The 63,896-nt window shown below is 43.2% G+C and overlaps 2 protein-coding genes and 1 pseudogene across 2 annotated transcripts; 1 reads left to right on the forward strand and 2 right to left on the reverse strand.

The window, feature by feature from the left end:
* Positions 1–9,122: 9,122 nt before the first annotated feature.
* RCL1 (RNA terminal phosphate cyclase like 1) lies at positions 9,123–41,662 on the reverse strand. The gene is made up of 9 exons (XM_057398335.1): positions 41,489–41,662; positions 39,773–39,844; positions 36,047–36,222; positions 30,524–30,598; positions 29,281–29,405; positions 26,595–26,720; positions 21,193–21,349; positions 15,631–15,734; positions 9,123–10,706 (listed from the first exon to the last, which is right to left on the reverse strand). Exons 1-9 carry the CDS (start codon positions 41,622–41,624, stop codon positions 10,556–10,558), a joined length of 1,122 nt encoding a protein of 373 aa, XP_057254318.1. The 5' UTR covers positions 41,625–41,662; the 3' UTR covers positions 9,123–10,555.
* LOC130593301 (5S ribosomal RNA) lies at positions 38,253–38,377 on the reverse strand (annotated as a pseudogene).
* A 34-nt stretch (positions 41,663–41,696) lies between the features above and the next one.
* LOC130593300 (uncharacterized) lies at positions 41,697–48,485 on the forward strand. The gene is made up of 8 exons (XM_057398341.1): positions 41,697–41,873; positions 43,603–43,893; positions 44,257–44,336; positions 45,933–46,137; positions 46,342–46,411; positions 46,946–47,046; positions 47,347–47,929; positions 48,374–48,485. Exons 1-7 carry the CDS (start codon positions 41,697–41,699, stop codon positions 47,629–47,631), a joined length of 1,209 nt encoding a protein of 402 aa, XP_057254324.1. The 3' UTR covers positions 47,632–47,929; positions 48,374–48,485.
* Positions 48,486–63,896: the final 15,411 nt, after the last annotated feature.

The following is a 63,896-nucleotide window of genomic DNA, read 5'->3' on the forward strand; positions in this document are numbered from 1 at the left end:
GGTACCTGTGCAAACCAGCTAAGAAGCACTTCTTATACAGAGAGAGGTCTGTCCCACAGGCCACCACTGGAGTAACACTGCTTTAATTAATTGTGGGATCAGACTATATATAATTTCAATTAATTAAGTAACTTTCGCTGTTGCTCTGGGTTTACATTGGTACAAACAACATCAAACCTGTGTCAGTTGCTCTTCTTCTTTCTCTTCCTTTATTTTTCAACTCCAATCACGTCGGTAAGGTTATGTTTTTTTTTAATAATTAAAACAATAAGTAAAATTCAGCTGTTCCCATTTCCTACTTAGAAAAAAAAAAAGAAAAAAAGGCAAGCACCCAGGAACTGTTATGTTTCAAAACATTGGTTCTTCATTCCACTTTTTGTAGCGTAATGCAAATAAACCACATATTGGGAGTTCTCAGGGTGAGCATCTCAGGGTCGAGAAATAGCTTTGACAAACTCTTCTTCTTGGAGGAGGAAGATTTTTAGATAAGGAGTTCCAGCAAGTGCTGCCTCACACTAAGGCAAACATGCAAAGGACTAAAGTTCTCTCTTAGGCGAAGGGGTATGTATCACCAGCTGTCAAGCTTCCTTACATGCCTTCTATGGGATTATAATGATATCACTGCTGTAATTGTACATGAGGCAGAAACAGTGGTTAACTCGGTTTGATCCTCACAGGGCATAACCTCAAAATACATCATTTCTGATGTAAATTTCATGTGAAGGACCAAACAAATTGGAAGGGTTTACCTGATTTATTGAGGAGTACAACTAGTTGTCATCCACAGAAATGAAGGAAAGCTATTTGTTTATCGTTTTTTGTGAAATACCTATCCAGTGCTAAATGTTGCAGATTATCCTAAGTTTTACTGAATCTTTCTATATTTTGTGTTTGATTATGAAGCAGTTATTTATAAGAACATCTTGATTTAAGAAGTTAGCCTCTATGTTAGCACAGGATGCTACGTTAGCTTAGAAATTAGATGCTGTGTTGCTTCAAGTTGCTCTGTGACATGCTAGCCTTACTCCTTACTTTCTACAGCATGACCAAAGCACTAGGATCTATTCCATATAGGATGAATTGTCAACCTGCCAAAGTAGAAATCTAGCTGGCCAACTTTGCAACAAAACTTACTTTTAAGGTGACCTATAGTAAAATGCCTTTATTATGATACTAAAAAGCACACCCACAGATCAAGAAGACCTTTGCCCAAGTGAAGACCCTTCCCCTGCGCAAGTGTAGTAGCAGAAGAGAATGATACTGCAGATATTATAATTCTATGTAAATCACTAACTGGGAGTGTACTGCCTTGTAATTTTTGTGTTTAAATGTGACGATAAGATCAGCAATGGGTATGATTGATTGTGGAAATTCCGCCTAACACCCACCGCTGCAATAAAGAAGTGTCTGCTTCTTAATGCTGTATTGGTGTTAAGGATTTTTATTCTCCCGACTTTCGGTGACATGAGCACTGTTGAACCTGGCATTCCCAGGGCCAGAGAGGCCACACAAGAATGCCCTGCAGCCCTCGGGCCACCTTTTGACACCTTTGGACCAGGGGGGCAAACCCAGTTCTCTAAGGTGAGCCATGTGAGTCCATCCTTCCTGGTTTTGAATGTCTTCTCTTCTGCTTTCTCTGGCACTGCACAGTTGAGTCAGCCATAGGTCCCTAAAGCTACCAGCAAATCCGCTTGAGGTATTTGTAGCCAGCAGAAACTGTGAAAATGGGGCAGTTTGTGTAGAAGAGATGCTGCAGCAGGCACCATCAAGAAACAATCTACTAATCTACGGATGGGCTACAGTTCAGTACATGGCAGAGGAAGCAGGCTGAAAAGATTTCAACAGAGGTGGCTTTTACTTGGAACTGCCACTTTTCTGCTTTCCCTCAGAAAGGAAACTAACGTAATCTGCTACACACACAGCTTGCCAAGTTCAATATTTGGCAAGCAGCTGCAGTAACACCAGCAGGAGTGGCTTGCCATGAGAATGGTGGGCGAAATGCAGCTACTGAAATCCTTAGAACTGTATCTCTTGGTTTGTTGTGTGAGCTAGAGCTGCAAAAATACTCTGGCAAGGCTTGTGATTATTTTAGTTTTACTCACTATAAATCTTTTGTGGGCTAAAGAACAATATTTTAAAATATTTTTAAATATAAAGAGATAATTGAAACATTAGAACAGTTACATTGTTTCTTCCATTTTGTGCTTTCATATCTCTCTGACTTTTTTCCCCCACTGTTTTTTTTTTTAACTTCTGTTCCCCACCCTGCTTCTTTGGAAAGCAAAGAGCTAAAAGGTAGTATCTGCTCCCTAGAACTCCTTGCCTTAAGCCAGTGCTGGCTTTGTGTTGGAAATAGTCATTATAGTAGCAGTGGTAGACACTGTATGTAATGAAACATAGTCAGGGCTTTCACCGGTGGAAGGTTAATGAGAGAAAACCTCACAGTATTGCTAAGTAAACACAGCATTAGGTCTGCTTCCTTGGCTAGGGGTCCTAAAAGAAAACAGTCTTTCAGCTTCGTAACAGTGGAGCCATATGTCAAGATTTGCTCTTGTGCAACCCATAGCCCCAGGACTTCATAAGAATTGCGTATTTAGTAGGATGATATGCTACTTTTTTTAAGGGAGCCTATATATTTCAATGCCTGTCAGCAAGAAACTTTGATTTTGAGTTTTAGTAAATAGTTTGCTTTCATGCTGTACTTTAAAACTCAAGAGGATTCAGCTAGATCACTTTTCACCTGTGTGTCAGGTAAGGCTTTCTGATCCCAAGGCAGAAATCTTTTTCCTTTGAGGTCTTTCATGTGTTATTTATGGGGAGGAAACATATTGGATCCCACAGGGCTGTCTAGCACTGCAAGAACCAGGAGCTGAAAGATGACCAAGTAAGAAAAGCACTTGCTTTCAAACAGTTAAATGCTAAAACAAATTAAGAAGATTGTATAATAGAAATACCATGTCTCAGTTTTCCTGGTGAAGACTAGAGATCTTTCTGAAAATTGTTATTTCCCTTGAAGAAGGAGGAATGCACTAATACGCAGGAGATCACACTCTCTGTAATGAGCAATGCCTCTTGGTCCTAAACTCTCTGACTTCAAGATGACAAGCCTTCAAGGAGACCTCTAAGATGGAAGAGAGGAAGACAGTGCTTTGTTTCCACAGCAGGGACTAGTAGGGCACATTTAGTTAAAAGAGCTCTATTTGCTTTTCCATTTTATAAACCCTGGATGAAAGTCCCTGTAGTGAGGTAGATCAATGACCGCTGGACAAAAGAGAGTGAAGTTGTCTGGGTGAGTGGCCAAGGAGACACCCTGCAGAAAGGTCCGTGTACATGCCAGGGAACAGAGAAGGAAAGTGATCCCGCAACTAGAACCCCACAGCAGCATGGTGGGGGCTGCTCTTCCAGCTTGTACAATGGAGGAAAGGCCATGGAACCAACAGGAAGAGGGGAGAACAGCAGAGAAAGCAATGTGCTACAAAGGAAATCTTTCTGAAGTAAAAACGGCAGGGTCTAGTCTAGACAGGAATCTACTGTAGACAAAATAACCCAGACAAATCCTGTAGTAAAACAAACAAAACAACAACAGAAAAAGAGAATAAATGTAGAACCACAACATGCCTATAGCCCTCATAAGGTGAGAGAGATGTTTGCACGGGCCTGAGAATCTGTGGATCTTCATATTTTCTAGTCCAGCTCCCTGTGGGATACAAACGAGCCACTTCATTCTTCTGCATCACTGGCAGAGGTAGTTCTCCAAAATACAGACTTTGGAACAGATGATAAAAATCCATAAAACCAAGAATTTCATTATGTGAATGCAAACAATATACTTTTTCATATTTATACATCTGTTACTTAGCAAAAACATTCAAATAGTTCACCAGTAGCACTATTCTTGCCTGGAAAAGATGTAAGGTAGAGGAAATCAATGGGAGAACTTACTGAAACCTGAAAAGGTGTGAAAACAGAAGTTTCAGTCAAGTTCTCTCATAGGAGCTCGCTCTTAGAAAACTGGGTGAGTGAAGAACAGGCAATGAACATAAGCATGGTTACATTTTTACTCCGTGTTTCAGTGAGTCAAGTGAGGATTTTGATAATTTCCTGTATTTTCCTTACAAAGTCCCCACAGCTACTCAGCAATTTCTGACAAAATTGCTCTTTTTTTTTGTAAATCTGTGGGGTTGGGGAGAGAAAAGAAGGGTCATAGGATTTTGTAATATCCTTCTCCTTGGAAGGATACTTGGAAGGAATGAACACTTTTTACTGTAAATTTCAACCCATAAAATTCATCTGCTTACAATGCCTGTTTAACTCTGCAAGCTGAAACAGATGTTCATTCTTCATTCGTACTTCAAAATTGAAAACTAAGAACTATTTAGACAGCTGCTATGTTCTTCTTGTGACAAGGCCTGTCCCAGATGGTGTGACTTTAAATTAGCCTGCCCTGTCCCATCACCCTCTTGTTGAGTAAGAAGCTGTTAAGGAGCCTGTGTGTCCGGTAATAGCCTGTTCTTCTAAGATGGCTAATTATGTTCTACATACCATGGAAAAGGACAGATCTTTTCAGATCAGCTCTTCTTCCTTTTGAATCCATGTGTCATTACTTAGAAAAGACTAGAACAAGATCTTGACGCTGTTTCAAGGGGACACTTGCTACTGACATTGATAGTGAAGGATGAGAAACAGTATTTTTTTATTAACAAACTGACACATTTCAAAAAGGAACAGGAATAACATATGCTAGGTTGACTTACTTAACTTGGATTTGTTGTGGATATTTTCTTTGGAAGTATATTATACATTATTTGAGTCACAAAGGCAAAGGTGAAAATAGTGGATAATACTCTTGAGACATGAATTATGAAGTAGATTTTTACATTCAGTGCTCAGAATGAAAAATCTGTAGATGTGTTTATAAATACACATAGTTAAAGAAATCTCTCAGGAAGCCTTACTCTATCAGGCACCTTCTGAACACTGACATACAAACAAGCCATAAGTTTGTTTTGGTTTCCACTCCCCCACACCCCTTTGGTGATGTTAAAACAAATGAAAAAACAAAACTCATGCATGTTGTGACCTAGACCCAGCTTAGAGATGCATGGTATTTTATACCTAATCAAAACTACATTTCCAGACACACAGAAGAAAATCGTCTGCCCTGACAGTGCTGAAGGATGACCATTTAGAACCAGGGTCTTATCTTGCAGAATGTATCTACATTCACCACTGGCTAAAGAAACTTTTTTCTTACCCATGGAGAGAGTTTGATTGCAAAAGGCATAAGTAACTGTCAAGGAGCAGAATGGTTGCAGATTAGAAGATTAGAAAAACATTTGTTCTTAAACAGTGTGACTTTTGATGCAGCCTGCCCTACTGTGCCTATCAGATTTTGTATAATGGGATACATCACTAACATGTAGTGATGATCACTCGAATCAAGCCCTTAATCCTACTGGCTCACCCACAGTTAAGCACCAGGTACTTCAAAGAGTCTACAACAGATCTTCACCATTGGCTCACTGTTAAAGGACTACTAATGTTCATTATATGAACAGCACAGTGGAGGCTGCCAAAGAATTGTGGCCAGACATACAGGGGAGAATGGGGTGATGGTAGACAGTCTAGCAGACATACAGCATGAGGACACTTGTACAGACACCCATCTAGTCCTGGGGTGATCCATGCACACCCCCACCCAGATGTGCAGAGGGATTGCCACTAGTGGCAGGCTCCTGGCTGCTTCACTTTTGGGGCCTCCCAGTCACCATTCACCCTGAAGTAAGGAGTTGCTTTTGGCCGTTGTTTTCTTGTGACTATATCCTGATCAATACCAGTTTATAAATCAATCATGTAATGGAATTATGTTTGGGTTGGAAGGGACCTCAAAGGTCATCTAGTTCCAACCCAGTGCCATGGATATCTTCTACAGACCAGGTTGCTCAAAACCCTGTCCAACTTGGCCAGGGATGGGCAGGGATGGAGCAGCGACAGCTTCTCTGGGCAACCTGTGCCAGTGCCTCACCACCCTCACAAGGAAGACTTTTTTTTTCTAATGCCTAATCTAAATGTCCCCTCTTTCAGTTTAAAGCCATTCCCCCTTGTCCTGTCACTACATACCCTTGTAAAAAGTCCTTCTCCGTATTTCTTGTAGGCTCCTTTAGGTACTGGAAGGCTGCTTTAAGGTCTCCTTGGAGCCTTCTCCAGGCTGAACAAGCCCAACTCTCCCAAGCCTGTCTTCACAGGAGAGGTTCTCCAGCCCTTCAGTCATCTTCATGGCCTCCTCTGGACTCACTTGAGCAGGTCCATTAATAATAAACAATGATAAAAATCAATGCTATTTTCTCCATGAATCTCCTCATTGCTACATCCACAAACGCAGTTGTTTCTATATCCTGTAGTACACAGGGAATATAGGCCTGTATGCTCTTTTTTGTGTGTATACATAATAATCTTACTGGTCCAGAAGAGATATTAGCACCTGAACCTAGCATCTACTGCTGCAGATACACTACAAATCATAGTAACAAATCTGCCCTGTAAGTGTCACAACTTTATCTAGCACAAGTGCTAGTTGGACATTGTGATGCTGTGATGCAGTGCATGACTTGCTGTCATTACATATACAATGCTGTCACCTCAGAGTTCAACCCCCACACTCTCTTCCCTGCAGGACTTTTCTCTTTTTACCCCTACCACTGACAACAGGCAGCAGGTGTATTTCAGACCTTGTCAGTGCTGCTTCTAGATCATACACAATGAAAACTGTACATAATCCCCCAAGAATGATATTCTAAGACAGATCTTACCAAGAGCTAAGCAGTAACTGTAAAATATGTCCCTTTCACCTTTTTGCTTTTAGAGTTACCATCACACAGTTGCTTGTCTCACTTGGTATTCCCTAGGACTAAATAGTACTTTCATCAGACATACAAAATAGAAGCATGGAGATGGCTATACATTGTCACAAAAAACAAAGAGAAAGAAATTCATAGGCAAAATTATGCCTCCTGAAAGCTGGTACTTTTCCTCTGGCTGCTGTCTCAAGAGTGTAATTGAAAAATGGGGAAGTGAATGTCAGAGCCTGCAAAACAGCAGAATTACGGCTCAGTGGCTTGAAACAAAATCCATTTGACTCATAGTATTACCTGTGGATAAGGAAAAGAGAAGAGAGAGTATCTATGCTCTGGCAGTAACATAATCACCATTTTGAAAATATTGACAAAGTCACTCACTTACTGTTTTGGCCTTGGTAACTTACCTCCTGTGTGCTTCTCCAGACAGTTATTGCACTGGCTTCTATTCATGCACCTTCAGTAAACTGCACTGGCTTGGACTGAAGCAATAATCTCTACTACTCCAGAACACGTCCTACAGCAAGTTAACATGAATTTTCTGACATAACCACAGAAGGTGCAGTCAAGTTACCATCACAGCTTAGAAACTGAAAAGAGTTTGACAATAGATATTTCAGAAGTGGAAGAGGGTGCATGCTAAAGGCACACTTGGCAAATACTTTACAAATCACCACTGCAGCAGCCTTTCCAGTTAGGCAAGTTTAAAGATATTCGCCATTTAGTGAGGTGTTCTGATTAGTTCTCCCCCAGCCCCAACCATTTTTCTGTGTGTTCTTCAACCTCTCCCAGTATGTTAAAATCATTGCAATTAAAATGCATATTACAAAATACTTTTGTTACTTAGTCCCATCCCTCACTTGTTACCACCTTATGGTCCAGCCTTAAAGTTTTTCTGCAAGCAGAAGAGTTTTCAATCACAGCAGAAGGGTATTATCAGTTGTTCACCCAAAGGATTAACTAAATTGCAGATGGATAGCTCAAAGAATACAGTATGATTAAAGTACAGCTAATCAGTTCAAATTCAAGTCATGTGAGTATTAAATCTGCCATTATGGATTGATGTGAAAGATGCATCTCCTAGTAACTAGCATCTTTACCATAAAGTCTGTGGCTAGAAAGAGTATGAATTGTCCTCACCAGAAATTAATTTCCTCTGTCCAGCTCTAAAACTGAATTATTTTGCTGTGGGACCACTCCACTGAAACAGATGTTAACTGCTGTTCTGCCAATAAACAAACAACTTTTATCTGTAGGATTTCCTCCTAGTAAGTACTGTTCCCAGAATGTGAAGAGCTAACAATTTTAAGAAAGCTCTTACCTAAAATCTCCTCTGGAATTGTTCCTGTTTCTGCAGACTGGCTGTTCTGAGAAAATGTATCTTTTTCTCTGTAAAGCCACAACTCAGAATGAGTTGCAGCAAGCATTGTGCTGTAGAGCTATACAATTTGCAGCAGGGCTATGAGTTAGCAGTGCAGCTTTAACACTGAGGTTTAGTTAAACACAGGTAATTTTATGACCTACTTACTCTATTGCTAAAGAATCTGCTACCTGGGCAACACATTGCTGTTTCTACGTTTGGTGAAACTGGGACATTTGGAAAATCTGTCACAGCTTCAAAGCTAAAAGCCTTAAAAGTATAAAAATAATAAAGCTTTTGATTTTTGTAGTTTTGCCAATACTTTCAAATTTTTATTTAGTTTACTTGCCAATTTTTGAAATCTGACCTATGCCACAATCTTGTATCTTTAATTAGTGTAAATTTAATATCTTTATTCTAGTGGCTGTTAATGTCAGATTGAACATTTCACCTTTTGGATCAGTGGCTCCTTGTAATTAGGGTAATTTAAATTTGGAGAGTTTCTACATTTTTTCATTGCAGAAGTGACAGAGGGGATCAAGGTAAACTGTTCTTGACCACAGTACTTTTTCCTAATGTAGCTTAAAATTCAAAACAAACAAACAAAGACCCCCAAAATACTTCTGTTTCACTCTACTGTTCACTCTTATTTCAATCTACTGTTTTATTTACAGTTTCCTTAGCTGCAAATGAAATTTTGGAAAGATAGAAAATTGCAAGGGCCTCACCCTCTCCCTTCCTCCCACCCTGGCAACTCCCAACGCTATTCTTTTGATGTATCAATTCAAAATAGTCACTTATCTTTTGAAGTTCCATCGTATAGTGCTGGAGAAAAGGCCTTGAGGTTTGGTGGTTGTGGTTTTGTTTTGCTGCTGTTTGTTTTGTTTCAAAGGGGAATAAAACCTTACTTAGGAAAAAAATACTTTATTTTCCAAAACATTCTTAGACAGATTGCAATAAGAACAAAGTACAGTACAAAAATGACTCACACAGCCTGCAATAGTTAATAAAACACTAATCAAATACCTAACTTTTTGTCAAGGTCCTTTTGGGTCCAGTATACATTTTTCATATTACAGAGGTAATCCCCACTTTACAGTGGCATCAGATAAAAGTTTGCAAGACCGTTATAAGACAGTCGCCAGTATTTGCTCTATTACATACATATACGAGGTTTTGACATGGCTTTATTTTACACTGAGTGTAGTTCAAAGTCAAGTATAAATTTCTCTCGTGTCAGGAGTTCAGCATTAAATTCAGCAGGTTTGCCTAGAATCTACCAGAAGTCTTTCTTGGGTAAATATTTATAATCCTGGTAGAAACTTTTTGCACCTGTCAATCCAATACACTGTTTCATAACAGAGCAGCTGCACAAAATGTGATGGCACAACTGAATGTGTTTCTCTCCCTCAGAGCCTCCAGCTTGTTTTACTGCCTTTCACAACTAGTTATGAACTGCAATGTGTGGCATGCCAAACAAACCTAAAAAGAATATATACAGCAAGACAAACAGCTTCAAGATTTCTCCTCCCATGCCTATCTTTGCAGAGGATGCAGTAAAGGCACAACCTATACCAACTTAGCAAGTCAGTATAGGCTGTGATCTCTTCTGCAGAATTCTAACAGGAAGGAAAACTAAAAGACAGGGTTGTTTTTTTTCTTCCTGTGAAACTGTAATTTATCACAGAATGGTTTGGGTTGAAAGGACCTTAAAGATCATCTAGTTCCAACCCTACCACCCTGCCACAGGTGGGGACATAATTCACTCAATGAAAGCAGGGGTGAAGTATTTGACAAATTCTATACATATGCAATGTATAAACAAATGTTACTGTCAGACCTTTACTTTTATTTCCATGACAATACTGTCTTTGCAATTACCTCAAGAATCTATTGTTTCTGTTGTGATCATTTGTTTTGCACTGCAAAGCTTGTTTTGGTCGATCTTATTTTCCCTCTTTATCTAAACCTTTCGGAAAAAGCTAAGAGCAAAGTCTGTAGATACACAGAACTAGAACACCCCTGCATTAAGGCTTGAGGGCACGGGGCGTTACAGGCACTTATGTCCCATTCACTGGAATACAGTGCAAGAGTCCCAAGCTAGCTGAGGCTCTAGCCAGCCATTCCCTTTAGCACAGAATACTGGCATTGCATATATAAACAGCACAAGTCTAAATAGTCTAAAGTCAGCTTCACTGTTTACATGCAGCAAGCTTGGGTACCTCTGCACTGGAATCACCACTAGCTTCCCTGTGCCAGGATAAGCACAAGGAAGGGCAGGCTTTATTAGATCTTCACAGCGTTTTCTGTCACCCCATTTCACCAAGTCTGCAGATGTTTCTTATCTTATAGTTTTGCTAAGGTTGGAAAATCCAATGCCAACACATGTCATTAAGACTTTCTCCCCACCCACGTACTCTTCCTCAGGGGACTTTGTTTCAATTTTAAACATGATCTGGAAGAAGCTTCTCAAGTGTCGCAGAAATTCAATTCTGAGGGAGAGAAAACAACAGAGTTTAAGAAACAAAACAGAAAACCCATTACCAATACATACCAACACTGATGACAGCACTGAGTGCAATGAACAGAACAGAAAATGTTGCTTAGTACAGAGAAACAAGCCTACAGGCTCCAAACGTTGTTCTCACTTGTGCTGCAGAAGTGGCTAGTGACCCCTGCTGAAACCACTGCATTCTGTACGAGCAGAGAGAAGAAATGCCTGGTAGCACAGCAAGGCAAAATGGTGTGGAAGAAAACATGTAGCCAGGCAAGATCACTTACTAATGATGCTGACTTCCCATCAGGGCCATATGAACTTAATAGCAACCTGTGCAAATCCCCCCTCCACCCCGTTCAAAAAACAGAAGAGGGATAGTTAAAAGGCTGGCCATATGTGCATATTTTAAGAAGAGAGACATCAATTCCTGAAGCATGTCTTTGATTTGTATTACTAACATACCCACTTCTTAGTTAAACATTACATTAGAATCACATTCTGACTCAATTCTTCCTGTTTTCTCCCCTCGTTTTCAGGAGGAAAAAAAAAAAAAAGTAATTTTCTTTTCATCACTTTAGAATAAGAAGCACAGAGAGACTAAACAGACACAGCACTTGCTCCTAAACACACACTGACTGGAAGGTGAGTGAGAGGAAAAGCTACTGAAAAGTATTAAAAAAAAAGGAACAAAAACAGCCAAGAAAACTTTCCTACTGTCTTCCCCAAAACAGGGAACAAGCAATTACACCAAAAGCCTACAAATATAAAATGGGTAATTGCTCGTGACAGAAGTCTGGTCTCTTCCAGTCATGGCCACAAGCATGCCTGCAGTCTTGAACTAAGGTTTAATCTCCTCCAGCAATTGGTATGTGCCCTTCTTAGGTTAAGTTTAACCTTTAAAGAAAGGGAATTCAACCCACACATTTGTTTGGCTGGCAGTCTGTAAAAAGCCTCTGCTCTGCAGGCTGAGAGCATAATCACACATCATTACACCAAAGCAATGAAAAGTGCCCACAAAATGGGAAGCCAGAAGTCAAGGTATAGGACTGTCCCCACTGCAACATCATGAGGCCTCTGAAAGCTTCCTGGCAGCTCCTGTTCATAGAAACTGTAAACAACAAAGCTGCAGGAACAAGAATTGCCTTACGCACTTCATTTGGGCATGCTGCTGCTCCTGCGCTTGAGTATGTGCATGGGGTAAGGAGGGAAACGGCAGGACTCAGCAGAGAGGCTCCTGTTACCTTCAGGGGCCTGTTCTTAGCAAGACCTGAGAGTTATCTCTGGGGGCAGCCAGCTGAATACCTCTGCAGGGTGAATGCAGGCACATGGCTACCCATGCTACATACACCTTTCTGTCTCTACCATCCCAGGCTGGTATCTGGCTTCAGCACAGACACCAACTCTCTCATTTCTCAAATGGATTAACAGTTGAAAGAAAACCAAAAAGCACCTTTTCTTCCATGCCTCCCCAAATGCAAGGTTTATGGTTGCTGCCATAATAGGCAAATGGGCATATGCTAGCCCAAACACTTCAGTGAATCTGACAGGCAACGAGCTCTGTACTAGCCTCCTCCTTAGCTGGGTCCCCTCCCAGAGCTCTGGCAGGGTGACAAGAAAGCAACCCAGCCCAAAACAGCAGGAGTGGTGTGCTGAGCTGCAAGGCGGGCACAGAATAAACTGTGTAAATGCCAGAGGCAGTGTGGAGCTGGAGGCTGAGAGATGCTGATCAGCAAGCTCTGCAGCCTGTTGGTGGGCTCAGTTCAGTCCATACCTCTCTTTGCACATACATGGACTACTGTGCTTCTTTACTTCTTCTCCATTTTGAGTAAAAGCAGAGTGAGAAAAAGCAATAGGGCTTTGCCACAGCTCCGTGGTACACAGGAAAGGCTCACAGGGGTGCGAGCGAAGGCAAGGCTGCCTGGGAATGCCAGAGGGAAATCTGGGAGCCCCAAGAGGCCAGCTGTCTTGCAGAACTAGAAGCACAGTGGCAAGAGCCCTGAAACAGGACAAAACCAGAGGAAGTCAGGGGTATGTGACAGAGCACAGCAGAATGAAGGTTTGTGTTAGCTAGAGGCTGATACGGGTTGTGTGTGGGAAGGCTTGCACTTCAAACAGGAGTGGAACCTCCACCAATCATGCATGTATGGACTGGAGAACTGAGGGAGGGGGTGAGAAGTATACAGAAGTTTTATGTTGCTGGGAATTTAGAACCGTATGCTCAGGCATGAACACAGCAGAATTGAACACTTTTCCTTAGACCCATGGAGAGCTACATGAGCCACACTGCAAGTCTTCCTCAGGGCCACTGCTTTCAAATAAACCCCCACTGTATTACCAATAACCTGAAAAGGGTAAACAATCTGTTTACCCAGGTGCGGTTATTTCCCAGAAGCCTGCTGGTACACAACCACCTCACACATCTTAGCTCTCTGTCAGGGCAGAGCGACCGACTAACAGCTCCGTGCACCAGTGATGACTCCTTGGTTCGACTACCCCGAGAGCAGCGCAGGGCTCAGCTGGCAGCGCCGGCGGCTCCGGCACGGCCCCACAGCGCCCCGCCGGGGCCGAACGCGCCCGAAGAAGGAGTAGGGGGAGCTCGGCCTGACGCGCAGCTGCCGCGGGCGGCCTGCGGTGGGACACGCGGGCCGCCAAGGGGCGCTGCGTGCAAGCCGCGGCCCCGGTCCCGGCCCGGCGGGTGGAACCCGGGGAGGGGAGGACCGAGGAGGAGACGGGAAGGGGAAAGGAGGCGGGGGAGGAGAGGGATGAGGAAGAGAGGAAAGGGGGGGGAAGAGTAAAGGAGGAGGAGGAAAAGAAGGGGGGAGTGGGGGGGGGGGGAAGGCGGAGAAGAGAGGGGAGGGAGGAGGAGGGAAGAAGAGAAGAGGAAGAAGGGAAAGAAGGAGGGCGGGAGGAGGAGGGAGGGGGGCAAGAGAGGGAGGGGGAGAAGGGAGGCCGGGGCTGGGTAGTAGCAGAACCGGCACCCCCGGCACGGATGGCGCCCGAGCTGGAGCCAGAAGCAGCATAGGCGCCTTGCCCACGGCAGCCCCCGCCTCAGGCGCTGTGCCTGTTCCCTCCCCTTGAAGCCCCTAAACCCTCATGAAACCATGGGCCATGGCGCTCAGGCTTTCCCGGTTGCTCTCATGGCTCATGTCGGCCCACCTGCACGCGGTCCTGCCAGACTGTGAGGTGGCAATGCTCCCAGCACCCTGCATTTGATATTTAAGTTCAGCTGGACAGACAGGTACGCGCTTCTGTGAAGCCCGGAGCATGAGGCAAGAGGTCTAACACACAATAACCCTTCACAGTGACGGTGGTAAAATACTGAACAGATTGCCCAGAGAGGCTGGAGACATGCAAGGGCAGGCTGGATGGTTCTGGGCAATCTGATCTAGATGAAGCCATTCATCTAGAAGCCAATTTAGGGGCTTACATGGCTTATAAAGAGCTTTAGATTCTGCTGGGTGAAGGTGTTACATGGAGAGATGTCACAGCCCCAAGAGAGAAAAGAAGGGACAATGAAATGGGGCATGACAGTACTGCAATTTACTTGAAAAGCCTGCACACGCAGCGAGTTGCACAGAAGTCACATTTCCTAGTCCTTTATGAGCAGCTTTTCACAGGGATGCTGCAGAATGAGCTGTGTGATCTCTGAACAGATCTTCACAAAACTGGTGAGTCACAGATCATCACAGAATCACAGATTTTATGATCCCATGTGACACATGATGCTTCACAATGTCAGCTACTGTCATTCATCCCTGCTGCTCACTCCTGCCTTGGAAGAAGTGACAACCAATCCATTTGAAATCAGCCCGCTTACAAAATAAACTAGTGCCCTTGCATGATTTTCATAGCATCAAACAAACAAAAAAGGTAGGAAAAAAAAACCACAAAACCCCACACCTAGACACATGCTTAACTGCGCACTTACACTTCACTGAAATCTACTCTTTGTAAGCCTTTCACGTGGATACTTACTTTACAGGGGATTACTTCACCCCTGTGCAATTGGAGGCTTCCCTGTCTTACCCTCAAAATGTGGTGAATGTTGTTTCCAAGGTATCAGGGGTTGAGAATAGCAGTTAGGCAATTTCTAGCTCTCATGTGATGGCACCACCATTCTTCAGTTATCACAGTACTGTACCTTTCACGTATACAGCACCGGTACCATGATAACCGAAAAAGGACAGTTCACAATCTTATTATTTGATGCCATTGTCAGATAAACAATCCTCCCTCCAATTAAAAGAAAACTGCTCAGTCTCTACGAGTAACTGTAATCTAGTCACTTGTCAGTCTGATAGAATAAATGATCTTTTTAATACTAGATACCCTTCCCCTAATCTGTGTGCTGTGGCTAGCAATGTAAGAAATTTAGTCTTTTTCTATCCTCTGAACCACTACTGCCTGCAGACAAAGCTTTTAATAAAAAATGAGACTGAAGCACCAGATAGAAGTCCACTGACTGACAGGGCTAAAGTTTTGGGGTTGCACAAAGCTCCATGAATTGAACTCTTCAGCCATTTCCTACTGACAACCACAGCTTCAGTGTTCGGCTAGCCATTTGAAACATGCTGTTTAATGCCACAGCTACACAGAGATCACTAAGAAAATGTGATACTGTATGCTAGGCAACAAAAAGCCAACTGATATACACGTACAATCTAAGACAAAGAACCAACAATAAAACCCATTTCTGCAATTCTCAGAACCAGGAATAATACCGAATAGTAAGGGAATAACCTTCTGATGCGCAGAAATAAATACTAGGTAACTTACACCACCTGTCTCATTTGACGGCAGGTACAATATGTTCTACTTGTAGCCACAGGGTAAGTCTTACATATAAAAAAAATACAGCTGTGCAATAAAATTAGTTCACTAAACAAGACTGGGTAATTAAATAGAATAAAACAACTTACGTGTATGGAGACAGAGGTCCTAACAGGACTTTGGAAACATCTCGTTGTCCAAGGGTCATGAGGAGCAGAGCAAGGCTCTGATTTGTTGAATCTACACAGCCTCCCTGCAAACCAGAATGTTTTAATAATTAATCTCTGTACAAACCAGAAATTGGGATGGGAGGAGAGTAATGAAGGAGAAAGATATACTTAAAAGGCTATATTACCGCCCCAAATTTTCAAGGGCCAAAAAGATAAAAATCTAGGTTTTGCAACAGTGACAAATTAATTTCACATGTCAGGCTGGGAAAGAAACAGAACTAAAACAGAACCAAATAAAAAGGTCCTATTAAAGATCTCTCCCATTTCTTCCAGCCTGTTCTCTTCTAACATCACAGAATGTAAGCACTGAAGAATTTCTCTGCAGTAAACTGAAAATAGGTATTAGTTTAGTTGTAGCTCATGTGCATGTGGAAGATACCAGGAAATGCAGAACTTTCATACCTATGAAGTTACGTTTGGACAAATAGATCAGTGCTTGCAGGTTCAAACCACCAAATTAAAAGTTGTTTCACACATATCCACCTAAACCCTTGCTGCTGTCTTCTGTGGTTTTACATTTGTAAAACATTTTCCCCATCATATTTAAAATTAGTTGTGTTTTGGGTTTTTTTTTATTGCTATGTGAGAGCTATGCATAAAATTATGTAGAACTAAACTCTCTTGTACATATTTGACTGTAGTAAATCATACATGCATGGTAAATTGTTTTGTATTTGGAAGGTGTTAATTATGACGCATATGTAAATTAGAATTGGAAGGTTTTCTTTGTTTACAAGACTTGAATTTAAATTAAACAGGACACTTTCAGTCAATACTGCATTAGAGAGAATTTAACTACTATTACTATGCAAACAGATTGAAAATTAAGAAAATATCCAACATAACATTATTTTGGATGTCCTCAGACTGAGCCACAGCCACACAAAATCTGTGAACAGTTCCCCACTGGATCAGGCCTAATGCTAAGCCCTCTGAATAGGCTCTCAGGAGAGAGCAAAACCAGAAATTAATTCTTTTAAAACTAAATTCTCTACTGAGGTAAGGTGGCCGTTTCCTTTGTGGACAAGAAGTAACCTGCCATAATTTTAAGAAGCAACACCATCTAAAGAGTTGAGAGGGGCAAAATAAATTTTGGGCTATGTAGCTTAAGAAAACACAATCATGTGACACCCACAGAACATTTACTCAGTGAGAGGGCAGAGAGGAGTACTACAAGTACTCTTGGTACTTGCTAAAACAAATGATACATCGCAATAAAGGAAACATCTTCATTACATGCACTATCATGACCCAACACCTAGCAACACACTCTTACAGCAGCCCTTGCCCTTTTAGCTGTATGAGCCTGCCATACCAAAATGAAATTCTTGCACTCGGCATAATGCCCTCTATGGGACTGATTCAAGACTGGTGCTTTGTCTTAAATGGACAGAGTACCTGCAGAATTTGTTGGTGCAGTCTAGAGCCACAGCTCTCATCAGCTGTATTTGCCAACCCAAAACATGCACAAGAAGCGTATGAGAGTTTGGTAAGTATTTCTGCCAAAAAAAAATTCTGTATTTGCAGTTTGGTTAATAACTCAAAACGCTTTTTATAACTCAGATGAAAACTTGATATTTTCTGATCTTGTTTTTGTTTTTCTAAAGTTGAAAACATAGAACATCTATTTCTATGACCAAATTTCTAGAAAAGGTTCAGACAGCATGGAGACAACCATGTCCTAAACAATACAGCAAAACATGGTAAATCCAAGCTACTTACATAAGCTCTCTTGCTGCAGTGAATCAGTCATCCTCACTATTGTTGTGCATCAGGAATGTGCTGTTATGCCCATTCCCACATGGGCAGTTGCCAGACAAGGAAATAAAGTGATCTGCTTGTAATCTAATGATCACGGAACAGTAACTCAGGACAAATGAGGGACATGCTGCTCCCAAGAAGGCAAACTTTTTTCTCTCAGTCCACCTGCCACTTACGCAAGAGTGCAAAAATCAAAAACAACCCTCCCAGGAAAAATGGGATGGACAAAGTCAGAGCTGAACTACTGACATTTGTTCCAAAATAGCTGGCATTCACTACCAACATAAGATGCACCTTCTAATTCACATTAATTCACTTTATGGCAGTTTCTCCACTATTGTGTCTGTGGACAAAGCCACATCCAGCTGGATGTGACAGTAAGAGACACAGATCACTTAAAATCCTGTCTACCTTGAAACACTTATTATAGAAATACGGCAGCTGACAAATACTGTAACTCTAGGTACTGGACAACAGTGTTTCAATAAGGATTCTTCTGAGCTTGACCCTAGCTTTGATTTAGTCTTGCTTGTATTATGGCATACACACATTTTCCTCCCCTTCCTATGCAGTATGTACTTGCATGCCTTTTTTTTTTTTTTTTTTTTTAATTCCAGAAGAATGGAGCAGAGCCTTGTCACACTGAAGTAAGGCCATCTTGAAAATTAAGCCTTTGGTGGAACGCTTCACTCATTTTAGCTCTAGTTCAATAAAACTCGTGCCCTTCCAAGCCCCCATAACAACATGACCTTTCTTCATTAAACAACTCAACCTTAAATATCTATTGCACCCTCTCCTATTTTTCATGATCATAAGCAACATAAACATTCAATCCTTTTCCAGTTCCTCCAGGCCTTTCCATTCTGCAAATCACCTTCTATATAAAGCTTCCATAACCAGTGCCTTTCAAAGACAAGAAGAAAATACTTACTGGCCTTCTACAATTAAGCTAAAATAAGAACTGCATGTGGGTTTGTAAAAGCAATGCTTTTGAGTCAGCCACTCAATGTCCCCTCTTTCAGGGGCATTGTAATTAGCACTGTACTGCTTAGTATTAGTGAATTGACTCTGACATCTTTCCATTAATAAAGGTACATTAAAAACCTCTACTGATTCCAAGAATCAGATCACCTCTTTCACTTCTTTTTGAAAGCTTAGCAAAAAAGGGACCACTTAGCATTTAACATATCAAGACTCATATCCTTAAGATTTCCTAGGTGGTAAAGTTCACATAATAGCAAGCATTAAGCAAGCACTTTAAGAGAAGTCCCTGTGCCCCTTTAAACAGAAATGAACTCCAACAGCTTTGTGGGTGGCCCAAACAGCTAAAGCTGTCCTACAGATAATTATCTGCAATGCTCCCAGGATGTCCTTTTCTGGTCAACACTCCCTGGCTTTGTCCTCTGCCAAGGGAGCCAAGCAGAGACACAAGAAAAGACACAGATGGAGAAACAATCTCAAAGAGATAACCTAAACACAGGGCAAAAAATTCTCCCTTGAGTCCTGTCCAGTGAGCATCTGGTGTAGAGTGTGACTTAAAGACTCCCTGTTCAGAGCAACTTATTCTTCTTCTATGCACAGCTTTCCCAATTTTTTTTTTTGTTTCAGTAAACATTTTATCTAAGCAAAGAAATATAAAAAAAAAAGTATTTTCAAATGAAATAAACATTGCATGCTTCGCAACGTTTTACATCCTCTCTTGGGTCAACACCAGATCAAACTGACCTAAGCTCAGAAAAACAAACAAAGGGAGAGAAAGATGATGAGAAAGCTCATCTTTCCAAATTCCTCGCTAGCTGGTGCTATGTGAGCGTGTGCATCATATGTAAATTCAAGTGTGCATTCTAGAAAATACAGAATAAAACCCACCATATTGCCTATGACAGACGGAGTGGGAAAATCATAAATGGTGAATAAGGATTGAGCACTCCAGAGGATAAGCAGCACAACAGCCAAAAATGCGAACAAATGGATTTTTTCACCATGAGCTGCTGCCGTGGAGGACCACAAGCAGTCCATATGCTGCTCAGCACTTGTCAATCACTCTTGAACTGACGCATTCCACATATAAAAAACCCTTCCAGAAGCACCAGCAGTACCACAGCAGGCCACAGCTAACAACCCCACTCACTCAGAATCTGGTCTTCAAAGATACTGAAACTTCATGGCCCATCACTGTATCATCCAAAGACTTGCCTGACCATGCTTCCTTCTCAAATGCTCTTTTCCTGTTGTTCCAAGATACTCAGTATCCTGGTGCTTTGCAGAATTTGACTAATCACATTCAAATGGCTACAGTGCACTAAAGCAGAAAATCTACCTGGTTCAGGCCTTACCAGCCATCTTAATTTTGGAAGCCCTCTGACTCTGAAGAATCTGGACAAATTCCCTCACTATTTTCAATCTGTCAAGCGCCAGATGATTTTCAAAGGGAAAAAAATACCTATTGCTCCTGATGAAATGATGTGGAAATTGGATTTTTGATGCCTCCAAACACCTGACTACCTGAACATGTTTTCCAAGAGATTTCCAAGGGGTCTGGACTGTACCCAGGAAGAACATTTGTACTGCTTCTATAAGAGAAGATCCCTGGGCTACAATAGGTAAGTCCTCAAGCAAGATGGTGCACTGAATAAACACCATATGTTCCACAAAGACTGGAACAAATGGGCAAGTTGGTAATTCAGACTGCTGAAGGGCAGCAGAGAAAGGAGAAGATAACATGGGCAGAGATGAACAACCTACTATTGGCGTGAACCCAGTATATGAAATTAAGGGGTATTTTTATAATTTACTACATCACCAAATACAGAATCTCATTAGTGGCTTTTTTAATACTTGGCAAAGCCTTATCAGGTTATTCCAGTTCAGAGCAATTATTTTTTATTTAAACAGCAAGTACAATTTCTAGATGACTTCCTCCTAAAGGCCAAATGCATTTTCTCAGTACTAACAGCTACTTATTTTAACCATTGTGGAGATATATAACAAAAGCAGGCTATTAAATCAGGAACTCACCATGATGCTAATTGACAAATCATTTGTAAAACTGAAAGTTGCTCCTCCACTACAACTCTCACCACAAATGAAAAGAAAAATAGAATAATAAACCAAACAAACAAATTATACCCCAGAATGTGTACTGTTATGAAATTAAGATTCCCATGCAAACACTGAACTAGCTCCCTTCCAGTAAACCATTCAGCTGATTCCTCATACAACCAACACATCTCAGCACATTTGGCTTTGCCATCATCACCATAAAGCAGCCAGCACTGAGGCTAGCTGCTTCCATCTCCCTCTTCCTCACATATCCTCCCACCATTCCATTTTAGTTTATTCCATTATTAGTTTAAGAACACTGACTTTATTACCCCTGCTACTTTTTAATCAAAAATAACCCAACCAAAAACCCAGCCCATGTGTGGCCAACTGAATTTTATTGCTGATAAAAAGCAACAAAAGAAAAATTTGCCACTACTATGATTCATAGCAACATCTCCTGGCCATAGGAAATAATACGGCCCAGCCAAGCATGGCAGCATTAATGAACCATTCAAAACCACTCCTTATTTGGATGAAGATGACAATGGCAGGACCAGATTTCTCTGTTTGGATTTGAATGCATCTGAGGATGCTCCCAAACCACCTCCTCCTTTACCAGTAGGTCATCGCCAACTTCCTCTACAGCTATACACACAAAACATATTGGCCACTTACCCTGTAGACCTCCTCAAGCAGAAGTTTAGCACAGTTCTGGCCAAGTTCCTCAGGAAGCACAGCTGATCCCTGCCCCTGAGGGTTTGAGGCTAACTCAGCACTGAGAACACTGCCATTGATGGTTTCTGCTATAAGGCATAGGCCAAAACCTGGTGATCTGAAAGAAAAGGAAAAAGTACTTTTAAGAAGAAAAAAAGAAAAAAAAAAAAAAAAAATTGAGTAAGAAGCCAACTATTCCCTGTCAACCTTCTCCTTAAGTCACAAACAGCTCCTCTCAGAGGAGAATACTGTGAAACTGGACTTTCTGACAAATTTCCTGTTCTGTACATTCAATTCACCCTGGGAAGAAAACAACAAACATTAATGACAGTATTTAAAAGTCTAACCCTGTGCCATTTTCCCCAGATCCTCTGTGCTGGTTATTCCTGGCACAAACAACAACAAAAGAATAAACCATCCCAACCTCAGAAATACCCTCCTCTACTAAAAAAATAAAAATAAAAATAAATAAATGTGGAAAAGAAGAATCTTAACTCATGTTTGATGTACATTTTAAAGGTATCTTGAGTTCCTCCTCTGCAACATTCAAAAAAGCAAAAGTTTCTTAAGGGACCAAGCTCTTTCCCTGGAAGCTTCAATATTTAGCAGGCATTTATACAGCAGCAAGAAGGAGAATAATTAAAAAAAGAGTTTGATCCACGTTCCTGGTATTTCAAATAACTTGTTTTCACTTTCAGTTCAATACTATCCAAATCATTACAATCATGTAAGAATTCTGAACATAAGATTTAATGAAAGAAACAAAACACCCCATTTTCCTTAAAGCTTAAGATCCTCCAAATGCTACTGTGAGAGTTCAGACAAACTTCTGCTACAGGAAAAATCACAGAGGGCTGACTAAAGCTTGCTGAGAAATCAAAAGGTTGTCAGGAAGGAAAAGAAGTCACATGATCCTCTTACTTATAGTCTCTGGAAGAGCAACAATAGCTAGCCATTCAAAATATGACTAACATAACTTCAGTCAATATATAGGATTTCCAAGTTTTGGGTTCCTGCTGTCTCTACTACCCAAACTTTTTAATTAAAATAGTCCCACTGATCCAAAACTGTGAGGAATGTCATCAACAACACACATAATTAAACCACCAATACACACAAATTCTCCCAGTGCCAGAAAAACAACAGTTCCTCCAGACACATATCAGTAGGATGGGAACAAAAGAAATAATGTGTGGGAAGCACTGATACAACTGCCTGCACTTGCTGAGCAATACAGAAACTATGTTAAAGATGTTTCTCTTCTCCTTTTCTTCCTCTGAAAGAGATCTGGAGAGCAATATCTGTTACAGACCGCCTGATCAAGGAGAACCTGGGGATGAAGCACTCCACAGACAGATAGGAAAAGCCTCACACTCACAGGCCCTTGTTCTCATGGGTGACTTCAACCACCCTGACATCTGTTGGAAGGACGGTACGGCCCAGCACAAGCAATCCAGGAGGTTCCTCGATTGTGTGGAAGACAACTTCCTTCTGCAAGTAACAGAGGAGCCGACAAGGAGAGGTGACATGCTTGACCTCGTGCTCACCAACAGGGAAGGGCTCATTGGAAATGTGACTCTCCGGGGCAGCCTTGGATGCAGCAATCATGAGATGCTTGAATTTGAGATCCTCAGGACAGTGAGAAGAGCGTGCAGCAAGCTCACTGCCCTGGACTTCAAAAGAGCAGACTTTGGCCTCTTCAGAAACCTGCTTAGTAAGGTTCCATGGGATACAGCCCTAGAGGGCAGGGGGGCCCAAGACTGTTGGTTCATATTGAAGGATCACCTGCTACAAGCTCAGGAGTCCTGCATCCCAACCAGAAGGAAGTGCAGCAGGAGGGCAAGGAGACCTCCTTGGATGGATAAAGAGCTCCTGAGGAAAATTCAAATGAAAAAAGAGGCTTATAATAAGTGGAAGTAAGGACAGGCAGTCTGGGAAGAATACAGGGATGCTGTCTGGGAAGCTAGGGACCAGGTTAGGAAAGCTAAGGCCCAGTTAGAATTAAACCTGGCTAGGGGTATTAAGAATAACAGGAAGGGATTCTGTAGGTACACTACAAATAAAAGAGAGACTAGGGACAACGTAGGCTCCCTCAGGAAGCTCTCGGGAGAACTGGCTACACAGGATTTGGAGAAGGCTGAGGTTCTGAATGACTTCTTTGACTCAGTCTTCACTGGCAAATGCTCTGACCAAACCACCCAAGTCTTGGAAGGCAGACGCAGGGACTGTGAGAATGAAGACCTTGCACCCACTGTAGGAAAGGAACTGGTTCGAGACCATCTTAAAAATCTGAACGTGCACAAGTCCATGGGTCCTGATGAGATCCATCCGCGGGTCCTGAAGGAGCTGGTGAATGAAGTTGCAAAGCCGCTGGCCATCATATTTGAGAAATCATGGCAGTCAGGTGAAGTTCCCAATGACTGGAAAAAGGGAAATATAACCCCCATTTTCAAGAAGGGGAAAATGGATGACCCAGGGAATTACAGACCAGTCAGTCTCACCTCTGTGCCTGGCAAAATGTTGGAGCAGATTCTCCTGGAAGGCATGCTAAGGTACATGAAAATCAACAAGGTGCTTGGTGACAGCCAGCATGGCTTCACTAAGGGGAAATCCTGCCTGACCAATTTGGTGGCCTTCTATGATGGGGCTATAGAACGGATGGGCAGGGGTAGAGCAGTTGATGTCATCTACCTGGACTTGTGCAAAGCGTTCGACACTGTCCCACATGACATCCTTGTCTCTAAATTGGAGAGACATCAATTTGATGGATGGACCACTTGGTGGGTAAAGAACTGGCTGGATGGCTGCACACAAAGAGTTGTGGTCAATGGCTCAATGTCCAGCTGGAGACCAGTAACAAGTGGAGTCCTGCAGGGATCAGTGTTGGGACCAGTCTTGTTTAACATCTTCGTCACTGACATGGACAGTGGGATTGAGTGCGCCCTCAGCAAGTTTGCCAATGACACCAAGCTGTGTGGTTCAGTTGATACCCTGGAGGGAAGCAATGCCATTCAGAGGGACCCTGACACGCTTGTGAGTTGGGCTGATGCCAACCTCATGAAGTTTAACCATGACAAGTGCAAGGTTCTGCACCTGGGTCGGAGCAATCTCTGGCACAGCTACAGGTTGGGCAGAGAAGAGATTCAGAGCAGCCCTGTGGAGAAGGACTTGGGGGTGTTGGTTGATGAGAAAATGAACATGGGCCGGCAGTGTGTGCTTGCAGCCCAGAAAGCCAACCGTATCCTGATCTGCATCAAAAGGAGCAATGACCAGCAGGTTGAAGGAGGTGATCCTGCCCCTCTACTCTGCTCTCATGAGACCTCACCTGGAGTATTGTGAGCAGTTCTGGTGTCCTCAACATAAAAAGGACATGGAACTGTTGGAACAAGTCCAGCGAAGGGCCACAAGGATGATCAGGGGACTGGAACACCTCCCATATGAAGATGGGCTGAGGAAGTTGGGGCTGTTCAGCCTGGAGAAGAGAAGGCTGCATGGAGACTTCATAGCAGCCTTCCAGTATCTGGACCACAAGTTTAGATTGGATAAAAGGAGGAAATTCTTTCCTGTTAGGGTGGTGAGGCACTGGAATAGGTTGCCCAGGGAGGTTGTGAATGCTCCATTCCTGGCAGTGTTCAAGACCAGGTTGGACAAGGCCTTGGGTGATACGATTTAGCGTGAGGTGTCCCTGCCCATGGCAGGCGGGTTGGAACTAGATGATCTAAAGGTCCTTTCCAACCCTAATTATTGTATGATTCTATGACAAGAAAAGCCCCCCACCTTTGGTGCTGTTTTTTGGGTAAGTATCCTTTAATAACTAACTATACCCCTGGCAGATTTTGTTAGTGCCTGGGAGCATGTGGCACTTTTCCTAAATAAGAATTAAAATCTTCCAGTGCTTCATGTATGTTCTGACAGTATTAGGAAGCATCTGCACAGACAAACCTTTTGCTGCAAATGCTTAAAACAGAACTGGGAAGTTTTGGGGTTTTTTAAGAGATACATCATAGGTGGCAGAAGATGCTCAAATAATGTATTTCCTGAGGCTTTTGGCACCATGAAAGGGGTGTAGTTGGAAGCTTGATATTCTGAAATCAGGGCTTGGTTTGGTCAGCACACAGATGGGCTAAATGAGTCTTTGCTGGTCTTACTCATCACCAGAGGCAGCACTAGAAAACAACAAGACATATTGCTTTCCTTATTTGTTTTGCTCTAAGACTCACAAGCACTGCTAATCATGTAATAAAAAAGGCTTTGCCAAAGTGGCATGGTGTTAGCATCAGGTATACTGCAACTGCACTGGTGCCATGCTGAATGTCACAGCACAGCTGCATCAGAAACCTGTATGCACCAGCAAGGTAGAGAGGGATTCAGTTCCTCTTCCCATGCTATTATTTATTCCTCTGCATGGGCTACTCATGCAGGTAGTAAATGTAGTTCTGCTGCCATAATTCATTTGACTTTTTCACTTTACAGACCCCAAAACCACACAGCTCCCAGAAGAGTTTTGTTATTCTGATGACCGTAACAGTCTAAAACCACAAGACTTACTAACCTGGGATATTAAATATGATGAAGGGTTGGAAAAGAGGAAAAATACTTAAAATTGAGTAAACAAGTTTTAGATTTGTAAACTTGCAAACCTAACAAGTTTTCTTTAAGGTAATATTTCAAAAAGCAGAAACAGTGAAAAGAAAATGTGCATACTTGGATTTGAGCATACAGACAGAAGACAAACTAGTTAAGCAGAACTTCTTCAACCTCAACAAAAAGTAACAAGAGGACATCAAGCTGACAGACACCAGCAGAGTTGTCTGAATCACATCATCACTTCTGTGTTCTGATGGCAAACAAAATATGTTAAATACAGTAAATTAATGCCTCAAATTTCCAGTCCTCACTGGTGGAAGGACACTCCTTCAATTATTTATGTAAGGGTAAAGCAGAAAACAAAACAGCTCAAACACTTTTAGAACAGTTTGGTCCCATTTCCATTAGGATATGTATAGTCAAGCTTAAATGCTGGTTTTCACAACACACCTCTGATCTTAATCTCATTTCAAAGCAACAGGTTTAGAACTGAAGAGAGCTCAAGTCACCTTTAGTGCCAGTAATGATGTCGTATTACATTCCTTGTTTAAGAAAACACAAAACTTCTATTCCTGTACCATGAGTTAAACAGAAGTATCTACTGAATCACTCAATTTCTTCCCTGTGAGGAATTTTGAAATGAATTCAAATCTATTTCAGGTCAGCAAAATAGAAGACCATGGTATAAGAAACAGTAAAAGTACAGATCAGAATACCCTAGCAGATGAACCAACACAGAATTACATTTCTGTTCCCTGTGAATACTGGCTACTTACTTTCCAGAGCTGATCCCCTTCATATGATCCGTGTAGATATAAATGTCAGGAAGGAATTTATTCAGGATGCTCCTTGCAGATTCCACTATTCTGTTTGCCATCTGTGGTGACACTCTGACAGAATAGCTACATTTTCAAGCTAAGGAATTCATTGTGGTCACACAAGATATTTAAACCAGAGACTGACAAAGTGGCCAAGAGGTCCTAATGCATTCTATCAGAAACTGTGGTTTGTTCTATGCATCCATTCCTAAGTCCTGGTCCATCTTCTGTGCTTAAGCACACATGGATAAGTACTTTCGATAGTCTTTACCTGATATACCTTGAAATAAGGTACACAGAACATGTGCAGAGAAGTTTATTATGAGTAGTAAACATCTATTCTTGAAATGCCCTTCGATAATTTATAACTGCTGTTTTGTCAACCCATGCTTTCTTACTATGGGAAAGATCCTGTGTCCTCTCCTCTACATATACTATTTAGAAGATGGTGATGGGAGAAGTTTCTCTGAATTAGAAGTAGAAAGACAGGACTTCCTGCTGCTATCAGGGACAAATGGCATAGATGAAATTCAGTATTTTAAGAACAGAAAAAAGTAATTTAAAAAAAAAGCTAAAACCATCTTTCTTCTAACTGTGTTGCAGTGCTGTGAGGCTATCAAGTTCACTGATGCTCTAGTCACTCAGCATCTGAAGGTAGTGGTTCCAGGAAAGAAGAAATTACCACCTTCCTGCTCATCTCAACCCACATCTGCTCAGTATGTGGAGATGAACTGCCTTTGTGCCCTTTCACTCAGGTGCTGCTTCAGTGATATTCCCAACAGATCTTCAAACAAAGCACACTGTGCTCCGTGTTCCACCTCAACTAAAATGCAGACTCATGCTCTGCACATTTAACCACCCACCTGCACATATAAGCACAGAGCAGTGCAGAGTGACACATTCTCAAACCTACCAGCGAGCAGAAGGGAATTTTTTATTCTACAGATTTCTATTATATTTTCTTGTAGCACAGGTAAACAAAAAGATTTAAAATCTTAAGGCAAAATAATAAATTCTTAAGGGCAAAATAAGCATAAATAATCAGAAAACTGAACATTCTGCACAGCTGGTACATTCAGTATTTCAGATGACTGTAAAAGGTTGCTGCAACACAAGCTCCCCAGCTGTGAAGATCTGCTTAGCTGAATTATGAGCAAACAAAAATGTGCATGGGAAAGACCTAAGCACTTATCTTACCAGATGTTTTGTTTTCTACTGGCTTCAAGATGACATAACGGCTGAACTAAAACGAGACTGCTTCTCACTAGGCTTGAAAGCCAGTCATTAACCCTGAGAAAAAGCTGAGGAAAATCTAGAAGAAAGTGTAAAATCAAAAAACTGTAGTTCACACATATCAACCAAATCCAGCGATACCGGCCCAGAACGATACTGTGTTGCTTTGTATAAACATAGAATCATAGAATGGTTTGGGTTGGAAAGAATCTTAAGATCACCTAGTTCCAACACCCCTGAGGTGGGCAGGGACACCTCACACTAGATCATGCCATCCAAGACTCCGTTCAACCTCACCTTGAACACTGTCAGGGATGGAGCATTTACCACTTCCTTGGGCAACCTGTTCCAGTGCCTCACCACCCTCACAGTGAAGAACTTCTTCCTTACATCTAACCTAAACTTCTCCTAAACTTTAGTGCCCCAATGGCACTAAAGCCATTATCATTGCTTCTCCCTTCACACAGAAGCTGAGGATAATACTTTCTACAGAGGTAGATAAAAGCATAAGGAAATTACCTTCTTCATGGGAAGACCATGACAAGCACCACCAAAATCAGGAAGAGCTGCCTCCTTTTTATTTTACAGCACATATACCCAGTAAAATTGCCAAATGCATTCAAATGCTGCAGTTGGACACAAAGGTCAAAGTGTCCTGTTCTCACACACAGTTATGGTGGTATGCCATAAAGTAAAAAGAAGAATAGGGTTCAATTCTGCACCTCTGGCAGGAAACCTACCCCCATTCCCGCTTTCCTTTTGAGTCATCACAGGAGACTCACAAAAGATACCATATAGAAACCACAAGAGAAAAAAAACACCAAACCCAAAATATTAACTAGATGTGCAGTTCTGTTTGCAAAAGTGAATACTCCACGACAATCTTTGTGAAGTAGAACCTCTTCCGTTTCCAGATCTAATGGTACTACTGAAAGTGAAGTGCTAACAAGCTTTTCGTAACACAAAAAGTTCAGTTCACATCTGTGCAGTGAGGTATGAACTGAACTAAGATTTAAGCTCCCATCTAACATTCTGCAAGACTCATTAATAGCCAAGGTGTTCAATGCGTAAGAAAACTACTGCATTTACACAAAAGAATCCTATTTTGCTGCTATGTAATGGAAAGTATTTTAACTTTTTCTTGCTATTGAAAAGATTTGAAATAGTGCTGTTCAATTTCAAATATATTTGTCTGTTGACGCTTTTTGAACAGCAGCGTTCTGAACACAGCAGTTTTGAGACACCTGAAATCTAGTTGTGTGATCGATCGTTCTGTGCAGTGTCACCCTGTTATCTGGATACAGGCTCAGCAACATGGGTGTATTTCTATGTATTCTATGACTTCAAGTTGCAAGACTTACGTTTTTGAGGAAAAATCATTTAAAAGAAGCAAATAAACAAAAAAGGATACGCAGTTCCTCTGATGCGCTTGATTTTGCCTGGGTCTGTAAACTGAATAGGCTGCAAAACCCTTCTCACTGGGCAAGCAAACACTATTTCTCCACCCCCTTTGGGAGGCATTCCTCTCCGGTTGATCTAGGAATAACAGAGGAAAAAAAAAAGTTAGTAAAAAAAAGTAAGTAAAAAAGAAAAAAAAAAAGGTTAGTAAAGAGCACAAAGAATGTACTTACATACTAAAAAATTACAGCTTTTATTTCACATATAATAAAATGTTACCATTAGGAGTATTAGGTGAACACAGGCAAGTGAAAGATACCCTAAAGGCAGAAATGGATTTTGCACCAAACCTGTAATCAAAAATTGGTTTATTTTTTCCTCCTCTCTCAAATACAGTAGGGCATGGCTTCTCAATGGAAAACAGAAACAACCAAGTAAAACCCCAGCATCTTTACCAGGAAGGCAACCTTGGTTTAAGACTGGTCTCTTAATAGAAAATCTGTACCTCGTCACCGAAGACAGTCTATAAGTGTTTGAGGCATAATATGTATATGGGGGACAAGAATGAACTCATTCCCACAGACAGCCCTGGCCAGACCAACTCTGTCCCATTGGCCCAGCCAGTGTCCACAGGGATGGGGATGGGACATTGGTCTGGGGTGGGGTCTGGGTTAGGAGGCTTATGGCCAGGCAGTGCTGTGAGGAGCTGGAGACTGACCCTGCTGCAGGGTCACTGGAGCAGGGGCTGATAAACCCAGAGTGGTAAGATGGAGTCCTGGGTCATGGGCAGGGCTGAGGTGGGGGCTCAGCAGAGACTAGTAAAGCAAAGACTAGTAGTGCAGCCAGAGCCTTCACACTTCATACAAAGTTAAGAACATACATGAGTGTTCTTAACTTTGAAAGTTTATAGTTTCTTTCTCCAACCTAAACCAAAACAAAGTATATTCTACATTCAGACCTATTTGGCTTATGAAGAACAAAGAATGTTTCTCAGACTGCAGAGATCTGAGACTAAGAAAAAGTCAGTGCCTTCTCCTTACCCTTTCTACCTATAGTCTTTGTGTCTCTTCTGCCATATCTTCAATCACTGTGTGGCTGGTATGCCCTCTAAAATATGACAAGAACTAGAAGCAACTTTAGAAATGTGTGTAACTACAACTAGGGACAGATACCAGCAGCAAGCATATGGCCCTGTGAAGCAGTGCAAAACTATCCTTTTAAATTGTGCTAGAAAAGAAAGGAACAAATTGTCTTACCTTGATTTCCAGACTTTTACCATCAATTCCAAACTTCTTCAGTAGGGGTAGAGCTGTTGCCTTAAGGACATCAACCTACATAACAAAGAAATAAGAAAGCAGACTCTTTATTGAAAGTTACATAAGTCAGTAATTTAAAAATCACTGCATTACAAGTTGCCTAACAAAGACAAGACTTCTCCATACTGGTATTTTATGGGAAGACATGAGAATGAAGCACAGAGCACTTCGGTTACTTTGAGACTACCACAGTATCCCATTACCCAAAAAGCTGCTAGAACAAGATACTGGTAGATGGAATTTCCTAATCTGTATTTGTTCTCCAGCCCGATTTTTACTTCTATTACTGCTCAGCTACAACAGCTAATTTGTTTCTCTGAACATAGTTATTGAAAAGAACTATATTCCTCTGTCATTGCTAAAATATTCTTACAGCTAAATAAACGATTGCAAAAACCTTTGCATTTTGGAGCAGGCCCTTGATTTAGCAGGAAAAATGTCATCCTGTCAAGAACTTTTTGTCATTTATGAGAAACAGAAGCTTTCAGTTAACTTCTGTTGAAACATTTAGAAGAATCTGAAGTGGGTGACACATCCATGCACACCCTTTGATCCAAATGCTCACCAGATCCAAGCCTAAGCAATATTTTCCTTGCAATTGCTCCTCCTAATTGCTGGGTTAAGACAACACTGACAGCCATCATCTTCTCTCTGCTGAAACTTCAGTAGTATTGCCAAAAGTGACAAAAATGATTTAGCAGTGCAACAGCGTAGGGAGTTACTGAAGACAAGCAGCCTGGGAGAGACAGGACCAGGACAGAATGACCCAAAAGAAACTAAATTTGTGTGAAGGAAGACAGCAGTTGTGGAGACAGGAAAAAAAAGCTTAGACTTCTTCCCACACCTTCAGCCAGAACCACAATTTGAGTTTCACTCTCTCTTTGCAAGCCACTAACAAAGTGGCTCATACCTGACCTACAAAGCTGTGAAAAACCTGTTAGAAATACCTGAGTAGCTACAAGCATATGCTGCAGTCCTCATTTATGAAACCCTGTTGGCCAACACACTTCCTTTCTTACAGAGAGGCATTTAGCAGTATTTTTAATGATAGTGCCAATATTCAAGTATCTTCATAAAAAATGTCTCTATATCAATTATTAATTCTTTTTATATTTATGTATTTTATTCTTTTTACAACCAGGCTACCTTAATTTGGCCTCTCAGCAGTATTCATTAATCACACAAATTAGACTTTTAGAGCAAAAACCTTTACTAAAATGCATGTGCACACAGACAGACACACATGAATACCACTGGCAGAAGTTCCAACAAGCTGATATGGTTCACATTAAACTTACACAATATTCCTCCCTCTTTCTTATGAAACAACATATACCAGTAAAAAAAAGAAAAGCTTCAGTGTGTCAGCTAGGAACTGCCTTTCCCTCCTTCATTTCTGCTTTTCCAGTTCTTTGGACTGAAGTCTGTATCTCTGGAGAAGTCTTGCTGCATTAGCATTAGGCAGCTGGATCAATCTTGAGTCTGCTTTATCTGTCTCCAAAACTTTCAAGACTTGTCATAGCTTTTAGCCCTCAGACAAATTCCAGGTATGATACTTATGAAGTAACAGCCAGACACATAATAAGAGACTGTCTCTATTCCAAATCTGCGGCCTAAATAGAGAAGCATTTAAGAAGTGGAGATGGCTGTTCTACATAGTAGACGAATGGGAGTTCAGGCAGGAGAAGTTAAGTACTTCAGTGGAAGACACAACGCAATTAGCACAACCGAGACCTAAAACTGTATTTCCTATATTCAGCCATAAAACCATCCTTCAGCTCCCCTTGAAGGGCAGTTATCTCTGTTTCCAGGGTGGACAACACAACACCAAGTTGTACCAAAGCAAATGCACCAAACCACCAAAGGCCTCACTACAAATACCAACCACTTGCTAAGTCCCATAGACATTGCTTGTTCACAAATTATTATAAATACAAACTTTGCTCCTTCCAAAGATACCTACAATGAGTTAAAAAAAAAGAAAAAAAGAAAGCCAGCATGAAAACAATTTCAGTTGAAAGACCCATGGAATAGCTGCATAAAAACTTCAACATTCCCAAACTTGAACATTAAGAACAATTATTGTAAAGCCAGGTTACTGCAGCACTGTGTATCTGTCAGGATAACAGTATGCAGAGAAAGAAAGTTAACTAAGAGCTATCATTTGCATGCCACCTCCACTGCCTTCAAAAGGCACTTCACAAAGACACCCGCACATACTTTCTACATAGAGAAACTGGAAACTGCCACAACTCTATACTCCAGTCCCACATGGCTGGTCCCACAAACTCTCCATGGTCAGGTATCATCAGCAGTCACACATTAAAACATAATGCAGACATAGGCTGCCAGTGAACAGATCAGGCAGGTACTCAAAAGCCATCTCCTACTGGCAAGTGTGAGTCAAAGCAGCATCCCTCTCACTCACGATGTATCACTCACACAGTGCTATCGCCAAGGTCCAACCTGAGCAAGTGCACATTACCTTCTATTTCAGTGGCCACGGTACTCTTTCAGAAGGGTGTCAGCTGCCAGAGCTTTCCACTGCACCCCACCAGTGGGCTATAAACATATATAAACAAATACTAACAGAAACACATACTCGTATTTATATTGCAGAAACTCAGCCTGACCTGCACCTCACTGAACTGAGCTGAAGTCTTCCCTTCCACAAGCTAATCTTCAGAAACGCCCTTCCTCTCACTTTGACCGCTTTCACTCTCCCTACACCAGGAAATCTGCCATGTTGCCTCTGCCCTGGTAAGGGGTCTCTGACAAAGAGCAACCTTAAACCCACAACACAGCAATCCCATCCAACAGGTATTTTTGAGGCTGTGTAAAAGCTGAGTGGATTTCAGAAAGCCCAGCAGAGGTCAGCCTATCTGCTAGCTGCGACCATGAGATAAAGGTCCCACTTTTCTGGCTGCACACATACTCCTGCTATTTATTTTGCAAATGCCTCCTTGAGAAGATGCAGGCTTACAGCTCTTTACCTTTTTGCCAGTTAGTTGAGCTGGCATAGGGAAGCCTCTGAAAAGTGTGCGGGTACTGGAGTATGCAGGACTATGCATATTGTGCATTTCAGCAGATGGCTGAAATCAGATATGAAGGGAGGATGGGCAGGACTGCCTTCTCTTTTCAAGCACAAACACCTTCTCCCTACTAAAAAACAAAAGCTCAAATCAATTTAAAACCAAGTTACAATTTACTTAAGCATAAAAAAAACAGGGTAGCACCTAAACTTGTGGTTTTAGTTTTAGCAACCTGCAGAGCTATATGCTATACAGAACACCTGGTAAAATTCGTTAAAGTAGTTTACTGACGTGCACAAAGTTTAGTGTTTAGTCAGGCAATAAAAAGACATAAATAAGGTTTAAACCCATTTTAGTAACTGGTATTTAGTTATGGACACTTAAAATGTTACCACACAGGAGAGTCACACTAATGACAGCTGTGCTTCTACAGCACAATGAAGTTTAGATACAACTCCTTAGCATAGAATCATAGAATGTTTCAGGTTGGAAAAGACCTTAAGATCATCTAGTTCCAACCCCCCTGCCATGAGCAGGGATGCCTCACACTAAACTGTGTCACCCAAGGCTCTGTCCAGCCTGGCCTTGAACATCGCCAGGGATGAAGCATTTACCACTTCTCTGGGCAACCTGTCCCAGTGCCTCACCACTTTCACTGTAAAGAACTTCTTCCTTGTATCTAACATAAATCTCCCTTGTTCCAGTTTAAACCCATTAACCCTTGTCCTATCGCTACAGTCCCTGATGAAGAGTCCCTCCCCAGCATCCCTGTAGGCCCCCTTCAGACACTGGAAGGCTGCTATGAGGTCTCCACGCAGCCTTCTCTGCTCCAGGCTGAACAGCCCCAACTTTCTCAGCCTGTCTTCATATGTGAGCTGCTCCAGTCCCCTGATCATCCTCAAGGCCTCCTCTGGACTTGCTCCAACAGCTCCATGTCCTTCTTACGTTAAGGACACCAGAACTCAAGTGAGACCTTAGGAGAGCAGAGTACAGGGGCAGGATCAGCCCCTTTGACCTGCCGGTCATGCATGCATATCTGCATTTTATTTACATTTAGTGTCAAACCATCTATGTCTGAACTCTGGCTGGTCAAGCCCCCTTCAAGTAAAAACTAACTGACTCAAATTCTTGCACCCACTTCAAATAAAACTGCTTAAACTCTATGGGCCCATGTGGGTAATTTGCATAATGAAGATGAGTTGCTTTGATGGGTGTCCAAACTTACGTGACAGCAGTATTAAAATTGGACTACTCTTGGTCTGCAAATTCTTCAAGAAGTCCTCCATTGTGATTAAAAAGATGCAGTCAACCAAAACAGACATATTTTGATTCTTACTACTTAACATTTAAGTACTTTTCATCATGGTGGTTGAAAAGTTAAGAAAGCATGCATTCCATTTTGTTTTTTATCCCCCTTTTCCCCTTTTTCTTTCTGACAATACTCTGTATAACTCACTTCAATCATCCTTTGGCCCACATGGGTCTCACAGAACCACAGGTGAGAGAATGAGTTTTTTAAATGACAAGAGTAGACAGCTGAAAAGCTATAAATACCAGCAGGACTCAGAGGCTCATTAAATATCTGCAATTGCACCTCACAGTAATTGCATTCATTTAGACTGGTTATATTTTCAAATGACAATGTGTCCGGAGTAAAGGCAGTCTCCAAAAACCATTCAAAAGGTAAACAGCAATGCTGTTCTCCAAAAGGTTTTTTTTTGGGGGGGGGGGGAAGTATAACCACTAACCATTAGTCCAGTGTTTTAATCCCATCTTATCCATAGCTCATTTTTTAACAATACTATTAAAAAAAAGGACTGTAAATCAGCAGTAACAGAACTCGAGGCAATTTCAAAGTAATTTGATCTACCACACCTTCTAGCGTCTTTCTAAAGAATCAAAGTGATTAGATAATTTTACTACTATAATTTCATAATTGTCATGTGATATCTGTTTCTAACAGAAAGAAGGGTTCACAGCAGCATGGTGTAACTGTGTCCAACATCCAACAGAAGGGAAAGATTCCTGCCTTGTCACATGCAAATCTTAAAGACTATTTCCTCTTTTTACAGTAAAAAAACATGTGGGGTAGGAAAAACAACTCATCTAATTTCTAACAGAACAGGAAAAGCAAACGAGTGGCCTGGCCTCACACTGCATTTAAAGGGAGCTTCCAGGGGAGAAGACAGAAGAGTACAGAACTAGAAGTTAAAAGGTGGATTACAAACTGCAGTGTGGAGGTGATGCAGAAAGGGAACAATTTAGCAGATGCTTCTTTGATTCAAAGAGTTTTCTGCAGATGCAGTAGGCAGATGCACTGGAGAGTTCTGTGTATGAGGGATGATAAAAATGCATCATATTTTAGACATTTCTTCCTAATATATTTTTTAAGGAAGAAATCCTCCTCTGTTACCTAAATTTTATTACATACCGAAGGATCTACTTGGTCATTTGTTACTCCCCTCAGGACAATCTTCAATGGATGCTTCATGAAAGGTGCCAAGCAGAGCAGACTTTCCAAATAGTAGCCAATACCACGAGTGGGGCTGCAGTCATGTTCCAATGAGCCGCCATACAGAAGACCAGGCAGATAATACAGGGTGGTACCTGGGGAAGACGCCGGGCGAGCAAAACAAATGAGAGCACTATCAGCATGCTTGCCATCACTACAGCATAAAGACAATTTGCAATGATGTATACAAACAAATTGCAAACAGAAGAATTTATGACAGATGGTAGCACTTCCAGCAGGCTGTTACTGTCTGCACTTAATAAACAGACCAATGTGTGTCTGTTTGTCTCACATATCACATCTTTTTTCCCCCCTTCTCCCCAAAACTCAAGGGTCTCTTAGCCATTCCCAAAATGCTGATACAAGCAGACATGATTCCCCACAGCAGCTAAATAGTCACCAGACCATCAAGTCATCATGGTCTCAGCATATCTGGTGGTAGCTCATCTGCTTACTGACCAACCACAATCCTTAAAATCCTTACCAAAAAAAAAAAAACAAAACAAACCCAAACAACAACAAAAAAAAACAACCCAAAGAAAAAAAACCCACAACCCAATCAACTAACCAACCAACCCACCAACCCAGAAAAGGACAAGAACCAGATGAGATTTTTATGTGGGATGCTTCTCACTCAAACCAACCCCTTTTCTGAGCATGACTAGGCAAACAGTCTTGTTTCAAAGTTTACTTTTGTAGAAGTCAGATGTTGCCTTCTACAAAAAACTATTCTGGCTCAGAAAGACCTTCTCCCACTACAAATCCTGCATACCACATAAAACATTAATTTTTGTTCTTAGTCAACAGAGTTTTCTTAACTCTGCATTTTGGTGGAGCACTGGTCTTCCTGGATGCCACCAATCACCAATCACTAAACAACTTCTCAGCTTGGTGTCCTGGGTTCAGCAGTAGCAGTCATGTTTTTTCCTTTGTGTTAGCTGGTGCAGTGCTGTGTTTTGACTTCTAGTTTTGAGAACAGCGTTGATGAAGCCGATGTTTTCGGTTGTTGCTAAGTGATGTTTACCCTGACCAAGGACTCTGTGAGGCTCATGCTCTGCCAGGGAGGAGGGGAAGCTGTGAGGAAGCAGAGACGGGGCGCCTGACCCGGGCTAGCCGGGGAGGTATTCCATACCACAGCACGTCATGCCCGGGGTGGGGGGTAACTGGGAGTCACCCGGAAGGACAGGGGCTTCCGGGTGGAACTCGTTTTCTTGGCCGGTGGTATCGTATTCTCTTCCCTTGTTATTTTCCCTTATCATTGTTTTAGCTGATAGTAGCGGTGGTGATTTGTTGCTGGACTGTTCTTGTCTCAACCCGTAGGAGTTGCACTCTCTCGATCCTCCTCCCCGTTCCTCCGGGAGCGGGGAAGGGGAGAGCCCCGGTGCAGGGAGGGGGGGGGAGACGAACACGGACCTTGATTGTTGTCAGCTTGGCACCACTCACTGGGAGTGAGTGAACAAGTTACCTGACTGGGTTTAAACCACGACAATCGTGACTACAATGAAGTCAGTAATGATTCCCCTGTAGGTGTCTGTCTCCCTTGACAATATAAAGTCACTCAGCTGGGCTTTGCTAACACATTTTGCCTATGGCCCGTTGAAACTTCAGTGATTTTTTTCCTGGCTGAAACAAGCCCTGGAGTTTGCTGTGCTGGTTGTAAAGGGTAGAGCTTGTGATGGAGTTACACATACTCATTTATAGTCCAGTCCCAGCATAGCTGGTTTGTGAGGAGGAGGAGGAGGAGGAGTGTTGTAGAGTATTAGTGACAGATCTTTTAGCTTATATGGTGGTATTTTGGTCTTGGCTTGTGGGCACTGGCTGGATTAAGAGTCCTACCTGGCATAAATCTTGAAACTGCTTTCCATAAGGCTCTTAGATCTACCTTGCTCCAGGGCTCAGTCTGATGAACAGATGCTCTTACATGAAGTTTACTTGGTAAATGAAGAGGTAGTTACGAGTTCTTAGTGAAGTTCTTACCTACAGGAGTGTTCCCATAACAAAACCCAGGAAAACAATGCACCCTTACTCCTGCTGATAGCCTCAGAGAGGCACAACATTGAATAGGCCCCTATCTTTCCCTTTTTTACCCCTATAAAAAAGGGTGTCTGCAGCATTAGAAAAAAAAAGCCTACAGCACCCGGGATTCCCAGGCGGTCTCCCATCCAAGTACTAACCGAGCCCGAGCCCGACCCTGCTTCGCTTCCGAGATCAGACGAGTTCGGGCGTTTTCAGGGTGGTGTGGCCGTAGGCCACAGAAGATTGTAGGTTCGACTCCTGCCTGGCTCGCCATCTAATGCTGCAGACACCCTTTTTTATAGGGGTAAAAAAGGGAAAGATAGGGGCCTATTCAATGTTGTGCCTCTCTGAGGCTATCAGCAGGAGTAAGGGTGCATTGTTTTCCTGGGTTTTGTTATGGGAACACTCCTGTAGGTAAGAACTTCACTAAGAACTCGTAACTACCTCTTCATTTACCAAGTAAACTTCATGTAAGAGCATCTGTTCATCAGACTGAGCCCTGGAGCAAGGTAGATCTAAGAGCCTTATGGAAAGCAGTTTCAAGATTTATGCCAGGTAGGACTCTTAATCCAGCCAGTGCCCACAAGCCAAGACCAAAATACCACCATATAAGCTAAAAGATCTGTCACTAATACTCTAAAAAACTCCTCCTCCTCCTCCTCCTCACAAACCAGCTATGCTGGGACTGGACTATAAATGAGTATGTGTAACTCCATCACAAGCTCTACCCTTTACAACCAGCACAGCAAACTCCAGGGCTTGTTTCAGCCAGGAAAAAAATCACTGAAGTTTCAACGGGCCATAGGCAAAATGTGTTAGCAAAGCCCAGCTGAGTGACTTTATATTGTCAAGGGAGACAGACACCTACAGGGGAATCATTACTGACTTCATTGTAGTCACGATTGTCGTGGTTTAAACCCAGTCAGGTAACTTGTTCACTCACTCCCAGTGAGTGGTGCCAAGCTGACAACAATCAAGGTCCGTGTTCGTCCCCCCCCCCTCCCTGCACCGGGGCTCTCCCCTTCCCCGCTCCCGGAGGAACGGGGAGGAGGATCGAGAGAGTGCAACTCCTACGGGTTGAGACAAGAACAGTCCAGCAACAAATCACCACCGCTACTATCAGCTAAAACAATGATAAGGGAAAATAACAAGGGAAGAGAATACGATACCACCGGCCAAGAAAACGAGTTCCCCCCCGGAAGCCCCTGTCCTTCCGGGTGACTCCCAGTTACCCCCCACCCCGGGCATGACGTGCTGTGGTATGGAATACCTCCCCGGCTAGCCCGGGTCAGGCGCCCCGTCTCTGCTTCCTCACAGCTTCCCCTCCTCCCTGGCAGAGCATGAGCCTCACAGAGTCCTTGGTCAGGGTAAACATCACTTAGCAACAACCGAAAACATCGGCTTCATCAACGCTGTTCTCAAAACTAGAAGTCAAAACACAGCACTGCACCAGCTAACACAAAGGAAAAAACATGACTGCTACTGCTGAACCCAGGACACTTGGTTATTTCTGATCTTCTCAGTTAGTGATATCTGAACACCTACCTCTGTCAAGCTGAAACTCTGATTTCACTATAAGACTTGATAAAAGGCCAGAAGACCAGAACAGCAAAAGACTACAGATCTCACCTGTCTGGTTTATTTCAATCCGAGAACCATTGGTCACTTTGTCTATCAGGCGAATAAAACTGGCTTCAAAATCTAAGGAGTAGAACAAAGACAGAATTTTAAAGTGCCTTAAATTTATTCCTGGAAAAACAATAAGAAACTTCAACACAACACTTGTACATTCTCCCTTCCCTGCCTTTTGTGACAGTAAGGCTACCCTCACTCTTCAACTTGCTATGGTATACTTCTACCACATGAGAAAAGGAGATTAGCTATAATATCAGATATGTTAATTTGAGCCTCCGCGCGTACAGGCATCTCCAGTCAACTGGGATGCCCCTAGATGTGACACTCCTCAACCCAGAATGCAGTGAGTGATACAAGCTGACAATTCTGACCACAGAGCTACCTGCAGAAACTGCAGTTTTTTAGTATTTGCATAGTACGATTGATGGCCCAGTCACACAATGCTGGTTCTTCTCTCTGTTAGGATAATTTCTAAACCCCAAGTTTACATGACAGTTCTGGGACCTCTTCCAGCACAAGAGTGCATCCTTGTGAATACATCTCTCCCTCTTGGCAAACAAACCTATAGAAGAGCTTTCATTGCAGATGTTCCAGTCACGAAAAGCAGAGAGAACTGCATGCTGAATCACCAACACAGGTCAGGGCCTGTTATTACTCTTCTGTTATAGTTACAATTTACACTTTAACTCATATACGAAAAAGGCAATTCAAACACCTTTTTTTAAAAAAAACACATTGCAAACCCTATAACTTTAAACACCATCAAACATCCCATAGTAATAACAAATACTTTGAGTCATGGCAGATGTTACAGAAAGCACACAGGAATGTTTTGACAGTAAGAATTCCTATTTATGATGGAGGCCTCCTCAGGAGGCAGAGTAATATCTATGCTGGTCCTACCCCTGTTCTTAATTTTGTACCTTGCCCAAAAAATAACTGAGCACCACAATAATGTTTCTTCCTCAACCTCTATTCTACTGTCTCTTACTTCAGTTTAATGAGCATATTTGCTTTGGGGTGCCAAAGGTCCTGTGTAGGAAAGAAGAGGGTACTCCCTATGCAACGTTTCCCTCAAAGGGTCCACAGTGTCAGCAACTTTCAAAAATGAGCACTAAATGAACTTCACGTGTTTCACCTTTACCGCTATTTGAGCAAACCCCAGATAAAAAATGAAGCATAAAACCAGCTCCACTGAAACTGTGGGAACTTGGGCTCCCACGGAGGGATGTGGAGCTTGACGCTGGGCATGCAGCTGAAAGTGACGGCTGAAGAGCCAGCAGAGCCTGCACCTTTCGAGTGAAGAGCCCAGCTGTACAGCGAGCGGGCCACCGCCGGGGCTGCGAGCGGGACTCGCACCATGCCAGAGAAGACGCGTGGCCACGGGTGAAGGTACAGCCGCGGGGCCGCCGTCGCAGATTTGTCTCTCCGCCGCACACCGGCTTCCCTCGACACACAGCGAGAGCCGCCCCACTCCTCGCCTGCGCGTCTTCCATCCCCCGCGCCTCACCCAAACCGCAGACCCGATATCCACGAGGACAGCCCAGGGTGACACGGCGCCGGCGACTCGCGGCCTGCACCGAGTGCGCAGGCCGTCCGGAGGAGACACCAGAGCCTCCGCCACCTCGCTGTTTCTTGCCAGTAAGGTGCCAGGGCCGCCCGCAGCCACCCCCCGACCTCTCCCCTGGCGTCCGCCGGGGCCCCGCTCACCGCGGAGCCCGGGATCCTCCTCCTTGGCGCGGATCTTGCGAATCTTAATCGGCCGCCCGCTGAGCGTGGCCAGCACCAGGCGCTGCCGCAGGAAGTTGCAACCCGCGTAGCTGAGGCACTGCGTCTCGCCCGCCATGCCGCAAACACGCGGTGGCGCGCAGGAAGTACGCCAGAAGCGCTGCGGTCAACGGGCGCCCTTACGGCCGCTATGGGGCGGTGCTGGATGAGGCGGGGCGAGGGGCGGAGCGGGGCGGGGCGGGGCGGGGCGGGACTGGACTGGACCGGAGCCGTGGTCGTGGTCTCAGTCGTCGCCGTTATTCGCCTCAGCAGGGACGGTGCCGCTGGTGGCACTCGTCCCTACGGCGAGCGGGCCGACCTTGGAAAGGTGAGTCGGTTGATAGCAAGGCGGTAGCCATTGCCTCTGGTCTTGTTTCTGCTCTCCATATCTTCATAGTTTTAACCGAAGATTTAAATGTTTAAAAGCATCGATGTCTGAGTAACTGGAGCCGGTCCCGCGGCGCGCGCCCCCACTCCTGGCTGAGGCTCGAGACCGACACTGTGGCGGCAGCGTGCTCGCTGCACTGCGGAGCGTGACGGGGCGGATGCGCCGGGGGCCTCCCCCTCCACAGCGGGTTAGTTTCTGGGAGGGGGTTCCTTCAGCCACCCTTTTCGGGAATGGGCGGGATCTCCAGCCTTGACGTCAGCTAGTTTGACAGCCTTCATGGCAGTGGCGCAGCCTTGGGTCCTTTGAGAGAGACTGAGTGAACCTTCCAGTCTGTGTTTTCTGAAAAACGGGGGTTATAGCAGAGGTGTTAATGACAGTTCATGGAGTTGTGGAAGGGTTTGGGTTGGAAAGGGCATTAAAGATCATCTTGTTCCAACTCCCCTGCCACAGGCAGACACCTTCCACTAGACCACATTGCTACAAGCCCAGTCCAACCTGGCCTTGAATACTGACACGTATGGGGCAGCCACAGCTTTTCTGGGTAACCTGTCCCAGGGCCTCACCACCCTCATAGTGAAGAATTTCTTTCTAAGACCTAAATCTCCTCTCTTTCACTTTAAAGCCATTCCCCCTTGTCCTGTCACTAGAGGCCTCTGGAAAAAGTCCCTCTCCAGGTTTCCTGTAGGCTCCCTTTATGCACTGGAAGCTGCTCCAAGGTCTCCCCTGAGCCTTCTCTTTTCAGGCTGAACAAGCCCAATTCTCTCAGCCTGTCTCCATAGCAGAGGTGCCCCAGCCCTCTGATCATCTTTGTGGCCTCCTCTAGACACACTTGAGCAGATCCACATACCTCTTGTTCTGAGGGTCCCAGAGCTGGATGCAGTACTGCAGGTGGGGTCCCATAAGACCAGAGCAGAGGGACAGGATCACGTGCTTTGACCTGGTGGTCACGCTCCTTCTGCTGCAACCCAGCACATGGTTGGTCCCTGAGCTGCAAGCGCACACTGTGGGGTCATGCTGAGCTTCTCATCAACAAACACCCCCAAGTCCTTCTTTTCAGGGCTGTTGTCAGTTCACTCTCTGCCCAGCCCATACTTGTGCCTGGGATTGCCCCGACCCTGGTGCAGGACCTTGCACTTGGCTTTGTGAGGTTTGCACTGTCCCACCTCTCCAGCCTGTCTAGGTCCCTCTGGATGACGTCCCTTCCCCCCAGTGTGTCGACCCCACCACACAGCTTGGTGTCATTGGCAGACTTGCTAAGGGCGCATCAATACCACTCTCCATGTCATCAGCAAAGATGTTGAACAGGATTGGGCCCAACACTTACCCGTGAGGGACACCACCTGTTACCCATCTCCGTCTGGACGTTGAGCTGTTGACCACAACTGTCTTTGTGCGGCCATCCAGCCAATTCCTTGTCCACTGACCAGTCCATCCATGAAATCCGTGCCTCTCTATAAATTGGAGATGCATGGATTCACAGGAATTGGCTGGCTCATGTCAGAGGAGTCACTGGGGTGCATGGGCCAGCCCATATGGAGTCATTGCTGCTCATCCCAGCCTACACACCACTCCCTTCCAGAGGCTAGAGATTGAGCTTCTGCGCTGTAGAGGTCCTTCTCCTGCCCCGCTCTGACATGGTTGTTTCCCTGTTCCTTGGTATCTTCCCCAGGAAGTTCAGCAAATGAGAGAGGCAATATCTGAGACTGTGGAGCTGGTGGCTGTGTGCCTGTGTCTGGCGTTCTCCCGGCAGCTGGTTTGGGACTCTTGCCCAAGTGCCCTCCCCCAGCCAGGCAACACTCCTGCTTCGGAAGGAGGACAGACAGGCTTGCAGGCGAGCTTCCTTTGTCCCCAAGGTGCGAAAGGCTCCTCCAAGAGCGCAGGGCGCTGCCCTTGTGAGGAGAGCCAGCAGCAGCAGCAGGGACAGACATGCAGCTGGGCCCATTCAGGTTCTCAGGAAGAGGTACAAGGTTCCTCCTGGGACCATCAGCTGGAGGGTCAGGTCCCCAGAGCCTAAAGCAGGGGCTGGGGGGACACGATAGAGAAGCTGGCGAACACTGTAGGCAGCACAAGTCCCAGGGCTTGGGAAGCCCACTGTGAGTGGGGAAGAGGCTCAGCTGAAAGCCCCTCTGGCCCCGGGGGCCAAACCCCACGCTCCTGCTGGAGGGCTCTGGCTGTGGAGCTGCAGAGGCCCTGGGAGGAAGAGGGGGCTTCGGAGGAGGGCAGCTGCTCCCCTCTGTCTGTAGGCCTCTCTTCTGGCCAGGGCCTTGGCTCATGTGGCAAGAAGGCAGTGCCAAACAGTGTCCTGCCTTTTCCCCTCCCGTAGGTGCCCCCCCTCTCAGGAGGACCAGGGGACCAGCTGCGAAGAGCCAGCACGCTGCAGCTGCAGTGCTGCAGGCACAGAGCGTAAGTTCAGCGCTGCCTTTCACCCCATGCTTGCACCAGGCCTGCCTGGCTCATCTGGGACCAACAGCACTGAATCATCCTGCCCCAGGAGCGGCCTGGGGCCATTTTGCCTATGTGACCATGACGGAGCTGGCCACCGTGTCTCTAATAACCATGGGGCTACTGTAATAATCAGGGGGCACCCCCGGGTGGTAGAGATGCAGGGCCCGAAGCCTCATCCACAGTCCTTCCCCAGCCTTGCTGTCAGTGCCCTGCCTGCAAGGGGATCCTGCCGGGGCTCCGGCGAGAAACAAGCAACCCCCTCCAGGGCATAAGCGTGCCCCTGTCCGGGTCCCACAGGAAGGAAGTATGCAGGCCCAGCATCCACGTCCTCGCAGGGGTCGGCCATATGCCAGATGGGGCTCCTCAAGAAGGCTCCTCAGGCTTTTCTCCCATTTCTTTTCCCAGGGCTGGTATTCAGCTGTGCATACAGAATGGCAATGGCCATGATCTGCCTTCAGAGATACCTCAGAAGAGGCACCTCCATCCTGTGAGTACAACAGGTGTCTGTTACTGACATGGAGCTTGAGGGTGCCAGAGGGTCAGGGTGATCAGATGGGAAGCTGGTGGTGCTCCCCACCAGCAGAACCCCTGGCTCTCCTGCAAATTGTTGTTCAGCTGGTAAGAGAAATTCCTCTGGGCAGGGCTCTGCCTTGAGCACCGCTAACCCCAGGACTCTCTCTGTTTCAGGAACAAGAGGCTCTTCATGATCTTCTGCTTGGTGAGCCTTGCTGCTCTCGGTTAGTATTTACCCACTGTCAGCAGAGGCTCAGAGGAGTGAGGTGCGAGCTTCAGCGTGAGGGAGAGGCGCTGAGGGCCTGTGTGGCCCATACAACATCTCACCTTTGTGGATGTGAGAGGTCACAAGATGCTCGCTGCATGCAGATGAAATGGGGCATAGCAGTGGGGTGCAAAGCCTGGAACCAGGGCTGTGCAGTGCCCCTTGGCCCAGGGCGGTCCAAGAGTCTCTTCTTGGAGCTACCTCCTCCCCTGCACCTCTTTGTGGTGTCCTTGGCTAACCCCTTGCCACCCTGGTGTGGGAGGAGACCATGTCACCACAGGGATCTTTAGAAAGGGCAGTAAAATGACTCTCATGGTGATGTTACAGCTGGTGCCTGGTGCGGGACCTCACTGCTCTTATGGCGACTGCATGGAAAGAATGCACCACAGGTCAGTGGGACAGGAAAGTCCTGCCAGGGAGCACTGCAGGCGATGGGTGGGTGGGTGGGTGAATCGCCTGGTCCTCCGGTGCCAGGCAGTGATGCAAAGCAGCAGCAGCAGCTTCTGCTGTGCCTTCCTAGAGCTGCCAGCTCGGGGAAGCCCCAGCTGCTGCGGGACTCCACCAATACCCTTTCCCTTCCAGGAGCAGCATGCAGCTGACCTGAGTTCACTGGGGTAAGAGCCCTCTCCTCTCCCCAGCCCTGCAGCATGTTTGGTGGCGACAGCACGAGCAGATGAGCCCGTGCTATTTGCTCTCACTTGCACAGCGCCCAGTCTTCTGCTCCTGTCTGGGCCTTGTGCTAAACCTGGAGGGGGAAGGAAGTGCTTGTAAACCAGGGAAAAAAAAGGGGCTGGAGCATCACTGTTTGTGCTGCTCCTGGCCTTGGAGGCTCCGCGCATTGCTGGGCAGAGATCTGACAAGGTCCGATTTCCTGATGACTGCAGGAACGCACCTGATTTGTGGAAAGGACAAGCTGAAGAGATGCAGCAGCTGAGGGATGAGGTGACACGTCTGGCTGCAGAAATCCGCTCTATAAACAAGGTGATCCTGCACTCTGGAAAGAGGGCTGGGCAGCAAAAGGCCACCAGCTGGCCCAGGAAGGGCCTGGTGGAGGGGGCCCTGCTCGTCCCAGCCTACACACTCCTCCCTTGCCAGGGGCTGCGGGTTGAGCTTCTGCGCTGTAGAGTCCCTTCTCCTGGCCCGCTCTGACGTGGTTGTTTCCCTGTTCCTTGGTGTCTTCCCCAGGAAGTTCAGCAAATGAGAGAGGCAATATCTGAGCCCGTGGAGGTGCCTGACTGGGCTCTCAAAAGCACAGGTATGGGCAGCCCTTGGGTCCAGGCAGTTCATGTTGTGCTAGGCTCATGCTTGGCGTTCCTGAAAGCAGGGAGTGCTGCAGACACTGCTCTCCGAGGTAGAGAGAGGTGGGACAAAACCACGGGGCCCACGAGCATGACTGTAGCAGTGTGGCTCCCTTAGGCTCACCCCAGCCCTGCTGCCAGAGCCCTCACTGCTGCCTCGGCCATGCCCCTGACAGCATTTCTGCCCTCTCCCACTCTGCGGAGCTTTCCTGGAGAATGAAAGCATATGGCTGCATCACCCTCTGCTGTCCACGCAGCAGGGCCTTGCTTGGGTCTGCTGCCCTTGCCGTGAGGGCTCACTGTCCCCCAGCACCCAGAGATCTTCTCTTTGTGCGGCTGGGAGAGAGATGCCATCACTAGGCCTAGGGATCCCCTGTGTTTCCCCGGGCACCTCCAAGCATCCAGTGCTGCATGACTTAGCAGCCACGTGCAGCCACCAGGTTCTCTGCACCTGGGGCCAGTTGCAGTCAGCTGCTCTCTTCTGCCCTCAGGGACTGCCATCGACCTGCAGAGATCATCCAGCACCTCTGCATGGCTCAGAAGGATGTTTTGGTCCCTATTTAGCCAACCCTTTGAGGATACCTTTGTGCAGGTACAGTAGCAGAAACCGTCAGTGCTGCTCCTCTTGCCTCTCTGGATCAAGTTGGAGCCAAGCCCTGGGTCATTTCCTGTCAGGCCAGCGGTCTCGCTCGGATCCACGGCAAGGATCTGGTGCCTGAAGGCTGAGGTCCCACACGGAGCTTGGCTCCCTAGAAAAAGCGGGTGCTTCTGCCTGCTTCCCAACACACCATGAATCTCCAGCAGAAGCACACCCCAGGCACAGTGCTGCCTGTGCTTCTGCAAGCGGGGGAGCGAAGCCCTCGCATTCACTTCTCTTGCCCTCTGCTTTTAGCCTGATGCTTCCCCAGGGTACTGCTGGCCTATGCAACAGACTCAGAGCGAAGTGCTAATCCGACTGCCCACAGAAATACAACCAACGGCCATCACCTTACAGTGCTGCTCAGAGATAGCCACTCCACTGGTGACTGTCAGTAGCGCACCCAAGAATTTCACTGTCTCTGTAAGTCTGTGCTGGGCTCGGGGCTGGGACCTGACCACGGGTAAAGCTGTAACCAGGACTTGCTGCTCCCTGCGCATCTGCAGAGATGTGTGTGCTCCCAAGCACTGCCCTTCCTAGAGGGGACATTTCACAAACTTGCTCAGGCCGTTTTGGCCCAGCACCTCCGGGGCCCTGAGGAGGAGACACAGCCCCATGGGTCTCCCTCTGTGCCAGATTGCATCACAGGCGCAGGAGTATGGTGCGGATCACGGGCCCAGATCTGGCATGAGCATTTGCTCATGGTCAGCTTGAGCCTGACCTGCTCTCCTGTGCATTTATCTCCAAGGGACTGGATGAGGCAGGCCACGGTGAAACTCTGCTGGGGTCTTTCCTCTACAGCGTGCAGAAAGGGCCAACTCAGACCTTCCCTCTGCAGGTACAGTAGGTGCATGTGGGCAGGAGGCCAGGGCAGAAACGCCAGTTTGTGAGCAAGTCACTTTCAGGGGGGAGAGTGGACAGTCCCTGGCAGGACAGGGGCCTGAACCTTGTGGTGCCCAGAGCTGTCTGTCGGCACCTGCAGGGCAGGCGGTGGTGAGGAGGATGCTCAGCACCGTGCTCCGGCAGCAGGGCTTTCCCCTGGTCCTCCTTCCTGGCACAGGTGACCCTCAGGTCCCCACAGCTGCCCACCGCATTCTCTCTTGAGGCTGGCTATTTGCTCTGCAAGGGTGGGAGAAGGGAAGGAGGGAGAAGCTGCTTCCTCAGTCAGAGCAGGAGCTGGTCCCAGAGCAGGGGCCTGGCTGGCGGAGGAAGACACGTGGAGCCTGCTCTCACTCTTTGCATCCCAGGAGTGACGCTGCTTTTTGCTGTGGTTTCTTTGCAGAATGGCATCCCCAGAGCCTTTCGACTTCTCAAACTCGGCATACAGAACAACTGGGGTAAACCAACAAACACCTGCCTTTATCGAGTGCAGGTGCATGGGAAGATGGTGGAGACAAATGTGACTGGAAAGACTCATGTGGAGACTTTCCCTCGATAAGAATTAAAGAGGAAAATGGAGGAACACACCAGAGGGATGTGACTGTTTGTCTGGTGCAGAGCACTGTCACTTCAGTGCTCCTCTCAAAGCAGCCAGCTTCTTTCTGCCTTTTGCAGGCTGAGGCTTTCCTCGGCCTTTCCTTTTTCTCTCCACCACAGCAATGTTTCCTAATCGAAGGAAACATCCCCATGTTGGAAGCACAGGGAGACATGCTTTCACAGCCTCTCCTTGCCTGTGGTCTTTGACAAAATCCTTTGGCACGAGGACTGCCTCCCATTTTGCCCTAGGAAGGAGCCTTCAGAGCCTGGCACTGTCTGGGGGCCATGATCCCCAAAGCACAGGCCCATTCCATTCAGGGGATACCTGAGGCTTTCCTCGGCCTTTCCTTTTTCTCTCCACCACAGCAATGTTTACTAAACCAAAGGAGACATCTCCATGTTGGAAGCAAATGCGCTTTCACAGCTTCTCGTCCATGGTCCATGATGAAATCTTTTGGCACTCACCAAGGTCTGCTCCCCATCTTGTCCCATAGGCTCCCTCAGCAGTCCTATCACAGCCAGTGCTGGGACAGGGATATGCAGTACACCAGTACAGTGGGCAGGGGTGTGTAGAGCATCGCAGGTGCCTGGGCATGAACAGGAACGAGACTAAGCTGGCCTGTATCAGCACTAGCGTGGCCAGCAGGGCCAGGGCAGTGATCATCCCCCTGTATTCAGCACTGGTGGGGCTGCCCCTGTGCTCAGTTCTGGACCCCTCACTACAAGAGTGATTTTGAGGTGCTAGAGCAGGTCCAGAGAAGGGCAATGAAGCTGGTGAAGGGTCTGGAGAATACAAGTCTTATGGCTGAGGGAACTGGGGTTTAGCCTGGAGAAAATGAGGCTCCAGGGGACCTTATCACTCTTTACAACAGCCTGAAAGGAGGTTCTAGTGAGGTGCGTGTCGGACTCTTCTCCTAGGGTACAAGTGATAGGACAAGAAGAAATTACCTCAAGTTGCACCAGGGGAGGTTTCAATTGAATATTAGGAAAAAAGTCTTTGCCAAAAGGGCTTTCAAGCACTGGAACAGGCTGCCCAGGGAAGGGTTCAGTCATCATCCGTGTAGGTATGTAAGACATGTAGATAGGGCGCTAGTGAGATTGTTTAGTGATAGACTTCGTAGTCCTAAATTAAAGATTGGTCTCAATGATCTCAAAGGTCTTTTCCAACCTAAACAATTCTGTGATTCTATGATTGGTAAAAAAAAGAATAACTACTACTTGTTTCATAATGTAAGCATAAGCAAAGCAATTTAGAGCACTGCTAATATCATTATCAAGTAAAGTTTCTCTTCTTCACAACAAGCATTTGATGTCAGAAAACAACATAGATTCCAGTTAATTTGTATTATTAAAAAGCATGTCAAAAGCTTCTTTAATGATTGTTCCCTTCTCTGTTCCTTCCCACCATCTCTACCAAATAATATAGTCCAGATGCTTTAACATTTGTGTTATAGTGTGGCTTTATGCAATACAGCGTGGCTCTGTATTCAGTGCCCAAGAGAAAACAATACACATTGAATAAAGACAACTCTGTTAACCATAACCTACATTATAGTTCTTTCACCCCTTTTTTGAGAGCATCTGATGATTTCTTTAAGCAAAAAAAAGCATGTAATAGATATTTTTGCACAGAAATATAACCAATTAGTGAAAATACCATTTTTCTTGTCTACTTGGATCTCAATAGACATAACCAAAATAAAAATACAGATGTGGTGTTTTGGGTAAGCCACAGGATGGAGTTAGTGAGTAGACTGACAACAACGACAACAAAAAGTCCTTTCCACTCCTTTTGCAAGGCTGTGCTCACTTACCCTGTTTGCACACACACAGCATATGCCTTCTTTTCAGGGAAGTTACTTAGAATTCCAGAGAAATTCGTAGAGCAACGACTGCCTACCTTTTCACAACCTCCACCTTACTCTGAGCACGCAGATCATGCTCACCGAGCATATGTTCATGATCACTCTCTCCTGAGCACCAGAAAGTGTATTTTAAGGCAGCACAAAATTACTTGTACTTGGAAAATAACTAGCTTGGCCTGAACCTGTGTGGAGGAATGTAGGCAGGAAAACATGGATAAGACAAAAAGCATTGTTTCTTCTTAAGTGTGTACTGTATACTTCTACAAAAAGACCTATTTTTTGAAATCTCGCAAAATCGCACGTTCCCGTATGTGAAAAATACAGGTATGTTTCTTATGGATGGTATATAGGAGAGTTTGCAATGAGCACAATTGAAATAAGTAGAGATTACAGATACAGTAATGACTTTGCAGTTAATGACAGCATGATTGCCAAAGTCTTGTAAGAAGTTTCTCTGAAGAGTGCAAACTTTGCCAAATGCCATCTTAAACAAACACAGACATAATTTATAATACAGAGGAACAGCAGAGATCCTTCTTCAGTCTCCCTGAATAATGAATTGTACATTATAGGCACTAAAGCCTTCTAGGCTTTCAAAACATAAACCTCAATAAGGCACATAAAGAGATCAAAATAATAGGAATAGTAGAGTACAATTCAGCTTGCTGAAGTCAGAGACTTCAAAAGGTCCACGGCAAAATTAAGAGTAGGACTGCCTTATCTCAAAGACATTAGAAGAAAATACCTCTTTCTTACTTTTAAGAAGTAGAATGTAATAGTTTCTTAGAACAGCATTAGTATTGTGATTGCTTGTGTTAAATTTTGTTGCAAGGCAGTGAGGTGAAACAAATACTTGATGACACAAGGACACTTTCACTGAGCACAGAGAGAGTAAGACAGGCAAATCCATCATGCTTAGCCTGCAGATCCAAGTACTCAAAGCATGCTGAAAGCTTAACCACAAATTCAAATAAAAGCAACAAATGAAAGCACAATGGATATGAATAATGGGATAAAATGAGGAAAATACAGCATTAAAGATCACCCTTGCTGCTCTCATGAAGGAGTAAAGACACAATGATCAGGCTAGAATTTTTGAAGCAAGAAGTGACATGCAGCATCCAGTTGGAGACACTGAAAGCTAATTTTCAAAGTGCTGATGATCAAGTCATAGGCAGGCATAGTATGACAACATAATGAGCCAGTCTACTGCTGAAAACACAGACCCTAAGCAATTTCGAACTGTTTCCAGTTGAGTCCCTATGTTCCAACTATATACAGTACCAAGGAATTAAATTTTTAGAGTCCCACTCAGCAATAAGGAATCTATTAAATGATGCGGGGTAACATAAGCAATCGGAAGCAGTCACCTTATTTTAACAAGACAGCTCCTAAGAAAAATGATAATACAAAACTTATTCTTGCACAAAAGGATTGGGATAATTTTACTAGTTATTTTTATGATGATGTTTATCATACTACAATTTCAGCAAAACAAATTATACAAGCAAAATAATGCTATGTAAATAATTCATTAGAACAGGAAAAAATAAAGATATTTCCTTGCTGCTATTGTAGTCTTTTGTTGGGTAGGTTTATATTTAAACTATAATTTCAACTATAAAAAAATACTGGGCCTAATACATATACATAGAAGTTTCTCTAGTGTAATTTCAGTAATCCCACTGACTGCAATGAAATAATGACTGTGATAAAATGGGAAATTAGATTAATAGGGCTGGCTGCTAACCACACACAAATAAAATCTAAAATATAAACCAGAACAAAATGGATATTTATAGCTATATATCTTGTAATAATAAATTACAAAAATTACATGTAATTGGCTTTATTAAGTGTGCATATATATTCTCACTAAAAAGATAACAAAGGAAAAAGTAATACCAGTTTTTCTGCAGTGGGTGGACCATAGGAAAATACTTTTCTGTCTTCTAATCTTCTTCTTTAAGCTTTGCATTTCTTAAGTTTTCCCTTTCTTGGCAAATTCCCTATCAGCTTTAACTGCCATCTCATTAGGGATCACATTGCTTTGCTGCAGACTGTTTGATGCATGAAAGGGGCAAATGTGCCAGCTGAATCCACAGACTAGAGAAACAGAAGGACTGCCAACTTACAGGCACCATATTGATAGCTGTACACAGCCACAACTCTGAAACTGACTTGTCAGTCTGCAGCAGACCTGCAAAACTCATAAAACATTTACTGATAATGTAGTGAGCAGACAACCCAGCTAAGGACTTTTCATAATGCCAGCACTACTGGTATTACCCAGAAGGCATCTTCAGACAAAAATTCTGTGTTTAATTATGAACAACAAGAAAAATAGTGATAAAAATAGTGATCCTGACATATTTTTAGATTTGACATTTGCTACAGTGGGCAACCAAAGTCATTTTACTAGAAGAAAATATTAAACTACAAAGAAGAGAAATGTCATGCTTCATGCATAAATGCCATGTTGTTTGTCAAGACCTTTTTGTATGTAAGTTGAAGAAGGCTGCAGTTTTTCTAATTAGTTTATAGGAGAATTTCTGCAGAGTTATAATAAGCAAGTCTAGAAAAGATCTCTTTACCACAAGTCTTCTACCACTGTTAAGTTTATGCCATGATGATCCCTTGTGATCCAGATGTGATTTCCCCAAGAAAATTAGGACCACATGTTCCAAAGTGACTTCACTTGTAATGGTATCATCCATAGATTATCTTCCCTATTTACAGCTATAAATTATGGCAAACATTTGTAGGAACTTGCAGTTTTCATCTGGCTCAGGACAGAGTTTATCGTGTTCCACCAGAGAAGATCCCATTGCCTATCTTTCTTTGTTGACTTACTCCCACACAAAACGTTTATCACATTTGCTACATGTATTAAAGGAATAACACAGTCTGTCCTGTAGCAGAGATGGGGAAGAAAAGAGTTCAATATAACTGGACAAGCTGCCATAGATAAATCTTCCTGTTTCTTGGATAACACATGCAGACTGTGCACTCCCAAGTCCAAGTGTCCCTCTCATTTGATTCATAGAAACGCTTTGGTTTGCCTCAATTCCCTTTGTTTAATGTTCAGGTCCTTCTCTTCAGAATTCAGAAAAACTGAAGTAGCAAACTTCAAGCATCACACTCACTCCTAAAGTGATATATAGTAGTAATTGGAATAACACTTTAAACAATAAATTGCAAACCTTCTTGCAAAAGGAAAATGTCCTCTACTGATTATTTAATATTTTATTTTTCAAACTCAGAAAAACCTAGGCAACAACAACAACAAAAACATAAAAAAAAGAAAAAGACTGTTTAGGATAATTTCACTAGTAATACTGGCATTTAGATCTTCAGAATTTAACTAGTTCTTTTACTCCAGTGTATTCATTTTTTCTCTCAGCATGTACACTCAGAAATCCCATGTTCTAAGATTTTCAGGCTGAATTCTTTGCTGTTTCTTGCAAATTGTGATTAATTTGTAGTGCAACTGGATCTGAAAACTAAGTGAATAACTCATCACTGAAAGTTATTTTACTGAAAAAGCGTCCCCATATGTACCAGAATTTCCTAATTACCTACCTGTAAAGGTGACATAAGAAGCCAGAGAAAGGTTTATCAGTCCCACATTACCCACATACTCATTTCACTACAAAGTAAGAAATTGTTAAATGGTTATTTTCAACGTACAGCCTCTTCCAAACAAACTTATGCACATTATTCATTGGCTTGGCCTTGGGATGGTGTCACAGTAGAGCTGACAATAAACTCTGTTTCACGGTCCTACTGCTGACCTGAACAAAATTTGAAACTAAGCAATCCAGTGCTACAACAGGCTCTATCCCTGTGCTGTAGTTTAAACCCAGATGGTAACTTAGTACCACGCAGCTACTTGCTTACTCCCCACCTCCCTGGGCAGGACAGGGAGGAGAATCAAAGAATGTAAAACCCATGGCTGAGATAAGAACAGTTTAATAACTAAAATAAAATATATTGATAATAAAACAAATACCAACAATAACAACACTGATAATAATAACAGGAAACAACAACAATAAAAAAAGAAAAATTAAACTTTATAAAACACAAGTGACGCCCAATGCAATTTCTCACCACCCGCTGACTAATACCAGCCCGACCCAAGCAGCGATCTAGCCCTTTCGGGTAATTCCCCCCAGTTTATATACTGGGCATGACGTGCTGTGGTATGGAATACCCCTTTGGCTAGTTTGGGTCAGGTGTCCTGTCTCTGCTTCCTTCCGGTTTCCTGTGCCCCTCTTCACTGCAGAGCACAAGAAACTGAAAAGTTCTTGACGGGGGTAAGCATTGCTTAGCAACAACTAAAACATTGGTGTGTTATTAGCATTGTTCTCTGACTAAATCCAAAACACAGCACTGCACCAGCTACGAAGAAGAAATATAACTGCTACAGCTGAAACCAGGACACCCCGACATTAAATTTTCATTTGCAGTGCAGAGTGTGCTTTTGTTTTCATGAAAACAGATGGTCTCAATATGAAAAGAACAGCATTTAAGGTTAATCGGGATTTATTTAGACTGATGCAACCCCACAGACATGTTAGATGAAAAGTTCCCCAATAACAGCTTATGTTGTGAAGACTGTACAACATGATTCCTGCAATATGGATCCAGTTTTAACAACAAACATGTTTTACTCCTTCCTGCTGGTTGATTGCATGAGAATATGAGACTACTGCCATGGTCGTATCTTCATGTGGTGACCAGATCCACAGAATCTGAAGAGCTGGAGACACCTCTGTGAAAATTCTGAAGCAAAAGTATAATTGACTCTATTAGCTCAAAAGATAATGTTCTGCTACACACTTGGTCCCAGTCCTCTGTTCTTTAGCAGGTGAAAAGAGGAGAAAAGTAGGAGGAAATGCTGGCACAAAGGTCTCCTCATAAATTTGGCTGAGGAAAGGGGAAGAGAGCTCTATTATATAAAATTCTGTATATGTATTTGTATGTGTACCTGTGTGTGTGCGTGCATATGTATATATGTTTGCTGCACACATGCATACACATACAGAAATCTATATCCACAGAAGAAAAATCTGCAAAGAACTTCTTGAATACTTGCTGCCCTGGGAAGGGGCTGACTTCTGCAGGCTTCTGAACTAGCTGTGCAGACACTGAGCACCAGTGTGAGGTCACTTTCATGCAGTCCTTTTGCTAGCAAAGGACAAAATAAGATGCTCACTTGTTAAAATACTTTTGTATTTCAGTTAGTTGAAAATCTTACCATGCAAATTTGCTGTGCTGCAGTTAAATCCTGATGTATGGAGGGACTTAATGTCCTCTTGGATGACAAAGCGTTTCCACTGCTACTTCTCAGAAGAACTTTGCCTCTCTAAAGACTGTTTCGGGAAAGATTTGTTTGTTCTCACAGGACAATTCTGTTAGAACTGTGAAAATATGCTTAAACTGGCATGGGTAAACTTATTTGCAAAGCTTGCTAAAAGCACAGGTTGAAATCCTGCTTACTGCTGGTGACTACGAGTCTCTATCTGGCTGGAAAAGTCAGCTGCTTTGGGCCCAGCAGCATCTTCATGACAACATGGTGTTAAAAACCTTGTAATTTCATAGAATCATAGAATGGTTAGGGTTGGATGGGATCTTAAAGATCATCTAGTTAAAAAAAAAAAAAAAGGCAAATTACTATGTTTTTCTATTTCCTACTTTGTGGGTCTCTAGCTAAAGGACTTCTTAGAAGCTAATTACCAAGCAGAATAAACTTTATGGCGAAGCCTCAAGATTTCTCCACTGGCTGCTTCAAATAATAAACTAGAAGTCTTTACCTCCTGTACAGTACTGTTCCCTTACCAGTGTTAGAGGAACCTCTGGGTGAGAAGCAAGCATCATCATCCTCAATTCACAGGCCTAAGAACTGAAGCGCTTAAAAGCATAAACAGGATTGAAATAGTTACAAGGTAGGAAAGAAGACACTAAGAATGACGTAAGTCCCACATGTGCTGTCAACTACTATCAACGATATCTCTCACATGATATACTGAAACACTGACCGTACCACTGTACAAACTGCTTGAATAACTGGCACTAAAATACAGTCTTTTGTAAACTAACAGCTTTGTTATTATGTGATTTACTTACCACACTGACTGAGCATTCACCTAGCTCCTCTGCATTGCTTCATTCATTTCTCCTCCTTGTTCCCAGCAGGCTTTTTCAATAGCTAAGTGCACTGAGACAGATGCTTTGCCATTTAAGGCATTCCTGCAACCATAAAAATTTGGCCTATGACTTCCAGTGTGGCTGAACCAAAGCCCAATGGCTAAACTTCAAGTCTCAAAATAATATTGCCTCTAAACCATGGGAAATTTTAAAATATCATCTATTTCCTTATAGCTACAGCTGCTGGTGTTCATCTCATTGCATTTCAAGGTGGGCTGTAATTTGTAAGCCAACTAAGTCTGTGGATACATGCTAACACATAGTGGTCACCCTGTTCCTCCTAAGGCAATACATCCTTTGCCAGCTTGGTCCCCCAGCTCTTGCAGAAATTCTGTCTTTCTTGGAAGAAGTTTCAAAGCATGGAGAATGGGTACACAGAATGAAAGCTATAAGGGTCAGGTTTATCTTCCATCCTTCATAATTATGGAAAGGTGGACCCCTCTTATGTTTCAGAATTCTTTAGAGGAGGGCGGAGGTCTTTTCGTAAGACAGTAAAGCTGATCTGCTGCTGCTTCTTGTCCACTTCCTTTCTTTCTTCCACACATGGTTCCCTGGCACTTCCACAGTCACAGTCATACCCTGGAGCCCCATGATATGGAGTGAAAGTGTAATACTTGTGAGTATCAGTCATCAGGTAACATAGGGTCAGAAAAATATTTTTAATGAGGAAATGTCAAAGGAAAAAATCTGCTTTGCATCCCCCCTATATATTTGCCCTTACAACAAAAGAAAAGAAAAACAGCCCCTTTTTTTTTTAACTCATATAGCACTATTAGATATGAAGGCTGTTTCTAATTCCTAGGTGACCTTAACTGCCAGATAACTCTTCAAACTTTTGCACTGTTTTACTAATCCTTCTAGACGTTCTTTGTTTCACAGTCTTTCTGAAAAATGTAACAAGTATGGCTCAATGACAATGCAACACCTTACATCCCACCTATGCTTATGTTTTGAAGATCTGTAGTAACCCCAGCACCAAGCACAGTACTGAGTATGCTGCAAAAGTTAATAGTCAGAACCTAATTACACAATTTTTCCCAAATCTCCTAATCTTCTGTCAGTTGCAATTGGGCCATTACAGGCATATACACTCCCAGATGACAAAAGTAAATATGTGTATTAATTGCAACATGATTTTCCTAGTACAAGCTAGAACCTCAGTACTTCTAGGTGAAATCAGCATCATTTTTCTTCTGCTGACCCCAATTTTTTCTCCCATATGTTTTTGTGTTCTGATTTACTGACTTCTGCCATTAGTCAGTGCTTGTCTGACAACACAAACAGCAATCCAAGTTGCACATTTTCCACCGTACTGCCTGACAGAAAATAATTTTACCATCCCTTCTAAAGACAAACAATATCTGCAAAATCACTTCAAGAATTAGGGTTTCCTCCCCTCCAATGTCTTATGCTAATAATAATGAATAGGTAACATATTTGGGGCATAAAGGCCACTGCAAATGGCCTTCCCCTGATTATTAGGTAGGTTATTATTATTATTACTATTATTATTACTACCATATAGGTTCTGCAAGTGTCCCAAGACCCAGATGTGGAGCAGTACTCTATTAGAAAAAGCAACAATTATATAGTCTGAAGTGATGTCCCTATCACAAAGACTTTGCAGTCTTTAAAATTAAACTGTCAAGAACTAGACTGTCAAGAACTACAATTCCCCACGTGTAAAGAACAGTACTGCCAACCAATAGTGTTAAAAAATCATGAGTCATTCCCTAAAAAATATTGAGGTTAATTTAGACATCATGAGATTACAAAAAAAAATTAAAATAATCAAGTACAAAAGATGAGTTCTGCTTCCCTCCAAAGCACTTACATTGCATAACCATTATATTTTTCAACTTCTTCACACTCTGTTGGTCTAGAATCCTAGGCAGGCAACTAAAAAATCTAAGGCTTAGTCACAACCTGCTAATACTCTGATTTTTGTGATAAAGCTCCCAGTGACAAATTGGCAATGCGAAGATTGTTTAGATCTAGCTAGAAAGGATGTCAAGGACACTGAGTATTTTCAAGTTCTTGAAATAAGTCAAAAGGTCAGATCATGTGCTTGTAACTCATTTTTGAGAGTTGCATAGCCAATAGCTCGGAATGTCTTTTTCCACTTCACCCTCCAGATCTTTGGGAATGTAACTTAACCTATTTCTTCGAACTTGTTCAACATTCTCCAAATTAGTGTTCACCCACGCGTACATTTCAATGTGTTGCCAAGAGACTTGAGCTTTAAAATAATTTTGTCATTTGTTATTATTATCTCCTATCAAGATAGTGTTCTGCTTCCTTATGTCTTCATTAAAATAAGTCTCCAAACAAAGCCTTTCAATTCTACTTATGCCATTTTGAAGAGTGGTAAAGAGTAACTGTCTGCAAGAATCAATAATTGTATAATTACATATGTGTTAGAGTAGCTACATGTATGATGTACCACATAGTCAGTCATTCTGCAGAAATGCTGGAGCAGCAGTACAATATTGCCCTATACTTTGCCCTTTGTTTACTGTCACCATATATTAATGCATATGCACTTTGCATACTGTGGAGATAAAACAATGTTACACAAACATGGCAAGGTAATACCATCACCTCCATTTCAGGAACAATTTATCATTCTACCAATAAAATGGTATTTGTTTAACATACTTTTACCTCTCAGTTTCTCAAGATAGTAAGAGCTGATTGCAGTACAGTGAGGATCCAGCTTTCCCACATGGTCCTGGAGGTCAGCTGTCAGTGCGATTGTGAAGCAACTCTTGCTCTGCATGGAGATGCCTTATAGATAGTGGTGTGCCAAAAAGCAGTATTAAATACCTTTCTTCTTTTGCAACAGCAAATAGCAAATCACATCTGCAAATGACAGTGCCCAATCCATGGTCCAAGAACCTTGGAAACATGTATCAGGTCCAGTTCAAATTCCTGTTGGTAATTTGCCTTAAAACATGTGCATTTATGAGTCAGCAGGTGACAAGCTATTGCAAAAATCAAAAGGTCAGCCTCCGCTCCAGACAGCTGATGTACTTATCTTCTCTAAATATCCTATCTTACTCACATCTGGACCTCCCCGCTAGTGAACTATGTGAGCTGACAGTGTATAGTGAAATACGTGTTGTTCATACTCACCCTTGCCATTTGTGTAACTATGAAGGAAAACTGTAGTCATGCCGGTCTAGCTCTTTCCATGGACACCTAAATGGCTGAATAATTAAGAAAAATGAAAGAACCATTTTAAAAACCATTACCATAATATGCACATGGATTTATACAGCTGCTGGCTGTGTAAATCACTTCACAGGTGTATCATCATATTTACTAGGCAAATGAGAACTGCTGAACTTTGTAAAACACATCTGCCCTTGATGCCTTTCAGAGCATGGCTTTCCTTCAACCCTCTGTAAACAGTACATCACTACCATTTAAATCTCAGTTTGTGAAACATATTTTCATGCCACCTTCCCACTCTGCTTGGGACTTCTTATAACATCTTCTTACAACGTAAAATGTCTTCAGCCAGGCAAACATACAAATGTTGTATGAAACATTAATGCTACTTAAGAAAAAGTTCAAAGCATTTTTCACTGATAGGAATTTCTTTGATTATCACATGTGCATGGTCTTTTCCAGATTCCATCAAAATCTGTGACAATATTCACAGTATTCTTACTGGGACCAGGAACACTTGCAGAAAAATAGAAGTGATCTAGAACACAGTGTTCCAGATTCGAGGTTTTAAAAGTATACCATGCACCATTATCAAGGAATTCTAACATGTTTTCATCATTACTCTTTTATGTTAGTTGGACACAGGTGAGTTCTTCTGATGTCTCAGTGAAAAATAGCTGATAAAACACTAATGTTTAGTTGAGATGGAAGAAAACTGGGTTTTGGTAGAAAAAAAAGATACTCAGTATTAGAGACCTATAAACTAGCAAATAAAAAATCCCATCTACCATCTTCCTCCTAGCTGTGATCCTGTTGGCTCCAACATAACTAAAAAATCCCACTGATCTGCCACAGGATTTCAAAGAAAAGGCAAGCGAAGGCAAAAGGAAAGGGAAGGGCAAGGGGGGGAAAAAAGAAAAGGAAACCCTCCTCTCCTTGTTGCTTTTAGGCCAAATGCAGACTATTTTACCTATCGTATTTTGTCCAGTAACTCCATAATTCTGAAAAAACTTGGTTGAGGAAAATACAAAGAAGAATAACTGATTTGATAAGGTTTAAAGTGTCTTTGGCAAGACAGTAGAAAAACCTATGCAAACAGAAGATAAAGCAGCTACTGGCAATCCTGCTGGAAACAGATAACAAGGATCCCTCTGTATATTCAGAACCAGCTATTGGAATACAAATACCTTTGAAACTAAAAGGGTGGGTTGGATTTGTTACATACACCAGTAGGGGATCAGGTAGCTGAAATCTAACCTACACTGGATTAAAGAGGAAGAGGATCTCTATTACTGCTATGAAACCAATATCCCTCCAAAAAATAGAAACGAGCACCCCATCATCTCTGCCCCTGGGGACAGTCAGAGCATCTGCAAAAAAGATCCTGAAGGTCCTGTTGATTTATTTAACAGGTTGGCTCAGGACCAGATTTTCTTTTTTTTTCTTACCCATCTATATTACTTAGTATATATGGTAGTCGAACTTTGAGGTCAGATGTCAAGAGGCAGAGTCTCTAAGCTGTAAGGAAAAAATCCTGCAATTTTGGATGCTTATTACACTAAAGTATTATTACATATGTAAGACATAGCTTTGTGCATTACCTTGAGTCTCATTTGGCTCTTCACTGAACTCTATCCAGAATCTTCACTTCTGTATCTTATTTCAGCCTTTCTATTTAGCTATAAAGAGTAGAACCAAAGCAAGTTGACTTTGCTAACAGCCTAATTCTGGAATTCAGAGATACAAGCAGTGCACTCAATGGCTCATGCTTAGTGAACACCAAGATTTTACTTCCCAACTTACTGTATTCTAAAGACAAAAGAATTTCAGTATGTGAACCTGCTCAAGCAAGTCCAGAGCAGTGCCATGAAGATGCTCTGAGGGCTGGAGCACCTCTCCTATGAAGACAGGCTGAGAGAGCTGGGTTTGTTCAGCCTGGAAAAGAGAAGGCTCAGGGGAAACCTTGGAGCAGCTTCCAGTGCCTAAAGGGGCCTAAAAGAAATCTGGAGAAGGACTTTTTACAAGGGCCTGTAGTGACAGGACAAGGGGGAATGGCTTTAAACTGACAGCGGGGAGATTTAGATTACATATTAGGAAAAAAATTCTTCACTATGAGGGTGGTGAGGCATTGGCAAAGGTTGCCCAGAGAAGCTGTGGCTGCCCCATCCCTGGCAGTGTTCAAGGCCAGGTTGGACGGGGCTTGGAGCAACCTGGTCTAATGGAAGGTGTCCCTGCCTATGGCAGAGGGCTGCAACTAGATGAGTTTTAAGGTCCTTTCCAATCCAAACCATTCTGTGATTCTATGATTCAGTTACTTTAATGGTAAAAGAATCCAATGCAATAACATAATCCAATGTCAAATGCTGACACCTGGAAGTGTTCACAGTGCTTGGAAATACTATCCTTCCTAGTGAATTATTTTCTCAATAAGATGAGATATTTTAGACAGGAATTGATTACTCTGTTTTGAAATTTTGTACATGCTCCCTGACTTAATATATTCAAAAACAGTTGCAAACTTCCCACCTGGTGGACTGGCCTCAAATGAAAAAAAAAAGCAAACTCAGTTACTTTACCTGCATTCAGCATACTGGCACCTGTTTTTTGAAATCTTTGCAAAATACTGTTGTTTTATCAAAGCATTTAAAACAATGCAATACCCACAGTTTCAGCAATTTCCTGCCATCACCATAAGCTATGAAGAAAAGGCACTTAATTAGTTTTCTGTGGATTATATCAACTGTCATCAAATCTTATATAAATTATAATAATAGGCTGACCTAGGTAGAAAAATTTGAAGACTAAATAAGGAAGAACTCAATTGCTTTTCCCCTCTCTTAACTACAATCTCTGAAGGTAATTTTTTTAAGGAGCGTGAAGCCAGAAGCTTTCTCTTGCAGTGTGCTGTGGACCACACTGTACTGTGTACTGCTTCTCCCAGCACTGAAACACTCAAATGCCTCAAAAAGCTGAAAACATTCCTAGCCTGTGACATTACTTGCTGTGTTCCTAAGTAATTTACTTAAAATGCTGTTAAGACAGCTCTGCATATTGGAAATGAATGCTGAGACACAAGTCTACATACGTATCAGGCCACCATGTAGTAGTAATTCATCAATATAATACTTATTTATGTATTTATGTATGATCCCAGGTCAACAACAAAGTAACTGGGATTAGCTTAGCCTTCAAGAAAAAGATTATCCATGTAAATGCATGTCACTTCTGCCCAGGGAAATGTTCGGATTTTGAAGACTAATTCCTCTGTATGTTTCACTAACATAAAAAAAAATGGATCAATAAATAAACACAACTCCCCACCCCATATTGTCATGCATACAATCTTATCCATGATTTACTGTAAGAACTTTGTAACAGTGAGCAATATAGCTAAAGAATGTATTCCTATCCTCTGTACACATGAAATTCATTGACATTTTTTCACACATACATCCTATTCATTTCACAATTATTCCAGGTGTCTTGAAATCACACAAAACTAAAAATGGTTTCAATAGAATTTAGATTCTATGATTCTATAATTTTTGTTTGCTGTGCTTAGCAGCTGTACAAGCAGCTACCCTCCCAAAGTAATAGTTCTTTTGGTCTTTATCCATAGCTAATTTTTAAAATAACTTCAGCATTTCAAGAATGATCCATGGGCTTGGGCTACCTTTTTCTAATTTTATTGAGACACTTTTATTACTTTTTTGTTGTTGTTGTTACTGGGTTCTTATATATATATATATGTATATATACATACATACATCTTCATACAGAAACTGCCAGCTTGATTCTCTATCCAGGATCAAAGCCAATGTGTGTCACACTATAATAGGAAGACTAAACTGAAACCAGCTTGCTCATCAGGATGTTTAAAACATCTCTCTTTCACCTGCTTAAGTATTTTTAAAAATGCTTGTTTAAGTTTCCATGGATGCTGGTAAGTTACCAACTTCATTTTTTCAAGGTCATATCCATGGAATTATATTTGATGAAGTGAAAAAAAAAAAGAAAGACAAATTATTAAGAAAAAAGACAAGAATTTTTGGAATGCTATTTTCAAAAAATATTTTG

This window comes from Pezoporus wallicus, unplaced genomic scaffold (assembly GCF_028554395.1).
Source record: "Pezoporus wallicus isolate ANWC-B61680 ecotype Strahan unplaced genomic scaffold, APGP_CSIRO_Pwel_v1 contig_7962, whole genome shotgun sequence".
NCBI lineage: Eukaryota > Metazoa > Chordata > Aves > Psittaciformes > Psittacidae > Pezoporus > Pezoporus wallicus.

Bases quoted from the DNA above. Each gene is read 5' to 3' on its own strand.
- RCL1 (XM_057398335.1), bottom strand. From the start codon at position 41,624: ATGGCGGGCGAGACGCAGTGCCTCAGCTACGCGGGTTGCAACTTCCTG. The intron at 36,223-39,772 runs GTGAGATCTGTA...CGTCTTCCCCAG, and splicing joins GATTGAAATAAACCAGACAG to GTACCACCCTGTATTATCTG. The intron at 10,707-15,630 runs GTAAGTTGTTTT...TCTCTCCCTCAG, and splicing joins GGACCTCTGTCTCCATACAC to AATTGAATTTCTGCGACACT.
- LOC130593300 (XM_057398341.1), top strand. From the start codon at position 41,697: ATGGGGCGGTGCTGGATGAGGCGGGGCGAGGGGCGGAGCGGGGCGGGG. The intron at 41,874-43,602 runs GTGAGTCGGTTG...TATCTTCCCCAG, and splicing joins AGCGGGCCGACCTTGGAAAG to GAAGTTCAGCAAATGAGAGA. The intron at 44,337-45,932 runs GTAAGTTCAGCG...CTTGTAAACCAG, and splicing joins CAGTGCTGCAGGCACAGAGC to GGAAAAAAAAGGGGCTGGAG.